This window comes from Epargyreus clarus, unplaced genomic scaffold (genome assembly GCF_041222505.1).
Source record: "Epargyreus clarus isolate Ecla_fem2 unplaced genomic scaffold, WU_Ecla_fem_2.2 ptg000002l, whole genome shotgun sequence".
Taxonomy (NCBI): Eukaryota; Metazoa; Arthropoda; class Insecta; order Lepidoptera; family Hesperiidae; genus Epargyreus; species Epargyreus clarus.
Window position 1 is genome coordinate 6,118,031 of NW_027332210.1, and position 57,578 is coordinate 6,175,608.

The 57,578-nt window shown below is 34.0% G+C and overlaps 1 protein-coding gene across 1 annotated transcript; it reads left to right on the top strand.

The window, feature by feature from the left end:
* Positions 1–520: 520 nt before the first annotated feature.
* On the top strand, positions 521–48,833 carry C15 (homeobox protein C15). The gene is made up of 3 exons (XM_073076775.1): positions 521–1,290; positions 26,183–26,411; positions 48,337–48,833. The coding sequence occupies exons 1-3, from the start codon at positions 741–743 to the stop codon at positions 48,635–48,637; spliced, it is 1,080 nt and encodes a 359-aa protein (XP_072932876.1). The 5' UTR covers positions 521–740; the 3' UTR covers positions 48,638–48,833.
* Positions 48,834–57,578: the final 8,745 nt, after the last annotated feature.

The following is a 57,578-nucleotide window of genomic DNA, read 5'->3' on the forward strand; positions in this document are numbered from 1 at the left end:
CATTGTCTTCTATAGAAGAGCTCGGTCGACCACCGAACGTAAATAATTTAACTGTCTTAAAAGATTCAAAAATAGTTTCCTAACATTGCCCCCCCTCTAATATGTACACCATTTGTCAGGCCATAACTGGATTTAAACGACGCGCTATAAGACGAACGGACACGCCCACTCACAAATGAATAGCTGTCCCATTCTACCACATATACCTTGCAATTGCGACAGCAGCAACAGTCTCTTTCACTCAAATGATCTTCGATATGTTTACGTCGTTATGTGGTTGATAAAAATGTGCTAACTGATTGTGTTTATCTTTCGATATTGGAACGTGTAGCCGAGGATTTAAAGCTCAATCTACGGTATCATAGAAGTGATGGGGGGAAGTGTTGAAGCGGGACGCAGGACGAGAGGGACAGAGCGAGCCGTTCTGTTAAAGTTAGTGACTCCAAACGAGTTTTTATGTTTGGAAATCGTATTAAGCTTTTGTCGGAAACTGTTCCACTCAACGGGTATAGTTGAGGCGTTTGTGCGGTCAAACTATCACGTTTGAAGAGCGGTGGGGGCGCAGCTGATTGGCTCGTTTTAGGTACTTGATATTGTGTGTGATGATACGGTCGCGGGCGGTCGGTTAGCGCGCGAAGCTTTTAAACTTACCGCAAGCTTTAACAAATTAAGTGTTTTATGAAAATGTGCAAGTATCCATTCGGTTTTCCCTAAACAAGTGCGAGTGTTACAGACTTAAAATGTCGTCGCTACATTCTGATGATGACCAGGAGGAGATTAACGTTGATTCTGACAGTAGATTATCGGGTCAGTGCGATAGGAGCATTGCGTCAGAGGACAGAGATTCAGAGCACAGTTACCATGAGAGGTACCGGGATTCCCCAAACGGGATGACCGATACTCAACCCAGAGTGAATCTGCCGTTTAGCATATCTAGGCTTCTAGGGAAACAGTTCGAGGAAATAGACAAACGACGGAATTCGGGTGAGAGTGACGAACGGAGTGACCAAGATACCGAATCGGAAAGTGCTAGAGACGATGCTAAGGACGGTAGCGGTTTGCCGCTGAACTTTTCACATAATCCGGGATTGTATCCGAATTCCAGTCTGTTGTTGCGGCCAGGGTTGAGCTTAGGGGCCGGGTATGGGTTTCCGAGTAATCCTGGGGTAGTACGAGTGCCGGCTCATAGGGCTCTCGGTGCGTTGGGTGCTTGGGGAGTGGCCCTAGACCCCATGAGACAAGCGGCAGCCGCAGCCTTCGCTCATCAAGTTGTGAAAGACAGATTAAATGGTAAGTTGTTTCATTACTGAGAAATTTCGTCGTTTGTTTAAGTTATTCTGTGATTATTTTAAGACGTCTTTTCTGTGTCCGCCTGAGATTATTTTTTAATTATATATTTTCTTAGCATACAACCAATTATGTTCTTAACTTACTAATTTAATCATTTTAGTTTTTATCAGATTGAAACATTTCATTCCAATTGGATTCTATAGAATAACTAGCCTGTCTTAATATAATTTTCTTCCGAAGGAAATATTTTACACATTTATTATAAAATGTGTCTTATAAAGTTTTACATTAAGGAGTACTGATAGAAATCTATAAAGTGGTAATATATTTTGTATGACATTTAGAAATTTTACTAAGACTGATAAAATTATTTTAGAATACAGCACTATAAATAAATCAAGTATGTATTACAAGATTACAACACTTATCGACATTCATAAAACGTATCAAATATTCAAATTTTGCCATTTTGAACGCAACCGTTAACTGAATTCAAATTTATTTTCTACTTTGTAAGCAAACCGGTTTAAACAAGTACCTATCTGGCATCGAACAAAAATCTTAAACTCATAAATCTCGAAAAACGTATCTTTAACTTTACAAAGATAAAATAAAAACATTGACTTACTTATCTACCGTGTCGTATTTTACGCATATATAAAAAACAATACCCCAATTATACCTTGCGTGATGACACATCCAGTAAACATTTTTTTACTTCCTTGTCACAGGCGAGATTGAAGGCGCCTTCGACGCAGACCCTTTAATTTGTCCAGCCGATAGTCGCTAAGAAAGGTTTTTTAGTTTTTAGTGAAAAATGTATTTGCGTAAAAAAATCATATTTGTATTTTTAAATGAACTCATTAATTACACCAATTAATTTGAGTTAATAGGATCAAAGTTAATATTAGTAACCTTTATTTGATAACAGACTAATGGAAAATATTTTTTTGAGTTTTACCTATCTGCTATAGGTACGTATGTGTCAAATTGTTCAAAAACTTAAATGTAATATATTTTGATTAGATATATTATTTCAGAAAGCCTCATTACAGAATTATTTTGTACTTACCTATATCATTAGCCTACCAAATTGGTTCGTCCATCCAACATCACAACACACAGTATTTGAAATAATAATCAAAATAATATACAAATAAATAAATAAAAAAATATCGATTAAAATATTCATTTATAAAATTTATTTATAAAATGTGTCCTTTTATCGTTTATGTAACTTTGTTTTGTATTTTATTACACAGCTTTCATCAAACGATACGCATAAACTTGTTCGTTAAAAAATTTGGGAATCTTAATCTTAATTTAATCTAAATACTCCCGGATATTACAATAAAATTTCAAAAGACAAGACAGGAATACAACATTTTAAGTACTCATTTCGTACTTACGCAAATGTAAGATTTGAGGGTTAAAAGCAAAGTAAAAGACCAGTTTTTAATATCATTTGACGATAAGGCAATGTTCGATTTGTGATAATGTTAAGTAATCTCGTAATATCGCGGTCAAACATGTCCCGGAGTCGAGTTGATGCTTTTTGGGTAACAGATAATCTCTTTATCAATTGAAAGGGAACCGAATTCATTATGGGTACATAATGATAAAACTTGATAGCGAATGATAAACATTTTAAAAAGCTCTCGGTTTCGTTGAACTTTTACAAGTAGAGTTAACATTGAAGTTGGAACTTAAAATGTAAAAATAGTCGATTTCCTCGTAGTCAATTTCTGCCTAATGCTTGTTCTGGTTCCCTCATTAGGTCATAGATTGATATAACTGACACTGCCAAAACTATGTTGATTCATTATGTATTGATCTGTTGTATTTTCTATATATATTGTTTTATTTAATAAGTTTTTGTACACAAAATAAATCATACAATACAGAAGTCATAGAAATAAGGTACAAAGGATTGCTTCTTCCAGGTTGATTTTTTTACAAAATCAGAAATATTTTGCACAATCAATGACATCGATAATTCTTAGTATTGTGGTCCTGCAGAAGGATTATTTTTGAGTAGAGGTACACACAGAAAGACAAATATACAAAACTTGGACTCTGTAAATCTAAATTCATCATTAATCTAACTGTCTTGCCGAGGAAACCAAGGACTTATTTCTGTAAATTAGGTGTATTTTCTGTAATATAGGTATATTATCTTTGCTACTACTATTTATTATACTTCAAATTCATGATTATTGCCCTTATTAAAAAACCGCAACTTTCGAATACGCAACCGAGTCAACAAAAAGGCTTATTATGGCAACTTTTCGCCATTTTTTGCCGTATTCCGTGCGTGTCAAGTTTTTTGTGACCACCGGCAGAGAGGAAGTTCGGACGTCCAGCCTATAATTGAGACAATAGGTAGCGATCGGAAATACTCGGCGACGAAAAAACCTTTGTCATTTTAGCGCCACTAATTTGACAGTTTTTTTGGTGACGACTGTACCCATGATTTGGGGTGGTTAGGGTTTTCAACTACTATTAAAGTTAATATTACACAGAGGTGTGTCAAAATTTAAAAGTTAAAATAAAAATGTTATTCATACGTGAGTAAATTCTAAACGTGATAGTTTTGTCATATCTATGGATTTACCTATATTGTTTAAAATGTATTTAAGTAACTCATTTATTTATTTAAAAAAATTGTGCAAAATTGAAAACAAACTTTTTTATATGTGATTTTTCCCCTGAAAAGTAACTTTTTTTTATATTAGAATATAAAAATTGTGTAATACCGACTTTACTTTGTACGGTAATATTAATAATGAGTACACTATCATATAAATTGATAACCCTATTTTTAAGGTTTGGTTAAAATAATATTTACAATTAGATCAATACTATTCCTTTTGAATTTTAAATGTTTGTTAAATAACTTAGTTACTGCACAACAAAATTGCTCTTTCCACTGTGTTCAATACAAAAGTAGTGATGTTTCGTATTATAATTTTATTTATTTTCTTACATCATAAATAAATAGGTAGGTAGGTACATCATACATCAGGTACATCACTAATCTTACGCCATAGGCGCATTTAAAATTCATAAAAAAATAATACCCAATAGAAATAATTTCAATAATAAATGATGAATCATTAGGCACAATAGCTAATGTTCAATTCAATGTATATTTTGGAGGAAATAATTTAAAGAAAATTATAACAATCATTTTTTATTTCAATTAATCACTCGTTCTTTGTCATTTCATATCTAAAATGTTAAAAAAGAATGCCGACGGCTTACAATTTAAGCAGACAAACCTCAATCAGAATATGATTTGTTTAAATAAAAATAAACAATATTTAAATCTTGATTGCCAATAAATCGGTTATGTAATTAATCGAAGGGGTTTAACTTCAAACTTCAATAATACTTTTAAATATTATGATGTTTCGATCTAACAGAAGTTGATTATAAATGTCCACGGGTTATAATCATTTACCATCAGGTGGACTGAATGCAAAGCCGCGGGTTTTTTTATAATATCGGAGTAGCAGACGAGCATGCAGTCCACCTGATGCTAAGTGGCTACTGCTGCCCATGGACATCTGTAATTAACCCCAGATAGGGTTAGATATTCCTACATGAGGTCAGGCACAGATGCGCCGCTACCCCTGAGGACTAAGATGGAACGCCTCGGAAAAGAATGTCTCCCTTAACACACCCTTCAAAACGAAACACAGCAGCGCCTAACACCGCTGTTATTAGGCAGAAATAGGTGTGGCGGTGGTGCCGCCGGAGTCGAACCACAAAGGGTTCTACCACCTTTTAAATTCTTGCAGAGCCGCGGGTAAATGCTAATCCGACTTTACTGTAACATTCTGGCTACAACAATAAATTTATCGGTGAAATCGGCAACCGATCATTGGCAAGTGGAGTAAAGTGCGTAACCAATCATGATTGGTGAGGTAGAGCCAGTTAAGCAAAACTGCGGCTAATGGCGGAAGTGGTTTCTGGAGCTCATTGAGCGATCGTTACAACTCGCTTATTAGACGTGAAAGGGAACTTTTTATCTTGGAAAAGTGGACTGTAGTTTTTCTTTATGGAAATTGATTGGCGGACCCAAACGCTGGGAATTGCAATTTAATGGCATTGAAATGGGTAGTTAGTTGGTACTTGGTGTGTCATTGTACTAAATTTTATTGGAGAAACGTGCTATTGTTTTTAAATGTAGGAATAGCAGACGAGCATGCAGTCCACCTGATGGTAAGTGGCTGCCGCCGTCCATTGACATCTGTAATCAACTCCGAGGCCTTTCCTACATGAAGTCGCAAAGGCATCAGAAAAATCCCTTTAACTTACCACTTCAAGCTAAATGTTATGTTTTGTCAAAACATTGAAAGAATGGAAACAACTGTTGTCGTAAAACTATAACTAAATCTTTTATCTCTTTCTTCTTAAGCATCTCTCTCTAGTGGTAACCACAATAAGGTTCCATTGCTTACAGAACCCCAAAAACAGGAGTATCTACACATGGCAACCCAGAAATACGATTCATTTGTGTTTAATTACACCGGACCACTTGGCTTTATCGGAATATACATAAATATTCGTGTCCAGGGTGCTCTTAAAATAACTATCAACGAATTATTTAGATAAGTACGTACTAAAGAAGTGTTGTACCGGTAAAGAAATTAGTGTATAGTTCAAGACGGGTTTCAAGTGCCTTAAAACGATATTACTTAATGCAATTGGAACAAGAACCTAAGTAGAGGAAATGTAATTGATTAATTTAAATTTTGTTAAAAATAGTTGTTTCTATTTTAATTTGGACTTTTGGAGTTTGAGAGGATTTTTGCGAAAAATTGGTCAATGTTTTTTTAACTTACCGTAGGAATGATGATGAAATATTTATGGGGTCAAAATTTAAATTTATGGAGTATCTGTAATTTTTGTAGTTTTTGAAAATGATTTCTGATATTTTCAAATTCTGTTTTTCAGATTTTATTTAACATCATGTATATAACTATTCATAAACTATATTATGCTGAGCCATAACAATACGAACATTATTTAGGAATTTTAAAAACCGTCAATTTAAAAAAATCTGTTTCTATAATACCTAATTATTTTCGACCACACTATTATGTTATTTATGTGATTATTTTTCGTTATTTATTACACTTGTTATACATTATTTATCGTTATGCGTTATTTATTTCTATACTTATATATCTTAAGATTATTGCGCAATAAGTAGATACTAACCACATGTGCGCGTCCTTATCATACCCCTAACCCCTAATCTTTCTAAGGCGAATATAAATAGCGATATAATATTTTATGTACGTTCGTCCGTGTCGCTCTCGTATATTTACACATTTGAAATATGGCCGCTTTTATAGCCTCTCACGTTATGGATTGACGGTAAAATATATTAACGATCGACCCATCGGCCTACTTTATTTATTTAACGATATGGATAACATCCTTTCTTGTACCAGTTACTATAAATAACTAAATATGCATTATACAGACACGTACTATTATTATTGTTGTCTATAGAACATTTTGAAAAGAGAACAAAATATTTTGAGCAATGATACTTACCATTACTTAAAATGTTATATTTTATTTCTGTTATATATTCTGTTATATTCTATTTTTTTCTTTATATCAACATACTACTGGTTTCAGTTTTTCTCTTAAAAATGATTCATTGATCAGTCAAATCAATTGAACATAGTCCTTCACTATAAATTGCCCGATCAGCTTTTTACTTTCTACTTCCAGGGGATTTGCATTTTCTTTATTCTTTCTTCCTGCAAAATGATCGGTGAACGCTTTACACTTACTTTTCCAAGGTTTCTTTCCTCTTAGAATAAAACAATACGTAATTGATCAACCACCCTTCTCACGGATTTGAAGAATTTATAAATCTTTGAGAAAATTAAAAATATTTTCTTTCTGAGAGGAAAAGGGCAAATTAGTAGGTAGCGAAAATAACGTTCTCTTTACTACTAAATTGTTTCTTTTACAAGTTTTTTTTTACAAAAACCAAGCGAGCCGGTATTTTATATAAATAATTAGAGTTTAAAAACTAAAACCCACGCTAAAATCGCACAAGGAAAATCGTTAATCCTAATTTCTGACAATCCTGATAAGGAGAATGAGATAAAATTATTTAAATCGTCTATTGTCATCGATTCTTAATAATTGTTCAAAATTTTAAATTAATCGGACCGTTCAAAGTGGGTAAAAATGGAGTTTAAAGATTCCGTTACATACATACATATATACAACCCAAGCTAATAAAAGCGATGCAAATTACGACATACGAGTTCATATCGCTTATAAGTATACAACAGTAGCATTCAATATAACTTCACATATGCGAGTAACGCTCCCTCATATCATCGCATATTGGCTTACGTCAAATTTTCATAACGCCTCGTGATACCGCAGGGAAATGCGGCTGGAAAGGGGAGTATTGATTCTTATACTAGGTAAATTACTTTACAAATACAAGTACCTCTTCTATTTAGTTACTGGTTGTATTTGAAACAGAGCTTTACATAACAGCTAATGCATCCGTGACTCCTCTAGTGTACCAATGTTCCATAGGTACAAGGTAGCAGCATGATCATTTTTGTACGCGGTCCACCAAGTGGTATTTTGTACCGAGTTAGGTTCTTCTATGTAGAAAAGGAGTTCTACCTGAAGCCGATTCCAGATGCGTTGTCACTCCTGTACCCTTACCATAAGTTTTCAAAACATCCCACAATTTTACGTTACGTTTACTCAATTAATTATACAGTTCCGTTTGCTTCAGTAGACTGAGGAAACGTAAAAAAAAATAAGTGCTCAAGTCTTTTTGTCTGCCTCACATTTTCGCAAAAAAGAGAGACAAAATATAAAGCACCATTTTGTCAATTTAGACATTTAATGTTACTTTACTAACACTATAGTTCTGATACAATCCGCTAGGGGCGCTGATTGAAATTTGTATGGGCAAATACGTCAACAAATACCAAAACAGTCATATTTGTCAAAACGTAAAAACTCATGGTAAGGGTACTGAACACTAAGATACTCGCTATAAAGCGAATTTATGAGTTTATTATTATTATTAAGTTACGTATGAACATAACTTACTACTTACTTACTAGTCGGCATAGACCTGGGGTCTATAGGGCCAACAGACAACACCCTTTCACCGTCGCAGAAGTGCCTAACGCTAGAGATAGGTAGGTAAGTTTGTTAAATATCGCTCGTTATAAAAAATCAATCCAAATTTTACTTTGAAAAGAATGAAACTTGAGTAGTATGCAGAAATTGTCAAATGTCGACAATGCAAAAAATTGTCAAATATAGATTTTTGTTACGCGAAAAAGTGAATAGATTGATTATTAATAACGGGCCTATATATCTCCAATCGTATCTTCCATACCCTACATACCCTACGTTCAAATGCATCCATGTGTTTAAGCACCATTTCAACACTAAAACCTTAAAATTTATTATTTACACTGTAAATTTCCATACCTTCCACTCCACTCCCAGACCATATGTATCATCGTATTGGTTCCCGTCAATGTTTCATAACTCCGCAGCTCCCGGGGGAAATGTGGGAAAAGGTTCTGAAGGGGATATTTCCTAGTATTGATGATTTTTCGTATATAAAAGCTTAAACGTTTAGTATGACTACTTCTTAATAAGCAATCTATGATTTGTTTTGTCTACCAGAGATCAACATTTGGTAATTTCTGAATATCACTAAGTATCAAAGGCACAATATGGACGGATTGAGTATTGATATCGGGCATAAAAGTGTTCAGTTATTATAACATACTTAAGTGTTTTATGGTGTTATTGAGAAGAAATAAAAGATGAATGGTTTTTACGTCGCACTAAAAAGTATGTATTATTAAAATAATGCGGAAACTCTTATAAGTAGTATGTGTTTAGGATCACTATTTATTTTTGTGAATAAGCCAGAAATAGGCTATAGGCAAGTAAGCCAGATATAGATGCTTCCACATCAGAAATAGTTGGGGCGTTGGTGGCCTAAAGTCTGGCCTATATTTGCTACTTACGTTTAAATAAATTATAGTGCGAAAAAATCTAAAAATAAACATTTTTATTACTATGAAAAACTAGAAAATAAATCAATCAATCATAATGAATCGCCTCGAAATAAAATTATTATAAAATTCAATGTGACTATTTGTACAGGTACTGGACTAATAAATTAAATTTATTCGTACATTTATTCAATTTTTTTTTTAATTTATTTATTCCTACATTTATTAACTTTTTTTTTCTTTAAACAATGTGACAAATTCAATTTTTTTTAACATATATTTATTCGTACATTTATTCAATTGGTTAGGTTAGGTTTGGTTAGGTTAGGTTAGGTTTTTTTTTTTAATTGATTTCGAACGGGCTGATGGCGATCGACGTCATTTTTTGATGTTAAGAGCTTAGTTTCTAAAATCGATCGGTAGAGCCGTTTAAAAGTTATTAAAAAAAAAACATTTCAAAAAAAAATTTTTTGTAGTTTTTTTGAGATTTCTCAAAATCTACCGGTTCGATTCGGATAATAATAAATTGTTTGTCCAGTACCCGTATTAATAATTATAAATTATTCGTACGGTAACCGTATTAATAATTATAAATTGTTCGTACAGTACCTGTATTAATAGACTCAGCCTATAAAATTTATGTCATTTAAATAATTCAATTCAGAGAAAAAAGCGTGGAGTGCTTGATATTTTAAATGTTACAATCATTCCATTGGCAATTATCAATGAAAGAAATTAATTAATGTAATAAGTATAATGAGAAACTCTTATCAAATTATTGCATCGTCATCGATCCATGATAATTCAAAGTTTCAAATTAATCAGAGTTGTGGAAATTGGTGAAAATTGAGCTCAAAGATTCCGTTACATACATACATAGATACATAGATTCAACCCAAGCTAATAAAAGCGTGTTAAAAATAACACAATACATTCGTACTGCTCTTATAATTATAAATGATGAATTTATATTTCTGTTTCTGGGCCTGGGTGTTTGTTTATTTGTTTATGTGTGTGTCCATGGAACCCACGACACGGCGAATCTTACTCTTGAGTTGTGTTCTGTAAGCAAGAGCTCCCAAAGTCAAGTTACGGACAGTTTTTTAATCTAAAATTAATCACTTACTATATTACACTGATTTACAACTAAAATAGTACTATGCACTTGTAATACATCAATACTTCTTAACCCTAAATATATATTATGTAAAGTGTATGAGAGAAATCACGTGCGTGAGAGATACAATCGTTATCGTACTGTTATCTACCATCCATTGATTTCATTCACTCATCCATTCATTCACAGGTGCATATCGAAGGCATAAACCTTGTTAGAGATAAGTTGTAGCTACTTTTTATGAGATTATAAGTATTATTAATCATTAGCTTTCGCCTCGATTATGTCCGTGTGAAGTAAAGTTAAAAATATTTTTTAAGCTATTGCATAGCTTTTATCGCGGGCTTTGAGCGCGGCGACCGAATCGAGAAATTCCGTAACGAAAATAAGTAACACATTTCAACAACTCGGTTGCCTGGAGACTTGATATCCAACTATCAAGTCTCCAGGCAACCGAGTTGTTGACTGTCAATAGAAAAATATGGATATAATTGAATAAAGTATTATTTTACATTCCTTATTATTTTATTTGATATTGGCGACGAGATGTCGAATGAACTTAAAAACAATAAGGAAATACGAGCCACATTACGTGGGTTAATGAAACGAACCGAAAATTACATTTCGGGAATAGAAAAATTTGACATTGAAGAAATAAATATACGACTGAATTCTTTACAAGAAAATTTGAACAAATTCTACGCGATTCAAGAAAAAATTGAATGGCTTACAGAAGAAGAAAATTTAGAAGAGGAAATAAAATATAGATACGAATTTGAAGGAATATATACAAAGCTAAAATTTAAATTTTTGAATGTACAAAAAGAAAATAATCGGCTAATACCTGAATGTTCTTTTATATCAGCAAGAGCGGAAGTTTATTTGATAAACTGTTAACTGTCAAGGCACGCTTGAGACGTACACCTAATACAAAAGAGTTATCACCTTATCAGTTAATGTTCGGCAGAGAGGTAAGAACACTAAGAACCTATATGCATGCCTTATTTAAGAAATCCGCCCCTCTATCCAGATTACATTACAATGCACCGCCAACGCAGGAGTTCGGACAAGGTGATAAAGTACATGTCCGCAGTTACACCAACCCAAGAGTTAAATGGGAGTTCGGAGTCGTCATCCGAAGATTAGGTAGACTCCATTATGAAGTCAGAACTGAAAATGGCATACTGGTGCGCCGTCACCTTGACCAAATGCAGCCGGCGCCCCTGGTGGTGTAAGTGAAAATAGCGGTGGAGGACTGTTGGATATCAAGTCTCCAGGCAACCGAGTTGTTGACTGTCAATAGAAAAATATGGATATAATTGAATAAAGTATTATTTTACATTCCTTATTATTTTATTTGATAACCTTAATTCGTCAACTTGAACACAGATGGCAGTAATACACATTTTTTTATAATCCGTGCAGAAATCTTAAAATTGCGTGAAGTATATTTTATATTCCCATTATAAAATTCAAAATTATATTACCATATTATCCAAATAATATGTTTTATCAACATAAGCTATGTTGAATTCTGGATTGATAAAATAACGTAAAAGAGTGTTTGTTATTTTTAAACGTACAATTACAACTGACAGACTTGACAGCACAAAATCAAAACGCCATTATGATTTATGGTACAAATAATTTGTGTACAAAGTGTTTTAAATATGAATAAACAAAGTGCATTTATTAATGAAAAATGCGATGTACCTGTAACATTCGGCCAAATGTCACAGGCACATCGCATTGATCCATTTATATTGCTGGTTATTAATACTTTATGTCACTTATTAAATACTTTTCTATTTTATATTTTACAATGTTCAGTCTTGCTTGGAGTTATGAAATGTCAGCTGATATTTGCAATGTCTTATATAATGGAGATATGATAAAATAGTGGATAAAGATGTATTAATGTAAATGTTGATGATTATGGAAGAATATATTGTATTTCTGGAATTCCTTCTGAGCGTTTTCATAGCATAAAAAATGCTATGCAATAGCTTTACCGCGGCAGTCTCCGAGTGCCACACGTATTTTTTCATATTTTATGAATAATGGTAGATACTTCCTTGATCTCTGATATTACCACCTTCACACCTATTTCTGCCTTATTACAGTGTAAAGCGCTTAAAGCGGCCCTACGTGGCGTATGTGGCGTTCCGAGTTAGTCTTCAGGGGTAATTCTTATCTGAAGTTGTTTATAGATTGTCCATAGAGGCCAGATACGCCTTAGTGTGGCGTTTGTCTGTAACTGTAATTTCATAAAAATAACTTATAGACAATTATACATATTACCTTTTAAAGGTACGTCCTTTATAATATAGGAGTAGCAGACGACCATGCAGTCTACTGATGGTAAAAGGCTATTGCCACCCATAGACATCAGTATCAACTCCAGAAAACGAAACTCCAGAAAGGTCGGCTACGGAGCGCCCCTACCTCTGAGGACTAAGCTGGAACGCCTCGGAAAAGTATGTCTCCCTTACCACACCCTTCAAACCATATCGCAGTAGCGTGCTGTTATTAGGTAGAAATATGTGCGGCGGTGGTGCCGCCGGAGTCGAACCAGATCGGGTTATATTCAAAAAACCTTTGAGATATTATCATTGTGTCTATATTTTTTGTAACTGAACCGAGGCCTGGGGGGTTACTACCATCTCCTAAAACAATATTATTTTAATCATACTTTTACTTCTTTGCAGGAAATTTAACTTTTTAAGCAAAATATGACAATTACAGTTGGTTTTATACAATGGATAAGCGAAAAATTAATAAGGGTTTAAGTTTGTTAAACTGTGTATGACGGAATATTTTACTGTTTTTAAGGTGGAAATAAAACTTTCCTGAACTATGATGGTTTTTAAAAGTACCACCATGGTAGGCCACTGACTTTTAGCTACAACTGCTACCTGTAAGTTAGTATAAAAATAACTTAAGAACGAAGTCTTTATACTTAAAGACTGCAATTCGTTATTTTATTGTCACAAATAGCGGTTGCGTTAATAAAATAAACCGACTATTATAAAAGGGCAATTACAAGCTATTAATTATACCATTATGTGTTTGGTCGGCGGACTTCAAAGGAACACAGAGTAGTGAGGTTATCAGGTAGAACAAATATTTTATTTATTGATCATGGATTTGACATTATGAAGCTTTTATTTCTTTACTGGAAGATACTTAATATTGTCCGAATGGTACCACCACCATAGGTACTTATTTGGCATGAAATAATTCTAGAATTCAGTAGAAGGGTGGTAAAGTCGGTTCACTGCTTCACGTTAGAAGCAGTAGGTACTACAGCTATTTCTAACGTGTCAGATGTCTTTACTATACGGTAAGTCAGGACACCGGCTGACTTATATATAAGGCGTACATGTTAGTCCTTAAGGCAACGCATTATAGTCGGATTCAGGGAGAACCCCTGTTGAACAAGAGTTGATTACCGATGTCCATGGGTGGCAGATCACTTACCATCAAATGGACTGCATGATCTTTGCCACTTCAATCATATAAAAAATCGGCATCCTAACCATTACACCGAAATGTAAGAACTGCTTTATATTACAAATAAAGGTGACGGTAGTATAGTCCGCGCCAAACTGCTAGTCCGCTATGAAGTTGTTGCGAGCAGGTGTAGTCATACAATTTGCTATGGCGACGCCATTAATTTCTATATTCAGAGTGGACTAGCAGTTTTACGCGGACTATGGTTTTAATCAAACCATGCTATTTTTTCCATCTTATTTTTTTACCATTATAAAATACGAATCGACATATAAAAAATCTTAAGTTACACTATTGACCGAGGCACACGACAAAAATAAAAATAAGGGTCCAATGCTAGTGTAATAAATGCGCTATAAAATATAAAGCTGTATGTATACTTAATGAGTAACTATGTAACGATGTTGAAGAGATAAAACAATGTAGTATTTTAAATTGAGTTTTAATTCTCTATAGAACTTGTATGACTAACTCTACCTATTGTTTTAATAGTAAAGTTTGTTTTGTGTATGGTATTCTATGTTTTCTGTTTTAATTTGCACCATATGTCTCTTAAATTTAGTTTCAAACATTTGTTATAACTAGAAAGACAATAATAAGCACTTTAAAAGAAGTAGGTTTGCATACTAATAATAATAATATAATTCATAAAATGTAAATTTAAATTGTTTTTCTATTTTTAGTTAGGCAATTATACTTAGATTTTTACGTTTAAGTCTTACTTAACTAAAAGGCAATAAGCGAGACCTTTCTACTAAGATTCTGTTATCTGCCCATATGTGTGTCCGTCTGTCAAAGGGTCTTTATTTCTTCCTAAAAAATCCTAAGAAAATACTCTGAGTAGTATCAGGATAGTCAAATAATTTGTTCTTATTTTTCCATCTTCCATAAAACAACGTCTATTTAGTAATATATTTAGGTATTAAAGAAGATATCCGTGATATTTACATTATAATCGTTTGACAAAATGTTTTCGATAAAACTCAACTATTCTCTGATATCGATAAGTATTTAATTAGCATTTAAAATATCATGTTGGTCAAGTTTATCTTGATTTTTACGATTATTTATGGGATTTGGAAAAGATATTGCATGATATTAAGGATATTGCATGAGCAATAAAATGATGTAAATTTAGGTAGGGTAGGTAGGGTAATCAAATTTTAAATGATTTAAATTATGTGGTACAGATAATATATATATTACGTGATTTAAAGTTTGTGATGCAGATATATTTAGGTACATAAATATAATAATATTTCTTTTCAACATTTTTGGATACCTAATATATGGAATACTAGCTGACCCGACAAACTTTGTACCGCTTAAAAATCTATTTATCAAATATATTTCATATAAAATATAGCCTATCTTACTCGTGGATAATGTAGCTTTCAAACAAACATATAAACAAAGTTTTCCTCTTTACAATAGTAGTGTAGATAGGAGGTAAAGAAAGCACTTAACACTGCTGTTATTAGGCAGTAACAGTTGTGGCGAGGGTGCCGCCGGAGTTGGACTACAGACGGTTCTACCATGTAAAACCCTACTCCAATCTGAGTTTAATACAGATTCCCATACTTCTTTGTTATAAGAACACATATTATATTAAATTCGAATTAATCTATCGCTCGAATATCATCGCTTCAACTGTCCACAAGCTTTAAAACACAATAAAACAATCAGTGCGATTTAAAACGTTATGCGTCATCTGTATTCAGTCGTCTTGGACTGATGTATTCACAGGCATTCATTAGGTAAAATAATGGAATGAGGTAAATCGTGCCGCCAATGGTAATTTAAGTGAATTACCAAGGATTGAAATGATTGCTGCATTACTACGACTTGTAATGGTGGTAACCAATTATAGTGTAGGTTGTGTGGAACAATATAAACATGGTATGAAATGTTTGGAAATAACTATGTGAGTAATAACTATGTGTGTAATGAAGCTACTGTTTTCAAGGAGTTATAGGTGACGTCATCAATGCGTGGTGTTAATAAGGATGTTAGTGTAAAGATGTCATTTTCGTTGAAATAACGCTTTCTGCTCTCACAGTCCCACACTAGGATTCCCTGTGTCGTGAGTGCCATGGACATACATAGAGACGAATAAGTCTAACTAAATAACACAGACACCCAGACTCAGAACAGAAGTCTAAATTCATCATTTAGACATGTATTTAAGAAGAATTTTAGAAGGTGATAGAACCCTTTGTGGTTCGATTCCGGCGGCACCACCGGCACACTTATTTCTGCCTTATGACAGCAGTGTTAGGCGCTGCTGTGTTCCGTTTTGAAGGGTGTTGTAAGGGAAACATACTTTTCCGAGGCGTTCCAACTTAGTCCTCAGGGGTAGCGGCGCATCTGTGGCCGACCTTAGGTAGGAATATCTAATCCTACCTGGGGTTGACTACAGATGTCCATGGGCGGCAGTAGCTACTTACCATCAGGTGGACTGCGTGCTCGTCTGCTACTCCTATATTATATTAAAAAAAAATGTCTGGTCGGGTATCGAACCCCGAACCCTTTGCGCGTTAGATCTAAATATAATTTTGTTATGTTTATGGGATGGTCAACGAGCGGTAGCAACCACTTGTCAGGAAGACTACTTTATGTTCGTTTGTTTCTTCAGTTGTGTAAAAAAATTAAATAACACATCACATAAGTTCTTCTATGAGATGTGGCTATGGTGTCGTCCATTCAACTATTGAAGAATTCTACTTTCATCCACATAATTTCTATTTAAAAAGATTACGTTTTAACTAAAATCATTATTTTAAAATAAAAAATCATATTACAAGCCCAAAAACAATTCAACAAATTGAAATCATTACAACGATTGCGTACAAACATAAAATTGAAGCTACACGTATTTAAATTTAATTTCGCTTAAACATGAGAGATTATCCGCAATTAGGCGACCACAGTGGCAGTGATGACAGAATGGACGAAATTTTAATGAGGACGTAATGGCCATGTCATGTGAAGATCTCACGGTGTTATTAAGTATGTTAAATTTGCATACGTTTTGTTGTATGGAGCTAAATTCAGGGTTTGAAGGCAAGGATTTTGAAGTTACTCGTAAGTCCGTGTTACGGCTACTTTTCTTCTTTTTAACCATAGATTAGTAAAGATTACTCACTCCTAACAAGAAAATGTACCCAGTTTTAAGAATTGAAATAGTTGCGTAAAAAAGTTTTGCTATGTCTCCGTGCTAAAATGTCCCTAAAATATTTGAAATCATTATTTTTTTATTACGTAAATTACGTAATTATTACGTAAATTAGTTATTTATTCGTAAATTTTCTCTAAAAATGTTTTTATTTTACAAAGATTAAAAAAAAAAAACTTACTAAAATAAGCCGTTTGTGGCTTCATTAAATTTCAAGGTGACGAAGTATCTGCAGTTATAATTATTCTCTCATAGATTGCCAATAGTATGATTGTAACATTTAAAATATCAAGCACCCTACGCTTTTTACTCTGAATTGAATTATTATTTTAATAAATTAAATTTTATTATAATTTTATTTTGGGACGATTCATTATAAAATTGATTGATTTATTTTCTAGTTTATAGTTCGATTAGCATTAAAAGCGTGTTTTTTTTTAACTATTAGGTATTTATTTGTTAAAAATGTTCTTTACAAATGTTGTATGGAAGTACTTATTGGGCTAATTAAGCTATTGTGACTACGTGTCATATTATGTAGATTACAGTGTGTCTGAGCTAGAGGGAGGCAAAATTTCAGACATATAAATAGGATTAAACTAAAAATTTAATTAAAAGAATAGAACTTTAAATTAAATCAACTGATTAGAATGCCCTTTGTCTTCTACGTATCTCTTGTATCTTTACATCTTTGATAACTTTTACATCTTTTACGCTTTTATTATAAAGAGTTATATTTCCGTTGATTATATTATCCTCTTTTCCGAACATATACCTAAGAACAATCTTTATATACAACTGTCACTGAAATTTTTCCATCGGATTTATTTAAATCACTTTGGCATATAACATAACATAACAATTTATATGAAAATATATGTAGTAATTCTAGAATTTTGTAATCTTTTGTTTTAAATATGAATACACTTGGTTTCGCTATTTAAACACTGTCACACAAGACTTATAAGCTTTGTGAGTGATTTTTTAAAATATTTATAGTGTTTTCGACCTCACACTTGATTTTGTCAAATGACCACTTAAATGAGGTCTAAATCTTTTAGTATCCAAAGGGTAAGAAAGGGTCTTGTTTACTCAGTCTCCTCTGTCTGTCTATCACAGTGTGATCTGTTGAACAGTATTATGTAAACACTTATAATTTTTAACGTGTCTTACTATGACATCTATAACAAAAAATACTAAAAATAAAAAACAATGAGTGGCTAATTAATAGAAACAAATTCGACGTAATAACCCCAAGTAGTAATAACAAGGAGGTTATATGATTAAACTTACATGTCATGCAAACATTTTCCACCATTGTTAATACAACTTTAGTTTTGAACACGCAAAGCAGTGCCTAGTACCTGCACGACATAACATGAAAATACAAATTTATAATTTGATTTAATTTATTATTTTGGCAAAAATTTTACGTAATTTTAAAACATATAGATAAACATTCCGCTCCGGTAGCATTAAAGGTAATATTTTCTAATATTTGAAGGTGGCAGAACCCTTTGTGGTTCAACTCCGGAGGCATCACCGCCATCTATTTCTGCCTCATATATCTTTTTTTTTTGTTATCGAGGGAGAGACTTTCAAAAGGTACCCGGTGCCGTGGGAGCGACACAGGGATATCATATATCTGCCTCATAACAGCAGTGCTGCATTAAGAATTAAGCGCAGTTGTGTTCTGGTTTCAAAGGTATGGTAAGGGAGACATAATTTTCCGAGGCATTCTAGGTTAGTCCTCAGGGGTAGCGGCGCATCTGTGGCTGACCTCAGGTAGGAATACCTAATCCAATCTGGGGTTGATTACAGATGTCCATGGGTAGCAGTAGCCACTTACCATCAGGCGGACTGCATGCTCGTCGTAAGCTGCACGCTTATATAATTTAGAAATTATAACTATTTGCTTATATAGGACATATGCTTGTGGTCCAATTCTTAAAATTTTCCATAGTAGAAAATGCTTCCGAGTGATATATGTATATTTTCATATGATTGTTGGCAAATACGCTCAATATTTTCACGGTATACTATATACGTTCTACAGCAGATAGAGATACTATTGTACATAATCAATTTGTCTGTGAAGTTGCCGCGGTATGTGGGGTTAGAGGGCTATGTTGATTGGCTCAGAGGACTCTGATTGGCTTGGATAAGCATACTACGTATAATGAGGTCAAGATATATTCATAGGCGTCTAAATCAGATCTATTTGACTGACGTTATACCAAGTCTTCGTATTTGGTCAATTATATATGATTATATTAGATCAGTGTTCTGCAACTTCAAATTGAAAGTATCATAAACTTTTAAAACACGCAAAAAGTACAATTCGTGAAATTTGCCTACATTTGCTACATTTCACTACATCCAAAAGACAATTCCCATCATGGACTTCGCTACAAAGGAACAATATTACCCGTTGGGACCGTCATATATCCGAGCTCATAGGCAATACAGCGTGTTTTACAAAGCAAAAGCTAAAAGGGGAAAAGCAAAACTTCATAAAGGCAGCCTTTGTTCGAACGAATGCACTGTTTCAAAATGCAACCTAAACCTGTATCCCGATTGCATTCTGCTTTCAACCAATGAATTTTCCATGAGCCCCGTACATCCGATTCCAGTGCTCGCGTAACTAGTGGATTGGTACGCCTGTTGTGTACAATATGCATGAGATTTTGTCCGTTCATTTTTTCACTCCGAACCACTGTCCGGTGTAATTGAAAAATGTTGACTTCGGCTACCGTTTATTTCATTGCTTGATGCCGTGTTTACGATCGATAAAAGCAATCTCTGCCGTAAGCCAAAAGGAGAGTTTGGGTGTGTTTTTGAATATTATTCGTAACGGAATAAGTCTCAATGTTACGTTATGTAAATTTTATCGGAGTCGTAGACCTTGCGGAAACTTATGCAAACATCAATTTTATACAGAACGTGTCTTTAAAATATGTTAATGGACTAAATCTGCCATGTATCGAATGATATCAATTGTTATGTCTGACTATTAGAATGCAAATACGTATAATGTTTACATTTTTTGTTTAAAAAGGTTGCGTGTAACGTTCTAAGACAAAACTTTACAAAGATTAAGAATTCGTGAGGCTGTTTGCGAAACACATGTGTTACAAAAACAGGGTTCATTATTCAATGTTCAAGGAAACTGGATCATGCGAGATCTGAGGCGCGGACAAATGCGTATATCGGAGTGATGGAGCGCGCGCTCCAATCCCAGGTGACGTCAGCCCAATTAGACGTCAGGCATTCGTCTTACGTCTCCTCCGCGGGGAGGCTCGGCGAATATGAGCGAGCTCGCGTTTTTAAATTTGAAATATAGATGCGTTCGTTTAAAATTGGAAGAGACGTACAGTTCTTTGTAGCATTTATTCGTTATAGTTATAATGTGTTAGAATGAAATGGAGTATCCATATTTATGCATTAAAATCAAGATTATGTACCTCCTAGCGATAGCGTAAGACAGAGTAGTACATGAGCATGCATAGGCTTCACTTTTAGCGCATTTTCGTTCATGGATCAATGTGGTTGTAAACTATTATGATGCAAGTTCTTCTCTAAGTATTTAAGGCACATTTGAAATTAGAAATAAAATACACTTGATTAGTATCTTTTAATAATTTACTCTAAAACGACTTATTGACTTATTTGTAAATCTAACTAAGTGACTGCAAGCAAATGCGTATATCGGAGTGATGGAGCTCGCGCTCCAATCCCAGGTGACGTCAGCCCAATTAGACGTCAGGCATTCGTCTTCGTGTCTCCCTTAAAGGGAGGCTCGGCGAATATGAGCGAGAATCGCGCTTTAAGTTTGAAATATGGATGTGTTCTTCAGAAATGTGATGAGACAAGCTTTTTGTTTGAGTGGAATTTGTGGACGAATATATAGGTGTAAATGATACACAAAAGATATCAAAGTTTTATAGACCTACATAATAGTAATAATATATAGAAGAATACCAGAAGAACAAAGAGTCATAATAATTTAAAATAAGGCATTACGTTCAGAAAATTACATATAACTTTTTTAGCCTTTTTTTTAATTATTTATAAGGCATGATTATAAGAATAACTTTAATTTATAACAAGCGCGCTCTAGACCTACAAAATACCCCTTTCAAATAATATAAAGAAAAACAAGCAGACAATAAACAAGCCATAAAAAATACACATAACCGATTAGCTACTTACCTACGTCTGGCGGTATTAGGCAGAAAAGGGTGCGTAATAAGATTTGCTATAATCCGTTTAGGGATTATGATTCATGCGTGCGACCGCGTATGGGTCGTGTTACGGTCTTGGGGTAATGCTAAGCTTTTTGGTATATTATGTAGGGATAATAAACGAAAACACATTTTCTTTGCGTTAGTCTGTGTCTTTGGTTACATTAGTTTAATTGTAAAGTGGGTTCAATAATATACGTAACACATATTTTTTATTAATGTAAGCGTATTTATGAATTTCCTTTAAATTGTACACTTAGACTTATTTATATTACTTATATACTAGTAAAAGTGCACTCATTAGAATTTAAGCATTGGTCGTATTGCAACACGCCTGTTTAAACTGGCTTGTCTAGAAGTATAATATGAAAATTTTTAAAGGAGTTTCTTTTAGTTATAAGAATTAGAGAAGAGTAGTGTTAAAAATACTTTTTGAAACTAATTTCGTAAAGGCTAGAAGATAGAGTCACAGTAAATAACGGTTCACTTATAGCAAGTGAAGAAAAAAATCGTCACATGTCTTTAACAATATGTACGGAAAATTCTCTCAACCAAATATCACATAATCAAAAAAATATGACATGAACAATGTTCATGTTCGTTGAACATCATGGTTAGTTAGTACTTCAGTATTTTTGATTATAAACAAGATCCCTAAAACTTAAAAGCCATCACGCTAAGTAGCCCTATAAAAATCATAATAAAATTAGGCGTAAAGTGAAGAAAAATTAACAAACAAATTAACATTGAGGGGTTTAAGCACCTCCGAGGGTAATCCTTTTATGATATTATCCCTCGGGGTAACCCTCAAACGAAATTGCCTCAAAGTGGGGTCTCAAAACGAATCTGCCTGTAATATCATTTTGCCTACATCTATTCACTCTGTTTCTATTTCAATTTGTCTAAACTTTCGGGATTCTTTGCCGTGACGGCATGTTTTTCATTTCTGAATTCGGATTGAAAACGTTCTTACTTTACCTTTTATTTTTATATATTTATTTTTGTCCGTACTTACTTATTACGAAAACAGTATCAAATATTCTTTGTGTGCGTAATTTTTATATATGAAATTCTCAAATGATCACAGAATAAATGTTACCTAATTTAAAATATCTTCAAATAAAATATAAACATAAATAAAATTTTAAAAAGAAATATTTGAAAATTTTGTTATTTAAAATTTTCTATTGTAACCTTCACGAACCCAATAAGGTTTTGTTTTGACTCTTAATTTCGCTTATGTCTGTACCTATTTTTAGAAATAGCTGAAACGATTAAGACATCACATCCCATTATATGTATACTTAGTAGAAATAGTTTTAAAATCAAATGTACTTGGTATAAAATTCGAAAACCGGAGTGGCGGTACAGCTAAAGCGAAATTCAAATGAAAGAAATGCACTTTACGAAACCGAACATATTATTTCAAACCTCTTCTTTTTTCGTAAAACGTTTTAGATATAAATAAAAGCAAAAGTCGCAACGAATAAAATATGATTGTATAATAATCTCAAACTGCGACGTTAAGCGCAATGCACAATTTGCGGTCACGTGAGGCGGCCATTACGTTTGGCGCACCAATCAAATTGCGCCGTTTAATGCGATTCCATTTTTGAAAACTAAAATATGGGACTGGCACGTAATTCCAATTTGGAACGATCGTGGAGAATGATTGAAGCGTTTATGTGCGCTTGTGAATGACAAGTCAGATTTAAAATTAAAAAGAGTATAAGTAAAATAAAATGTATGCTCTTTCTATTCCAAAAAAAGAAGATGTTTTGTGATAATTATTATAGTCTATATATTAATTTAATCAACACTATCTATATTTAAGGCTAGATAAAAATACATATTATAAATAGAACTCCTTTTTTCGAACTCAATTAATAATTTTTATAATATTGTTTAAAAAATTGCAGATCTTGTAACGACATTTTTTCTGTGATTACTTTTTTAGATTAAATTCACTAAATAGGTATCTTTAGGTAATAAATTTGGTGTTAACAAGAAACTTCAATTTTTCAAATTTCATTCCTTTTTTAAATGTAAGACCAACCTAGCTTCGTTAAAAGTAACTTATACATTACTTTACAACCAATCTGTGAAGGTATTTATACTTTTAGCTTACAATATAATTGTAAAGTTACAATTAGCATATTTCTAATTACGCCGTCTACAAACAATAATCTAAACAACAGCTATAGTTGATAACCATCACACATTCGGAGTCTTTTGTAATAAACCAATGCTCTTGTAAAATAAGCACTTTATCAGAAATTATCATCAGAGCTATTGCAGAAATGAGTTACACAGTGAACATATACTTAAGCTTATCTTCGTAATTTAAATCTTGATGCAATAAACATAAAAGAAACATGTTACGAAAGTTATGAATAAATAAAAGATTTAAGCAGTTTTGATATTTAGCATAAATACTGCTTTTATTTGGAATACAATGAAAGATTATTTATCTTTTGTCGATTGAAATATTAGTTTCTATTATCAATATCACGAACTGGCTGTATATAAACTGCACCGGATTTGAATATAAAAAGATTAAAAAGAAAGTAATTTCTAATTCAAACATATGATCATATTTTTTTATTTTTATTCAAAGCTCACATTGAATTCGACTCAAGGCATTTTAAGAATTCTTGACTCTCTAGAAATATTGTCGTTTCAGGAAATACTATGCTTCAGGACTAAACAATTAAGTGCGTCATTTATTTAATTTGTAAATATGAAATATATAAAATTAGTTAATTTATTAAAATAGGTACCATTATTAAGTCAAATCTTATTTTTTTTTAACAAAATGATTGCTGGTCGTATACAAACCGCAACGGATCTGAATATCAAAGACAAAAAAGAAGTCATAATTCCAAAGCGTTCTCTTTTCGAAATTACAATCATGGCGGACTGATTACGTTTAAAATTCGAAACTCAATAAATTATACAGTTTGAAATGGAGCGTTTTGATTGGCTGTGCGTTCAGTAATGACCGGTGTTTTCTGTGATAGATCGATTTGCATTAAATCGACCGTGAGATGAGATCATGTCATTAAGAGATGTCCTACCATGATTAAGTAGACTAAGCGAGGAAATCGTAGATTAAAATTAAATTGAGTTTGGAATACGGCATTTTAAAATGTTCGGAACCTTGGTTTATCAAGGCATCTCTGCCATACCGATTCTATTCTGCTATGATCTGGTTTGAACTGGCTTTACTCTGGGTGTGACTACTAAAGATCATAGTAATGTCTGTGGCAAATATTCTTATACGAGACATCTAGATTATTTTGTACCGCTAGTAGAGTCTGTGGCCGACCCTAAGCTAAGTCTAGCTCTTTTTTGTAAATAAATATTTTTTTTGTGTGTCATTTAATATTTTAGTAGGAACTACCACTAGGACCTACCACTAGTAGGACCTATTACTAGTAGGACCTACCACTAGTTGGACCTATTAATAGTAGGTCCTACCATTAGTAGGACCTACCACTACCAATAAATTGTGTAGTGGTAGGTCCTTGAGGATACCTACACACCTGAGAGTTCTTAAAAAGTTATCGAAGTTATATTAAATCTACCATTTCGCGCTTAGCCAGCGCTGGACTATGGCCTAAATACCTCTCACTTCGAGAGACCCGTGTCCCGCAGTGGGACAGTAATAGGTTAATGACAAGTATTAATAGTACAGAACCATAGATTAGTAAAGATTACTCACTCAGAGTTTTTATAGATATCCATGGACGGCAGCATGGATTAATAAAGATTACTCACACCTAACAAGAAAATGTAACTAGTTTTGACAATTGAACTTTTCACTGTCATCTATTTTCGTGTTTGAAAACTATTGATGTCGGCATTGTTTGGCGTAACTTACACCATGACAGCCATTAAAAACTGGCTGACAGAATTGTCAGCCGTTTAAGCCGGTTTATTTATCAATGTACAGAACCCTCAGTGTCGAAATATGACTCGCACACCGCACTTACTGATTTATGTATTGTACTTTTTTACTCGCCCGTCTTTTAAAGTTCTCTGTACGACAATATTGCATATTATATTACAATGTCAAATCATTTATTATAACTATAGGTCAGTACATATTATGTTTAACACGGCTCATTTAATGTCGATCAACATTTAATTTATAAAACCATTGTGTTGTTGCCTTTTTGTTGTTGTTACGCAGAATAAATGTAATGTGGAAACCACTGTATTTTATGTAATTTATTATTACGTAACTTTTGTTTTTCTTATGGTAATATTTATATTACTCACATAATTGTACTTGGTCCCTCTTATTTTAAGGTTTTATTGTTATGTATATTAAAATGTTGAGATGTTGATAGAACACAAGTAGATGTAGAGAGGCTTATTTTTCTCCAATTTTACAATTTATACGCAAGGTAGGAAGTATACGCAAAATAGTAGGAAATCTATTGCGTAGAGTTTCTATTATTTTTAATATCAAAATCAGTTTTTAATAATTTCGAAACCTATTTTAATATGAATATATACTAAAATAGTTTTAGTTTAATATGCCCAAGATTCTGTAGACAAACAAATAACTATTCAAAAAATTTTTTGCAGCGTGCAAAAATAAGCTCATTCATGTGATTATTATCTCAAAATAATACACAGTTCAATTACATTTACTTACGTGCATATTTATTGGAGAAGGTTTTAGATTAAGATTCTCTATTCAAAATTTCAATTGTCTATATTTGTATAGACAATTTATGTGAAAACTATAAGTTGAGAACCATAACTAAAAACATTCCGTTCATTCCAGCGTCATTCCCGATCACAAGGCGGATTGGCCATCCCTACCAGAACCGGACGCCGCCCAAGCGCAAGAAGCCCAGGACATCCTTCACGAGGATGCAGATAGCAGAGCTGGAGAAGCGGTTCCACAAACAGAAGTACCTGGCGTCGGCTGAGCGGGCGTCGCTCGCTAAAACCTTGAAGATGACTGATGCCCAAGTGAAGACGTGGTTTCAGAACCGACGGACGAAGTGGAGGTGAGGACTTTTTTTTATATTTGTTTAACGCATCTGATGACTAAGCCCTTCTCTAGTGAGGACTATTTGTTATATTTTTTGATTACCATGATAGCGATAGACATCACTACACCCATTTCTGTCATACAATATCACGGTAGTGTTGCTGTATTAATGACAATAGAAATACTAACTTAGAAGGCGGTAGAATCTACAGTGGTCCAACTCTTGTCTGTTCAACTCAATCTTAGACAGAAATAGGTGTGGAGGCACAACCACTACACTTATTTCTGCCTACTAACATCAGTGTTAAGAGCTGCTTTGTTCTGGTTTGGGTGTGGTAAGGGTGACGTATTTTTCCGACGCGTTTCAAATTAGTCCTCAGGAGGAGCAAAATAACTTTGGCAAACCTCTGGTACGAATCTTGTCTTTTCTGGGGTTGAATTCAAGCGATAGTATCTGTGGCCAATCTCAAATACGAATCATATCGTATTCGAGGTTACTTATGTCCAGGAGCGGCGGTAGTCTCTTTCTTACATGCTCGTTTATTGCTTCAATCACAGAAAAACAGACACAGACTCAAATATTGAAAGTGAAAAAACGAAACGAAACGAAACGAAAAACGAAAGTTAGTAATAATCAATTACGACATTTTCACGTAATCTGTAATAATTATAAATCTTTTCAAACAGTACCGTTTACACATACATGCAATACATAAGCCGCAGTAGAAAGTGATCAATAAATTACGTAAATACGTTGTTCCTGTCATCGTTCTAGATAATTTTATATTTATTAGCTAAGAATTTAAAAATTGAAAGAGCAATAAATATATGTCAGGTGATACAGACATTTTAAATAGTCAACTGATTAATCTGTGTTTTTAATTTAGTAGCTTTTATACATTTTAAGATAAGCATTAGCATTTAAAACGAAGTCAACGCTTAAGAAATATTTAAAACTAACAAAATAGTTTTTATTTTTATTTTAGATAGATGGAAACAGTGATAGCCTAGTGGTTAAGTAACGCGGCCTCTCGATCGAGGGGTCCGAGGTTCAAATCCCAGGCACCTCTGATTTTCAAATTTATGTGCGTATTAGAAATTAATTATCACTTGCTTAAACGGTGAAGGAAAACATCGTGAGGAAACCTGCATACCTGAGAGATAAAAATCTTAAAGGTATGTGAAGTCTACCAATACGCACTTGGCCAGCGCGGTGGGCTATGGCCTAATCCTTCTCATTCTGAGAGGAGACCCGTGCCCAGCAGTGGGACAGTAATGGGTTGATGATGATGAGATGGAAACAATCTTTATTCGAGAGAATTTTGGATATTATTTAACTAGTAACTCTGATTTTTCAATTTGTTCAAATTAACTAAACGTTTTTGGGGAAAGCGTAAGGTATTTAAAGGCTATGTTTTATACGAAAGTCTTATATAAAGTAATACAGCAGTTTTCTAAGATTCTTAGTACCTACACATAGGTACATACATAAAGACATACATTTTGGTAAATAGCTTATAACGTATTGTAATGGAAGCAATAAATATGATCTTAGCAAACGTCACTTATTAAAACATTATGGACAGTCAATTTTATATTTGTAAAATCACAGCTATTAAGATAACTTATATCTTTAAAACCAGTCGTAAATGGCCTTATATAACTCATTTACCTCATAGAAGAAAAGGTCATTACAAATTGGCCAAATACGTTTAATCAAAAAAATACTAAACGGAAATTTTTATTAGTCATAAAATTAAAAGGATTTTATGAAAATGGCAAGATGGGATGCAAACCACCTGATTTTAAATTGTCATTGTAAATATTTAAATTGATAAAAGTGGACAACCAAAGGTCAAAATAATACAGGAAATAGGATAACAAAAATTGCAACACCTTAAGAAACACAAATAAATAAATAAATACCTATATCTCCTCAATCTTTAGTGTCTCAATGACTCGGGTCTCCTCTAACGCCATAATTTCTTTTTATAAGAACTTTCAGCCATGCATTTTTTTCAACGATATTTTCCGGTTAAGGAAATTTTAATTAATTTAAATAACTTTAAAATTGGAAAGGTGCCTTAGATTTGCTCCTCGGATCTGATTGAAAGGCCAAGTTTCTACCCACTGAGCTATTACTTCTGCAAGTTCAAGTATTACAACAAAATAAAATGTTGAATCATATGGGACAGGTGATTTTTCAAAGTATTTTATGAGTACGAGTACCAATGTGTTATATCGGTCGTTAGTTTAATTAATACAAAACATTAATGTATATTCAATCGTATTTAAAAGCTTTACATCGTATCTTAATGTATCTTATCATATCAGTTAGAAGATGGCGGCACCACCGCCACACCTATTTCTGCCTCATAACAGCAGTGTTAGGCGCTGCTGTGTTCCGGTTTGAAGGGTGTGGTAAGGGAGACATACTTTTCCGAGGCGTTCCAGCTTAGTCCTCAGGGGTAGCGGCGCATCTGTGGCCGACCTCAGGTAGGAAGATCTAATCCTATCTGGGGTCGATTACAGATGTTCATGGGCGGTAGTAGCCACTTACCATCAGATGGACTGCATGCTCGTCTGCTACTTCTATATTATATAAAAAAAAGTTATCGGTTATCTTTCTTAGTATCTCTACTGATTGATAAGATCTGAGTAACTTAAGCAATGAAGTTATTCTCACGGTATTTTAGAAGTAATAAAGATAATAAAGGTGTCATCTCTTTGAATAGAATATGTATTACCTACTTACCTACTCTGTGTTCCTACTTTTTTAGGGTTCCTTACCCAAAGAGTAAGAAGGGGGCCTTATTACTAAACCTTCGCTGTTTGTCCGTCTGTCTGTGTCACAGGGCTCAATCTCTTCAACCGCAATAAATAAACACTTACAATTTTTACAGAGTATAAATACTGAATATACCTAAGGTTGAAAATAATTGGGGGCGGCGACATTACTTTTTTCTAACTTCGGGACACATATTTTCCTGGGTTAGTTATAACATAGGTAATATTACTGTTAAGTAGCGTTAACCGCTATGATCTGATCTAAACAGTTTAAACCAACCAACCTCAGATAGGACTGTAGTTCTCTTTACGGTAACATTTTGAAATCAGATGGACTGCATGCGTACAAAAAATATCGTTCTAACTATAGATAAGTAAATATTACTCACTCCTAACAAGAAAATGTAACCAGTTTTGATAATTCAAATTGTCACTGTCGTCTATTTTCGTGTTTGAAAAATATTTAAAAATGTAGTTTTTAGATAATTTACGAATGAAACGATATTTCTCCGCACTTTTTCTTTGATTTCTGTTTTTGCACCACTTAACTGCACATGTCGGCATTGTTCCGCGTAACTTACACCATGACAGAATAGTCAGCCGTTTAAGCCATTTAATGGCTTCCTTCAATTACAAGGCGGTGCGATATCTATATTTATCTATGGTTCTAACTAAAGATTATAATGGATTATCACCGTCAGTTATTTTATCAGTTACTCTAATATAACCGCTAACACGAAAAACCTCACACCTATTTCGAAGCGTACCACTGATAGCTATTAATTTAAAATTGGAATACTCTCGCACAAATGTCCGTTGTTGTATAATCTGTGATAATAAACAACGTTCCGTATTCTATCGCCTGGTAGATCACTGGTATCTTGGGTGTAAAGGACCTGTTCTACCGCTAGAGGGAACTTAGGGATGAGCGTTATAAAACGAAGTTCAAAGATGAACGTTTATAAAAATAATGAAAGTGAATGATTTTTTCCAGAAATGTATTACATGCGCTTACAACATAATTAAAGATCTTGTCAGTACAGTAGTTTATATATTTTTTGTTTTATAAAACGGGTGGTATAAAAATATAATAATCACCCTTGACATTAGTTTTGTTCTAACTCAAATTCTCTGGATATCGCTATCTGTATAAAACATTAAGCCTTAAGTTATTTATTATCAGTAACGTAGTTGTTGTAAATTAGCAAATCTTATTATTTCAACAAGCTTAAAAATTATACCCAAAGCTAAAAGCTAAAGCTGTATTTTCTTAGTCTATACACCAGGTATCGTTGTCATTAGACAATCGCTACATAATATTTACTCTTATTAGTAATTTCTCATTCACTCTACGCGGTTTTACGTGTTGGAATTCTTTCTCGCTACTATTAAACACTCACTCATTTACTTTCATCGGTGATTTCTTGCTTACTTTCGTCGCTTATTCCTCATTTATGGAACCAGTGCCTTACTCTGGTTCTTTTATTGTTACAATAAAAATCAGTGGCATGGCGCCGCGCGTATCGAGCACGCGTTATCGTTTCGAACACAAACACCACTTGTCCATTAGAACGTAATCGGTTCAGATGCCACCAGTGGCGAGTGGCATTGTCTCAGGAATTCGGAATTTTGTACCCAAGCTTACTTCTTAATTAAAAAACATTTAAGTCCACTAGTTCGTATGGTATGTTGTTTGAAATGTGTATGAGTAGTTAGAATTGTTTGTTCATAATTTGGTTGGGGAATTCACTGTTTATTTTTGTTTTAATCGGTAGTTCAAAATATTATAAAATAACGTTGTCGTCACGAAATTTTATGATGAGATGTTTGGTACCTATAGATTAGTCATAGGTAAAAACTGGCCTCTTATTCGGGGAGTCTGATGTTCGAATCCCAGGCACCCCAGTTCGAAATTATGTGCTTGTTAGAAATTAATTTTATTTGCAATAATGTTGCAGAACAACATCACGAGGAAACATACACTCTTGAAAGTTCTTTTAAAAAGTTATGCATGGTATGTGAAATTTACCAATTCGCACTTGGTCACTGCGGGGAATTGTGGTCTAAATTCTAAAAACACTCATTCCGAAATGAGACCCGTGTCCAGCAGTGGGTTAGTAATGGATCGACAACAATTAGTCATAGTGTGTGAAACATTTAAAACTACAAAAATCACCAGGTTTACCAGGCAAACATAATAATAAACTAGGTATTTTGCGGGCTATGATAACTGAAAGTATAACACCCACTCTCATACTAATATGAGACTAAGCGTAGAAAATACAACCTTTTTCTAAGAGATTGACGACTAGCGAACCGGCTTTTAATAGAATGTGACAAAAACCAATCCTGTCGAGTCTCGGTCGATTTATCCAACGTCTCTTTGTATTAGCAGCCGTGTTAATGGCCTCTTATCTGGCTTTGTTTTGTTGTATATTATTAAAAGTCGGCTAACGAGACCCGTATAGATATTGGCTTGACTTGAAAGGGTTCGGAATTCTTTTGAGTTTTTAAGTTTTGATTCTGTTTCGGATTGTTTTCTGTTGTATTTTGTTTTTTTGTGCTTTTTAAGCGATTTTGCTACGTTTCTGCCTACTGCAGTTGTTAATAAAATTTCTTGTGTATCGAAGGCGTTCCAACTAAGTTATTTCTCAAGGAGCAACTGTTATCAACTTTAGTGAACACTCTTTTAATCTCTCGGACCAAATATTGAAGAGATATCATACGCAATTTTCTCAATTAATATGTGTTAGATAGGTACACACATATATAGGTACAAGGTACCTAAAGTTAGAAAGTTAATTATACGATAAAATTTATTATGTAGATAAAATTTAGTATCGTGTATCATTAATTGCTAATTAGAAAGCACATGAAAATATATTATTAACATTCACCATGATACGTACTCAAACATTTAAAAGTAGTAGGTACACAAGTGCTAATTTAGCCTCTATATAAGTCCGCGATGTGTTTATTTTTTATCACATAATTATAATCGGCAATGACCACTTAGTATCAGATACTTGCCACTTGTCAAACTGGCTACTGACTTACAAAAACTAAGCTACTTACTATTATAAGTATTTAGTATTTTTGTTTTATCAGGGTAAGAATAAATCATTTCATTCATGTCTCAATGTTCATCCATTAGGCGATAATAATAAAACTATAGTAGACTCTGTTTTAGGGTTCCGTACCTAACAGGTAAAAACCGTACCCTATTAATAAACTTTCGCTGTCTGTCCGTCTTTCCATCTGTCATGGGGCTCTGTTTCTTGAACCGTAATAGGTAAACACTTGATTTTTTAATTGGCGCTATAATGGCGAAATGTATGGCGAATACGAAATGGTGAAAAATACACTATTATTAAAAGTAAAAATAAACCTTAAAAATGGAGGTTGCCCTTCAAGAAACCGCTATTTTTCGGCGTTTTTTACTTTATCTATTGAACCGTAAAAGGTAGACTGTTCAAATTTTCTCGTTGCATTCATTTCTATAGCTGATATTATTACTAATAGGTATCTACTAAAAATAATAAATACAAGAAAATTTGGTGGTACGGAACTCCCATGTGCGAGTTAAACTCGCACTCGGCCAGTTTTTTCCTACTCGTATTATACAATACTAAATTAAATCGATGCATACCACAAACTATGTATTTAGATGTTATTCATTATTCTCAATGTCATCGTATATAGATTAGAGTGACACAAATGAAAATGCTCTTTATTATCTATGCTATTTATTATTATCTATGACAAATGAGCTTGCGTTATCTGTGCACGGACCTTAATGCTCTGATTTGTCTATGACATGACCGTTGAATGAAGGCTACCGGTCTAGAGTGTCTATTAATAAATTATGAATATGGACGAATATTTGTATTTATTGAGCATTCAATCCATTAGTATGTTTATGATTTGTAACATTAATCAGTCTGGCATATTTGATATTCCTAAAAACTAGTTGGATATGAATATTGATATCACAATAATTAGTTTTATTGACGGTTATTTAACTTACAGACTAAGAATATTGACATACATATTTTTATTAAAACAGATAAAAATAAGTGTCTAGAGCATAGATTAGTAAAGATTACTCACTCCTAGCAAGAAAATGTACTCAGTTTTGAGAATTGAAATAGTTGCGTAAAAAAGTTTTACCACGTCTCCGTGCTAAAATGTCCCTAAAATATTTGAAATAATTATTTATTTATTACGTAAATTACGCAGTATTAGGTATTTATTCGTAAATTTTCTCTAAAAATGTTTTTATTTGTCAAGAATTAAAAAAAGAGCTTACTAAAATAAGCCGTTTGTGGCTTCATTCAATTTCAAGGCGGCGAAGTATCTTTACTAATCTATGGTCTAGAGCCACATTAAAAAAGACAGGTTGAGAGCACATATCTAATGAAATCGAAAATATGATTAGCTTTATGACTTTCTTTAAAACTTTCAGAAGGAGAGAGGTAATCTTCCTGTGCGCGACTGTAGTTACAATGGATTTTTTAAAATCAATGTTTAAAGTTCAAATCAATTTACAAAGAAAAGTTGAACGTTTCAATAGCATAGCATACGATTAGGATACCTAACCTAATCCCAATCCCATAAAAATACAAACAAATCCAGCTTTCCCCTGTCGACCCTAAAAAATTAGACGCGTCTAACAAGCAAGCTAAGTACCTATACTTATGTATATATGAAGTAGGCGGTAACAAGGGGATGTTGGGGACATAAATATTGTATGAAGAACACAACTCGGCAGTTTGGACCATCAATTATTCAGCTCGGTGGAAAGAAACGGTACCATTTTTACATGTATTGTTCTACCAACTTTATAGTCTATTTTTGTGACTTTTACAACCATTGTTAAGGTTTATTTTATGAGCGTTTACGATACGTGCGGATGCATGATGGTTGCGTAGTGGAACATGTGATAAATAAATAGATTAAAAAGTTGTTAGTTCTGTTAGAGCCAAAGGCATTGAACTAAATAATGGCAATATACCGAACATTGAGAGGTAAATTGGCCAATTGGAATTACGAAGTGGTAATAAGTCATGCTGAGCTTTTCAAAATTACGTAAATCAATCGAGATAGTCGATGTAATGGATTGTTTTTTTTTTTTTATATAAAATGTCCCTTCTATAATTAGTCTTATAATATAATCTCCCGTTAGAGAAAATTCTTGATGTTCATGTTCAGTAATTCTACAGAGACATAACAAAACTAAGCTTTCGTTATCATTGACTACGACATAAATAAAATAAGCCTCTCTATCATGAAGTTATGTCGACAAACCTGAGTCTATACTCGGATTAATCTGTAATCTAAAGAATTTAATATAAAATTAAAACCATTCCAACCGAATTCAATATAAAAATATGTAACTGTTAAACAGATCTTATACGGTTTTACGTTTAAATGAAAGACTTTTGGGAACGATGAAAGTATGTTTTAATGGGAAATAAAGAATCTCCAGACCGTATTTTTATAAGCTAAATAAATAAGTATATAAACGAAGTCATCAGACTCAGAATGTATCAACTGTATTTATGAAAAATGAAAATGAAAAAATGATTTATTGATCCACAATTATGTTACAAAGTTTATCAATTGTACATTTAAGTAATTTGGAAATAACAATATGGGGCTACATTATATCTAAGTAGTACCTACATGATGGTTGTTAACAAAAATATCATCAACCCCTTACTGTCCCACTGCTGGGCACGGGTCTCCTCACAGAATGAGAAGGATTAGGCCATAGTCCACCGCGCTGGCCAAGTGCGTATTGGTAGACTTCACATACCTTTAAGATATTTTTTTTATATAAATCTCTCAGGTATGCAGGTTTCCTCACGATGTTTTCCTTCACCGTTTAAGCAAGTGATAATTAATTTCTAATACGCACATAAATTTGAAAATCAGAGGTGCGTGCCTGGGATTTGAACCTCGGACCCCTCGATCGAGAGGCCGCGTTTCTTAACCACTAGGCTATCACTGCTTTTACAACAAAAATATTAATAATAGAATTACATACCTACCTATCATTACAGTACTTCCATGAAAATCTAAGAACTCGACTTCAAACCGATTCTCAAAAACCAATTATCAGTTATCGAGAACGTAACGCAATATCCGTGAACTGTTTACACATTCTAAAGGTCGATACTAATTTCATTCGAATAACTCGATACGTAATTCCGAGTACAAATCGAATTGAATCCCACGTTGTAACACGTTATGTTCCCCACCAATGACTGCGAGCGCTTATTTATTTACTATCCCTCCTTCATTTTCCTCTGTAATTCTTTCCTTGCAAGTGAATATTAAATTAAAGGTACCCTTCGTGATTCGACTCTACTGCTACAGTCTAATAACAGTGTTAACTGGTGAATACTATTGTTCTGTTTTTAAGTTTATATACTTATAGGAGGAATTTAGTCATGAGACAGTTAGGTTAGGAATTAGGATAGTACGCGACTATAGCGATATTAGTAAGATTCGAATCCATTTGGATTAGATTTTAAATATCGATCAGTGACATTGTGTGTTACTTATATTTTATATTTCACTGAAAATGTTTGAAAAAATAAATATCATCTAAACCAAAGCAAATTTTTGCAGTCATTTGCGACTTATTTCTACGTAACTAGTGCAAGCGACTCTACCTTTACTTTTCAAGTCAGTAAGGGTTGTTTTCCCGTGTATAAGGCTACAAATGACTCGTCTTACGTCACATCGCATGTCTTTCGAATAATTGTTCCTTGTACGGTGTCTCCTCAGGAATTAGGGAGCAAATCCCTCTTCTGATTGATACGGAGGGTGAGGGATGCCTGCTCTGGATAAATGTAGTGAGGTCGTTAATTTTTATTGCACCTCGTTTCGATGTCGGTTTACGTTAACGTTTGGGTTAGAGTTAGAGTAATAGAAGGAGAATAGTTAGTAGATTTTTCACGTTAAAGATGAAATATTAGAACTTTATAGTTTTAATGAGATGTACATTGTCGTGTGATACTGTAACACGCGACTAAGATATAATAGATTATATGACAACGGTATTTATGAAGTACTTATATGTACAGTATAGAACCGTATGAACTTATTCATATGGTTATTTCTGGCTTCAGAAAGAACGCCTGTTCTATAAAAACAACTAGATTAAACAAAAAAAAAGGTTGGAAGTACATATATTGCAGTAATATCAAATTATAGCACTTTGTGTTGTAACAAATTTGTCTTTTTCAAATTTTCAATTCAAATGTGATTGTTATTTGTACATTTTTCCAAAATGATTTAAAAATGTCGCATAATATGTTAAACGAGCTTTTTCCCGCGGCTTCGCTCGCGTTACGAAGTAATATTGTCATCCCCTATTTTATCCCCTTGGGGGTAGAATTGATCAAAATCCTTTCTTAGCGGATGCCTACGTCATAACATCTACCTGCATACCAAATTTCAGCCCGATTCGTCCAGTGGTTTGGGCTGCGCGTTGATAGATCACTATGTCAGTCAGCCACCTTTGAGTTTGAGTATTTAGACTTAGTTTCATGTGATCACCAAAAGTATTTTCTACGTAAAAGCGTAAGGTTTTTAAGGTAACGATTTTAATATGTGCGTTATCATCTTGATAATCTTTCCGTTATCAAAGATATGATAAAGGTGTCGCTAATAATACCAAATCGTAGATATTTTATCATATAATTAAGAGAGCGTGTTTATACTAAGTTATCACTGTTTTATCAGATTGTCATCGCCGTAACGGCTTTATATCTAAGAATCGTGATAAGACACCTCATTCATTAATGATTTATTAGTTTTAGAATACACTAGAAACGATGTGACGCGTTTTCGATCTAATAGATTTCTTAGATTTGAGTTTTTTTTTTTATAATATAAAAGTAGCAGACGAGCATGCAGTCCACCTGTTGGTAAGTGGCTACTGCCGCCCATGAACATCTGTAATTAACTCCAGATAGGAAGAGATATTCCTACCTAAGGTCGGCCACAAATGCGCCGCTACCCCTGAGGACTAAGCTGGAACGCCTCGAAAAAGTATGTCTCCCTTACCACACCCTTCAAACCGGAACGCAGCAGCACCTAACACTGCTGTTATTAGGCAGAAATAGGTGTGGCGGTGGTGCCGCCGGAGTCGAACCACAAAGGGTTCTACCATCTTCAAAAACACGTGTGAGTGTAACACAAGTTACACGAAAACATTTGTAATGGAAAATATTATAATGATAATTTTTAACTTTTTGAATAAAGTTGTACAATTGTACAATTATGTTGTGATATTTTTGTTAATATGTTTAAAACTGCTGTTGTCTTATACTTAAGGTATTTACCCATTAAAAATAAAAATAGTATACGAGAGCGAATTTCAAACGGTTCACTGTTGCTGTTCAATTAAGAAATAACTAAATATTCAGAGCAGTTCAAAGTTGAAAACTAATATTTAATTACCACAATATGAGGCGAATTCAGGCCTAAATGACAATAAAAGATTTGAACATCTTACTCTAAATGTACAAGTATTAGGAAGATTATTTGTTACAATTTTTGTATAAAATAAAATTTCCACAAAATTTGTAAACATTTTTAATTTAGAAAAAATTATGAGCCTAAATTTTTCTTCAGATGTCACTTTACAAATTGTCAGATTTTTTTCACCAAAGAAATTTTCAACAAGAGTAATTTAAATAAACGTAACAAAATAAACAGACGAAGCCCAAAGTGATTAATAAAGCAGATCTTAATTAGCTGGTATAAATTTGTGAGAATCAACCGCGCTGCTACGAAATTAAGAGGTCGGGGGTTTAAAGGTACTGGATGCGTCTAAGATGAAGAAGAATAAGAAGAATGAAGTTCAGAATTTTGCCTGTTAGAAAACAACATAAGAAATATTGATGATTAAACTTTAGAGTCCTCTGTGGTTCAACTCCGGCGGCACCACCGCCACACCTATTTCAGCCTATTAACAGCAACGTTAAGCGGTGCTGAGTTTTCACTTGAAGAGTGTGGTACGAGAGACATACTTATCCGAAACTTTCCTGATTAGTCCTCTTGGGTAGCGGCGCATCTGTGACCAACCTCAAGTAGGAATCTAATTTTATCTGGGATTCAGATGTCCATGGGCGGCAGTAGCCAATTGCCATCAGGTGGATTGCATGCTCGTCTGCCACTTTTATATTATAAAAAATAAAAGACCGCAATAGGTGTCCTAGCGATGCAGCCAAAGTCAAATTACGAAGGGCTCTACCACCTTTTAAACATCCTTAAGCCCATTCTAGAATCCATCTAAACATCTATAAAGAGGACTTATAATAAGCCAAAATTACTAATTGCCACCCCGCTACGTTTGGCTTATTTAAGGAAAGTTTAATTGTACCTCACTTTATCTAATTATAAAGACGACGGCTTAACGTAAGCTCGCGGTTGAGTAGTGACGGGAAATAAATATCGATAAAATAATAATATCGATAAAATTTAATTGTATTTTATATAATTTTAATTAAAAATTCTTATATAAATGATGAATTAGTATTTAGGTGGTAAAGGTAAAAAAAACCAATATCATGTTATCAAACATACAGCTGTTGGATAAGTTATATTTAAATATATATTAGGTCCATTTATGTGATCCATTTATGTATGGTTATTGCTCTTCACTATCGTCCTACCGCTAGGCGTGAGCCTTATAATGAGAAAGTGTCTCGTAAAGCCTTAACAGTCTATCATATGGCATTATAATAAAATTGTGAACTTGTAGTGTGTATGTAGCTTTTCTGACGATTTTCTTGTTCATTCTTCTTTATAGCATTCGTCGTATTGGTTTTAAAATACAAAATTTTCTTATGGTAAAAAAATGGCAAATGCAACATATCTAGAGAATATCGTGTCTTATAGGTACGTCTAAAATATTATAAAATACAAGACTTATTCCAGTCATAATTAAAAATCTTAAATAAAATAATTTTATCGACATCCACTACGCACACCACTAAAGATCCTCATGCATTAACCGTTCTAATAAAGTTCTCGCTACGATAATAGACTTAACGCTTTGTTCAATCATTCATTATCTCTGGCGCAGGCCGACCACTTTAATTAGACCCCTTATAACTCGTTAAAACACCCCTCTCGCGTTTAAGGCTCTATTGTTTACGGGCGGGGAGGGGGTCTTATTTAATTTGGTAGGGAGCTTCAGGGTGGCCATATATCAGTCTAAACTTTGAATTCAGCGAATGAATTAGGTCTAATTCAACCCTCTGTCAGTTTTAATGAAACGTGAATTATTGCTTCGAAGTTTTTCCCAATTTTCTAATTTCTAATACGGTGTTCAGGTATTTACAATTTGTTAAATTAATATTGGTGTCTTGTATGAAGTATGAACCAAAGTTACTTTATCCTAATATTTTAATAATAAATTATGTAAGTTTTGTATCAGAGTTACGCTTAAGTTGCGCCGTACTTAAGTAATATTATTTAGGTTACATGAGTTTACGATCTATTTACTTATTTATATGGTACTCGAGGTTTTCCCAATTGTGGAGAAACTCCTGCCCAGCAGTGGGTATTGAAAAGGGTTGCAGTGAAACATCTCTATATTGGTGATCTCTATATATAAATAATAAATAAATGGAATTTGTATCTTAATTACTCAGGCAAATGAAGCAGAATTTTCTTACATTCGTTTAATAAATAATCAAACAAACTTTATATTGAACAAACCGAGCTCAAGTCACTTCACGTTGTAACATCATTAAACCTTTAAAAGTCAGGGTGGCAGATTTCTCAGCAGAATAGTAATGATTACAATAAAGTTAAACACCACTATCCGTTACTCCACCGACAAAGGCTTTACTTTTGATTACGATAACGAATTCGCCCTTAATTGAGTCTCTTTAACAGAACATTCGCTATCTGTACCGCCTTAAGCAATTCGCTGAAACAGTAATGTTCTACGCTAATTGAATATAAACCTTAAGTTTCAAGCAAACAGTCCGTTTTATTCACCTTGTATATTGTATGCAAATGAACGCTAAAGGTACGCAGCGCTTGCTATCTTAATTAGCGAGATACAGAATATGTATATGCTCCTTGTATGAACATTACTCACTAAATAATCTTCAGATAAAAGTGGGCTTGTATGAATAAATCGGTCGGAATAATGCGCTAGGGAGATAGCGTTCAACACATAAGCTTAGCGATTTATTTTTCACAGCCTAAGACGATTTATGGCTCGAAAAGTGGTAGGACCAGTATGGTTCGACGTACCACCATCATATCTACTCTACATATATCTATTCGAAGATAGAACCCTTTGTGGTTCGACTCCGGCGGCACCACCGCCACACGTATTTCTGCCTAATAACAGCAATGTTAGGCACTGCTGTGTTCCGTTTTGAAGGGTGTGGTAAGGGAGACACACTTTTCCGAGGCGTTCCAGCTAGGGGTCGCAATACCGGACCATCTAAGCAAAACCGGTATTTTCGGTACTGACCCCAGACAAACCCGGTATTCCGGTTTTTTCGATATTTTCGACATTAAGATAAAGTTACTAATTTTTATTAAGCATTTTACTATATAATGTTAATTTAGTGGAATTCCGAAGGAAAATAGGTCCTATTACTTAATACCAAGTTAATTACAGAAATTTATGATTTATTAACGACTTTATGAGTTCTGAATTCATTCATATGTGGAAAGCTGGAAAAAAATATCTCTGTAGTCGTGCACTCTTGACAGAGTGGTCGTGGCATGATGATGACAACTGGTCAGTCATCCACAGCTGCCTTGAACAGACGCTATTGCGATCCTTCACCACCGCCTTCTATGCTGGTCTTGCGGCAACACTCGACGAGGGAACACTGTGTGCTAGATTTTATAAGGTCTGTTCAGCGAGTAGGCGATCTGCCGCGTGACCTCTTTCCATCTACCTTTCGCGGAACTACAACCGTACTACTGAGTTCTCGTCCCTAAATATGCGGCCGAAATGTTTTAGTATTCTAATCCAGATATTCGTAGATCCAGAGAATAGTATTTCTAGGGCATCAATTTTACGGCGATCTTGCATCCGAATCGTCTACGACTCTACGTCTCTGCAGCGTAGAGAAGGATAGGAAAAACAAGACTTTTCATAAGTCTTATATGTAACCTAACGATAAGGCAGACGGGCTACCTGATGGAAAGCAGTCACCGTCGCCTACGGACATTTGAAATCGCCAGAGGAGTCGCCAATGCATCACCGGCTTTGAAGGAGAGCTCTTTTTACACCCCTCTGGAAGAGCCCCATGTCATAGTCCTGAGGGAATACCTCAGGAGAAAGTTCATTCCACATTTTGCACGTACGCGGCAAAAATGAACGATCAAACCGAACCGTGGAGGACCGCCACGGGTCCAGTTGATGTGGATGGAACTTCATCTTTCGGCGAGAGGTGCAATGAAGGAAAGGCGGCTTAGGCACCAGATCAAACAGTTCCTCAGAACACTCACCATTGTAAAGTCGGTAGAACTCGCAGAGGGAACCTATGTCCTTCTGCAGGCTTAAGGGTTCTAACCGATCAGAGATCGCTGGGTCATCGACGATTCGCACCGCGCGTTTCTGTACGGAGTCAAGTGGGTTAAGCTGGTATTGTGGTGCCCCTGCCCAGAGATGCGAGCAGTACTCCATTTGGGGCCTCACTTGCGCTTCATAAAGCAGAAAGAGTTGGCCCCCAGTGAAGTACTCCTTGGCTCTGTTCAGGAGGCCCAGTTTCTTTGAAGCCAACTTGGCTTTAACTTCCAAATGACTCCGATACCGCACGTCACACGAGATGTCAACTCCCAGAATCCCTACACTTTTACCAATGGTGAGCGGGGTACTATGGAACTTAGGCGCTATGACGAATGGGGCTTTTTAGCGGTAAACGCGCAGACTTGTGTCTTCATGAACTCAACAAGGGTAAGACGACCCCATTCCAAGACCTGCTCCAGAGAGTTCTCGATTTCAGACACAAGTCGGATTCTGCTTTCTTCCACGAATGTCCGAGAGGTGTCCGCACGGCCTGTGTACATACCATCTCCCGTGCTATGATCTGCATAGCAATGAATGCCACCGGTTAATAGCAGCAAATCATTGATATGCAGAATAAAAAGCGTGGGAGATAATACAGACCCTTGGGGCACGCCAGCGTTGATGAGCTCCGTGTCTGAGCAGCACGCGTCAACTACGACCTTAATATGCCGCTCAGACAGAAAGCTGGCTGTCTATGTGCACAACCTCTCGGGAAGACCTTAAGATGGTAACTTCGCGAGAAGGACCCTATGCCAGAGCCGGTCAAAGGCCATAGCGATGTCCAGGCTTACGGCCAATGCCTTCCCGTTGCTCTCAACAGCTTGTTCCCAAAGGTGAATGAGGTACACAAGAAGACCACCAGCTGATCGGCCCTTGCGACAACCATATTGGTCTGTCTTGGTGTTTTTTGATATGTTGCGGTTCCTCCAAATCTTATCAAGCCTATCGACAGCAGATCTTGTTAAAGCGAAGATCGTGATGGCGGGTTGTTTCTTGACGCCTATTGTCATAATTGTCATTGTTATAAAATATTTTGAAAATATATCATCTTCCTCTAAATGTTTCTTTTATTGTGATACACTCAAGAAATATAGCATAAAACTATAGTTACTGCACTTCCTTGTCGACCCTTTTGTATGAAGTGTAATGAAAATAGTGTGGGCCCAGTGTCGTGGTCACTGTCCATTTTCCCAGACGCGATTACATATGGTATGCAACATGTCAACCTCGAGTTCATCCATTGATCGAAACACTTCAATAGGAATATCATCTATATTAATTGCTTTGTCGCGTTTTAATAAGTTAAATAGCAGCGCGTACTTCATCACACCATTAGAATCCTCAATAGCCTATGTTCTGGATTTAAATTGATGGGTCGGATTTTTTAAGAGATCTTTTATTTCAAATCGAACCTTTTATTTAGCTCTCCAACGAAGTTATACAATACGCCAAGTCTCACCTGACATCCAATGCTGATGTTTGTTGATTTTCATAGGTTGTGTCGATTGTAACCATAGATATATTATCCTACTGAATATATCTATGATTGTAACGCTTGTTTAATATGGACTTTTGCATTGTGCCAGAATCCATTGGAGTCAATTTATATGACTATAACTTTATTTTTTATTTTACTAAAAACCGAAAATACCGAATATCCCGGTTTTTGTGAAATTAAAACCGGTATTAATAAGACCTAAATTTGGCCCGGTATCCCGGTATTTTCGAAATCTCGAATACCGGATTGCGACCCCTAGTTCCAGCTTAGTCCTCAGGGGTAGCGGCGCATCTGTGGCCGGCCTCAGGTTGAAATATCTAATCCTATCTGGTGTTGATTACAGATGTCCATGGGCGGCAGTAGCCACTTACCATCACGTGGACTGCATGAGCGTCTGTTGCTATATTATAAAAAAAAATCTAAGTAGTGTGAAGCACATCTTGGATAGAACAGGTCTCGGTGGAAAGATGTGGATGCCGGTTGCCTTATATATGAGGCGACCATTAGTCCTCAGTACCCTTAATATGGACATCGAGCTTGGAAGACTCCGGTTGCGTTCCGTCGGAGATCCCGGAGTTCTCTAACAAGCGTTGAAGACGGTTTGGACGGACAAAGTGGAGGAGGGTTTTAGTGCGGTAAAAATCCTACATAACCCAGCGTCGCTCCCATTTCGTCGGTCTTTTGAAGGTTTCTCCCTCGTAAAGAAGAAGAAAGTACCCTTAGCATGAGTTTTTACGTTTTTACAAAAATGACTGTTTTTACATTTTTCTTTACGTATTTCCCATATATTTCCAATCAGTTCTGATATAGTTTGCTGGGGGCGTTGATTGGGCAAATACGTAAACAAATACAAAAACAGTATTTTTTGTAAAAACGTAAAAACTCATACTAAGGGTACTGGAATGGCAATGCATCTGTGATCGGCTTCAGGTAGAACCCTGTTCTATATGGAGTTGCCTATAGCTGTCTATGGGCAGCAGTACCACTTTCCGTCTGATGGATAGCTCGTTTTCTATTTCTATCTTATATTTAAAATTCTCATGACACAATGTTAGTTACCGAACTCCTCCGAAACGGCTTTACCGATATTCACCAAATCTATTTTTCATACCCCTAAGTGATAAGGGTTGTTCAACCTTAACATTTATTTATTTATATGGCAACACAACGTTTGCCGGGTCAACTAGTATTTTAATATATATTTAATAGTTGTTCTGTATACAAAAGACTTCAACGAGTTCAATACTCAGTAATGTATCATTGAGAGATTTTTCTACATACTTCTGTTTTTATACCGTGTAATGAAATGATATACGTAAAAGTAACCTTAAAAAAATAAAATATATTAGGTTCTTTATAAACGTTTTAGGAACGTTAGGTAGCACGTTATCCTCAATTATCAGTTTTTTAAACATTATTTTTATGAAAATTATTATTTATTAACATCTAAAGAAGGGATTAGACTACTTTCCAAAGTATTTTAGATTAACTGAACGACTTAAAAAACTTTAAACATTTCCAAAGGAAACTTTCTTCGAGAGATTTCTTTAAGACAGCCTTTCATTTTCACTTCATTCAATTCCAGCGAAGTTGAGCAGACTTCTACTTTAGTTCATTAATATTTTAAGCAAGAGTCGCTTATGCTAAAGTGTGTTCACCCCTTTTAAGTAAAGGCCACTAAGAGTTAAGTCGGGACATAAGATACTTCGAGTTGTAAGGATATAAAATTGTACTAGAACAGACTTGAGCATAGGTACTATATTCAACTCTGAGCGTACTGGTGTTTATTTTTATCATATAGGAGTAGCCGATGATCATGCAGTCTAGCTGATGGTAAGTGGTTACTGCCGACCATGGATATCTGTAATTAACCCCAGATAGGATTAAGTATTCCTACCTGAAGTCAACCACATCTGCTCCGCTACCTTTGAGGACTAAGCCGGAACACCACGGAAAAGTATGTCTTTCTAACCACACCTTTCAAACCAGAACATAGCAGCGTTTAACACTGGTGTTATGAAACAGAAATAAGTGTGGCGGTGGTGACGCCAGAGTCAAAACATAAAGGGTTCTACCATCTTAAAAATATTAAGACACGTTATTCGTGTAATTAATTAAAAACCGAATTATACTGATTTCCTTATTAATGACATTATTTTTTCTTAACCGTAACATGAAACATAAAATTTTAGCACGCATAGATTGATACTTAAAATAATTATTATTTATATATTTATATATTTTATATTATAATTTAAACAGAAACAAGGTTTTGCAATTTAACAAGTATTATTTTACGTTTGAAATAAAAATAAATTAAAGTATTTATCAAATCAAATATAGTTTATCAAGATTTTATATCAGTTATGTAAAACATATGTATAATTGTATCGATAATTATGTTATTGTTATACGTCAATGAATTCTTAATTTATCGTATTATTATATTAGGCTGAAAACATCACAATATATTTTGTTCTGCGATTTTAATTGTGTTTTAAATAAAAACAGGAAAAACGTGACAATAAGAAGTACTTTAGATATTTAAATTTCTGTTTTCTGGGCTTAATTAGATTTCTGGAATAAATTATGATAAATAATTTTAATTTCTTTATTATTTAACATAATTGATTTAACAAATTTAGTTTTTGAGCAGGTTTTCTAAGAATATGTTTGTAGTAATTCGTGTTTTTTTAATTTCAACTTAAGAATACGTTACATTTAGTATTCACATTCTACACCATATATATTTAAATAAACTTACCTAAATTATCCTTGTAATGTTCATTAATATAAGTCCTTTCCAGTAACTTTAATTACATGTTAGGGTATGATTTAAAATTATTATAGAGACCTCGACTGGTTGTGCAACTGATCCAAGTTTGGGTCGCAATTTGGAGTTTTGCGGTAGTCTCAGCTATTATGGAATTAAACTATATCCAAGGCTGTGTGAACCGCGGTTAATTTGAGACCTACAAGTTTTAGAATTAGCTATTAGAGCTGTATTACTATTATTTTAATCTTAATGATACGAAATGTTGTTATGTTATTAAGATGGAAAAAAACAGCGAATTATTCCTTCTTTATATCTACGTGTCTGCCTAATTCTGGCGTGTATGTATACCTAATATATATTATCAACAGGTAAAATTTCGGTACTTTTGATGTAATAGGTAAATGTAAGCCAATGTAATGTAAGTAAGTAGTGGTTACTATTAATAAAAATAAAATAAGAAATGAACATCTACAATATCTACATCTGTAATTACCAAAAATCTAATGAGAATCTTACCTTTGTGTAATGGATCATAAATACGTTACTCCCCCTGAGGACTAAGGTGGAATAGTTTATGTACCTATTATACCGTTTAAACCAGAACACATTACCTATCCCTTAACATTTAAGTATTATAAGCAGTGATAGTCTAGTGCATAGATTAGTAAAGATTACTCACTCCTAACAAGAAAATGTACCCAGTCTTGAGAATTGAAATAGTTGCTTAAAAAAGTTTTGCCACGTCTCCGTGCCAAAATGTCCCTAAAATATTTGAAATAATTATTTATTTATTAGTAAATTACGCAGTATTAGTTATTTATTCCTAAATTTTCTCTAAAAATGTTTTTATTTGTCAATAATTCAAAAAAAGAACTTACTAATAAGCCGTTTGTGGCTTCATTCAATTTCAAGGCGGCGAAGTATCTTTACTAATCTATGGTCTAGTGGTTGAAATTCGGTAGAGCACGTGCACCTTTTTTTCCAAACTTATGTGCTCAGAGAAATTCATTATCACTAGCTCTAACGATAAAAACATCGTGAGGAAACCTGCATATTTTAAAAATATCTTAAAAGTATGTGAAGTCTACCAATACGCACTGGGCCATCGCGTTGAACTATGGTCTTATCGTTCTTATTCTGAAAGGAAAGCAGTGCGACAATAACGGGTTGAGGACGAAGATGTGCCGAAATAATAGTGACATTGGTACTCTTGCAGGCACAAAACTCTTTAATCAATGGACTCACATCACCAGGTAGATTGAGTGGCCATTTGTGAATTAGAACGCTGCGTTAACTACTAAACATTTAGGCATAGCCATGATGGTCTAGTACTCTAAACAAATTAAGGAAAAATAGCTATTCATTTTGCAATTATAACGCCTGGCAGTCATGTCCTAATAACAACAGTGTTAGGAGCTGCTGTCTTCCGGTTTGAAGGGTGTGGTAAGGGAGACTTTTCCGAGGCGTTCCAGCTTAGTCCTCAGGGTTAGCGGCGCATCTGTGGCCGACTTCAGGTGGGAATATCTCATCTTATCTGGGGTTGATTACAGATGTCCATGGACGGCAGTAGCCACTTACCATCAGGTGGACTGCATGCTCGTCTGCTACTCTTACATTATAAAAAAAGTCATCTTACTTAAAGCAATACTGATTAAAACATGTTCCACTTAAATCGTTGACACTATTTTTGGTCAACAACCGATTTGCAAGCTAATTAAATTCGCATTCGAATGTTAACTACGGTTTGTACGCTAATGGCGGATGAATTATTGAAACAGACTATCCAGACCACACGTAAATAATTCAGCCTTCATTATAACCTGTGGGCGATACACAGATTCAAAATGAATTATTTGATGTTTGATGACAGATACTGATGTGCGGATTGGTTTTGGTACGGAATTAGTGTTATTGTTTTCAATGTTATTGGTTCGGTTCGGCTTTTATTATGTATGTAATGGGTTTTAATGTTGCCATGTTATTGTAATTGGAAGAATCATGGCAGATTTTTTACATAAAAATAAAGTTTTTTTTTTAAATTGGTATTACCTGTAGCGAATATTTTAGGTACCGACAATTTAAAAAAGTGTAATTAAAAATTGAAAAGTTTTTGTTTCTTTAATGTTATTTTCATTAATATACATTAGTAGTTGTCTTTATAAACGGTCATTTTTCTATATATTGTTTTAGAATAAAAATAATAATAATTATAAGTGAATCTTGTCATATGACAACACTGAACACAATTTTCTATGTAACAAATAATTTGTACAATATTAAATTCCTTTTTAACAGTTTGTTATTTGTTACAGACGCCAAACAGCCGAAGAGCGGGAAGCGGAGCGCCAAGCTGCCAACCGCTTGATGCTATCCCTTCAAGCAGAAGCGCTAAGCAAGGGTTACATGCCAGAACCACCGCCGAACGCTGCACAACTGTCAGCGCTACATTACCAGAGCCAAGCGAACGCAGCCGCAGCACCACCATCGAACACCGCTTTAAGCGCTTTACAGAACTTGCAGCCATGGGCTGGAAATCAAAATGGCTTCCTAAACGCGCCAAATGCTACCGCACCACCACCGCATCCTCCGCCCGTTGCGTCACCCATATGTTGAAGTTTAAATTTCGAATTGGGTTTCCTTGAATGACAGATTAATTACAAATCGAATTAGATTTCACTTGACAATTGTACATTTAAACGCAGTTGATGGATGCTTTCATGTGTACATTGATCTCGACTTATGTGATTTTACTGTGGGTTTTAAAAGCAATAAATGTATGTACTCTAATTCCGATTAAAGGTATTACGTTTTAATTAATGCTTTCTTTAGTTATTCGATAAATATAATGTTTTATATATAAAGCTTAGTACGTTCAGCATTTAGATGATGTATTTAATTTGTCTGTAATTGTAATAGTTATAAATATTGTCGTTTAGGATATATCTTCACTGCTACCTTGCATTTCAAATTATCAGATTAATTTAGACTAGACTATGATTTTCACTGTAAATATATTAAAATTGCTATAATTAAGGAAAAAATCATAGATCTTCTAACAATGATTTACTATCTGTTATGTGTTTTTGTACTTGCCTATTATTAAAGAATCCTAATTACTTAATAGTTCTAGTTTAGTAAATGTAAATAAAATCAAACAGTATTATAATATAAGAAAATAGTTATAAGTTTGCTTGTAAAATATTTCTTGACATAAACCAATGTTTGTGATTTGTATGATAATTCCACAAACTATATCGCTTCGATAAACAATAAAGTGCTAGTACGAGTATAATACGAATAAGATAAAATAATACATGCACTCTCTAGAATAAAAGCAATATGAATATGAGTACCATATTGCTCTATCTTAAGTTTTATAGCATTTTCGGTCGGTCGTAAGAACCACTTCCACAATATAATTTGGACATAAATCATATTGCACTAACAATATAATAATACTTGAGAAAAAATACGGTTAGTTTGTCGGTTACATTTTCTTATATCAATACAATATGGATATGACCTAATCTCATAAACTTGCAATAGCAATATGAATAAAAGTACGCTTTGACAGTTTCTATTAAATACCAAATAAGCGTAGACAACTTCTAATATAATTAAGCCTAAGTATTTCTTTTGTAAATAGATTATTAATAGATTTGACTGTGAAAATCTTCAATACCATTTTCAAGTCTAGTAGGTAATAACAATTAGCCAGGTACAGAAAAATGTTTCTAAAATCATAGAGAAGTCCTACTGGCCTGGGATTGAACTCCGAACCCTCAGTTTATTCTAAAATAATGATTTTAAGTTACTAAACATTAATTGTCAGTATGCCGCAGAAGTAATAAGAAGACCGAAAAGTAAGAAATGTTGAGAAAGTGAAAATACACGCGGATAAGCTTTTCAATCGAAAAATCGACGATCTTTTTTAAAAGGGTATTTTCACGCTCAAAAAGTGGTAGAGAATAATGATAATTGTATAATTGAGAAACATTTATGTTTTTTTTAATCAATAACAATAAAAAAAGTTATCTATTTTTCGCTAGCAAACAAAATTTTGATTACTGTTCGGCCTTAATATGACTTACTTTAAATTCGTATAAAATACACTTAAGTATAATTTATAATCTGTATTTGACTTGTATGCATAGATTAGTAAAGATTACTCACTCCTAACAAGAAAATGTACCCAGTTTTGAGAATTGAAATAGTTGCGTAAAAAAGTTTTGCCACGTCTCCGTGCTAAAATGTCCCTAAAATATTTGAAATAATTATTTATTTATTATGTAAATTACGCAATATTAGTTATTTATTCGTAAATTTTCTCTAAAAATGTTTTTATTTGTCAAGAATTCAAAAAAGAACTTACTAATAAGCCGTTTGTGGCTTCATTCAATTTCAAGGCGGTGAAGTATCTTTACTAATCTATGCTTGTATGTGTAAATCTTATTTCATGTATCTGTACATAGCTTTGTCAAGATGTAGTAATAAATTATTATTAAAATTTCTGTAAATACGATAATATTTAAGACAAATAGTGTACTCTCTAGTAGTTTATCAATTTATTAAGCGTAAAAAATGTAATAGCGGCGCTTAGAGCTTTTTCTGTGAATATTTTTATTACAAGTAATGTTGGAGAGTCAAATAATTTGCAAATAAAGTACTGTATACCATAAAACGATTTTTATTTCATTTTATTGCAATATCAATATGATTTGCCCTGAAAGTAAAGAAATAGTCCTCGTGCAGTAGGAAATAAATACAATTTAAGAAGTAAATCAAAACCTACCTGATGATAAGTTGTCACTACCAGCAAATATAATTAGAGTTCTAGGTCCGCTTCACATGTGTTGTTAGCTATCCCTGCGAGCTTCACTGCGTACAGCTATCTCTGCGTACAGGAGTGTTGGTGTAACTGTACCGCTTGTACTTCGCCGTCTGTCCTTAGCAGTTGCTAATGACAGACGGCAGTCAATGGTAGTCGGTGACGGTCGCAGACGGCGGCTCGCGCAGTCGTCCATCGTCAGCAACGGTCGCCGATCGTGTATTTGAGCCCTAAGAACCTTTCATGGGAAATGAAAACACATGAAACCGAGACCATATTAAATAACACAAAGTCAATACAAACACAACACAAATACAATAAGTCACACATAAACACATGTACTTACACAAACACCCACACATGCGCGCACGCACACACACGCACACACACACACACACACGCACACACACACACACCCACACACACAACACATACAACACATGTAGGCATACCGGATACATATAATAATTATAATTATTTTTAAGTTTCTCCTTCTAAGTCTTATGAGAAATAAAGATTCTTAAACCTAAACCTAAAGGCGTATAAATTTTATCGAACAGACACATACACACACACGCACACATTTGTTTCGAATACATCTTCCGACAAGAGACCGGTGTCTAATAGTACAATACTCGTTAAACAAAAAATAAAGACAATAATAACGCACATGTGTGTTTTGCATTACTGGCACCCACGTACGAAACAATAAGCGAATGTGGGTGGTAACCGAACACACTAACCGAAGTATTATTCGCTTTTAGTATTGCTATTATTTTAATCTTTATCTATAAAATAAACTCGTAATTTTAAACATTTACCACGTTATCTATTGAAGTCTAAAGAAGTAGTAAAAGGAACATAACACGTGCGTCTTTATTTTAAAAACTTAATTTAATCTCCAAAGGTTTATCAACTGACTCCAAAGGCTGCAACGACCCTGAATTACTAAAATTGAATTGCATAAATCTTTTATTATAACTAATTCACTTCGTTTTTTCTAATAATTCATGAGAAGTAATTCAATTATTATTAATATTAAAGTCTAATATTCCATACTTCCAAAATAAAAAAAAATCATAGATCAAATATAAATAAAATAATTTGTTAAAACTAATTATTATGTATGTTGATTTGAAATGATTTATTACTACTATACGAATTATGAACAGAATCCGCAATAAAAGGTAATACTCGTAGTAATATAATTAAATTATAAAAACGAAAATAAATATCGTAATGTTATGGTAAAGAGAAACTGCGTAAATATATAAGCACACATTTAACACATACGATCAAAGCAAAAAGCCAAATTACAGCTATTACATACAAGACGTAGAGAATATTTTTTGTGAGATCACTCTAGAATAATAACTAAAGATGCTAACAAAAAACAGTAAATTGCCCAAAAACAAATGAATCGAGACCTCCAAACGGAAGACAATTGTCCAAAACTATTCTAAACGTAATCGATTTGAGGTAAAATTGTTGAAAACAAATTACTCTTGCGGATTAACTATATTAATTAATATTTGTTAATTTCATATTTTAGCCATAATAATAATATAATCATTTTATAAACTTAAACATCGCTAAATTTATAAAATCAATAAGTTCTTTTTCTATCGTTATAACGTATATTTTAAAAAAAATACTACATTTAGTACACCTAACTTTAATAATATAACTAATATACTCGTAGGTTCATTTTTCAAAAGCGACACATCTATTTCATCGCAATATACTTTTAAAAGAAAATCTCGTAATACATACAAAATACATTTAACACATAAGATCAAAGCAAAAGCTAAATTACGTACAAGATGTAGAGAATATTTTTTGTCAGATCACTCTAGAATAATAACTAAAGATGCTAACAAAAAACAGTAAATTGCCCAAAAACAAATGAATCGAGACCTCCAAACGGAAGACAATTGTCCAAAACTATTCTAAACGTAATCGATTTGAGGTAAAATTGTATTTCCGTCCCAAAATGCTCCATTTAACGACAATTTGGTATTGTAATATAGTTTTAATATCCCAATGCGGTTGTAATAACGAGTATTATAAACGAACGTGACTTCTGTGTTATCATTAGTAGTTTTGTTTAAAAAACGTTTTTTGGAAACCCTAATACCCCTTCACTATGTCGAACCGTTGCTGGCAGTTATACTTTTTTACTATACATTGACGGCTTTACTTTGATGATACTAAAGTTCGTTTTTATAAAACAGTAATGGATAACGAATATTAATCGTTTACAGTTAAATAAGGTGGAGACTAAATAAGTTTAAGGATGTCGCCCCGTAATCGAAGATTGATAAAAAATGGTTGGCGCCGTTTTGAGATATACAAAGTCGGACTTCGAAGATCAATTTAAGTACAAAAACTTTAGTGTGATATCACAATGAGAAGAAAGGTAAGGTAAGACGTAATATATTAATTAACGTTAGAATCAATGATATTCCTAAGTCGTAGTACTAAAATAAGCTATGAAAATCTGTAAGTTGCAGGGCACTTCTACTGGATTTCTGACCCAATGTTAGGTACATTGGTAGTTTTATTAGTTACGAGTCAATACATTTCGAATGATAGCGATAATGCTTTGTAGTGACATAGAAGTCGGTGATATATTTTTGTTAAAAACAAATTCACACTTTTTAGTGATGACATACTAACGTTTATATATATAGATTATATAAAGTTGTATAAACGTGATCATGAATAAAGGTAAGGTCTGAATTTATACAGATCGGACCTACCCGCTCGCAGGGCGCTGCCGCGCCCTGCTCGCTTAGTTTTATATTGTCTAATATGTTCCAACCTAACCTAACCAATTCATAAATTGAGAACAATTTAAATAGACCGAGACCGGGAATCGAACCCAGAACCTCTCAGTTACGCGCCGAGTGCTCTACCAGTTGAGCTATCCAGGGCTATATCCAGAAATAATAATTAAATATATTTACATGGGTTGAGGAATTCCCCTCATTTTCTCCAGAACCCATAGATGGATCCTAACCATATTTAAGTGGGACCAACTTCCAGCTTAAGCAGTGATAGCCTAGTGGTTAAGAAACTCGGCCTCTCGTTTGAGGCGTCCGAGGTTCAAATCCCAGGCACGAACCTATGATTCTTCAAAGTTATGTGCGCATTAGAAATTAATTATCACTTGCTAAACGGTAAAGGAAAACATCGTGAGGAAACCTGCAGACGAGAGAAATTACTTAAAAAAATATCTCAAGGGTATGTGAAGTCTACCAATACGCACTTGGCCAGCGCGGTGGACTATGGCCTTATCCTTCTCACTCTGAGAGGAGGCTCGTGCCCAACAGTGGGACAGTAATGGGTTCATCATGATGATGATGAACTTCCAGGTTTTCTCTACACAATAAAAAAAAATAATAATTAAAATCGGTCCACTAACGGCGGAGTAATTCGTGTACATACATAAAAAAATATATACCGGTCGAATTGATAACCACCTCCTTTTTGAAGTCGGTTAAAAACGAAGTAGAGTAGATAGATAAATCTGCCACTAGTACCTACTTGTCAACGGTTTCTCCCCCCGATCCATGCAACTGGGTCGAAATATCAGCTAAAACATTAAAACCTAGAGTACCTTTGACATATTAGAATGTCTCAATTCCATGATAATATTAGTCTAAAATCATATATTATCAGATACACTGCATGCTCGTCTATTACTTCTATACTAAAAGATGAAGGTAAACATTTTGAACGTTCTGTGGTTCGATTCGGGCGGAACCACCATCACACCTATTTCTGCTTAATACGAGCACTGTAAGGGCTGCCTTGTTCTGATGTGAAGGGTGTGTAAGAAAGACAGTTTTCCGAGGCGTTTCAGCCTAGTCCGTAGTCAGGGGTAGCATCTTTGGCCGGTCTTATGTAGGAATCTAATCTTGTTATTTTCGGGTTAATTACAGACGTCCATGGGCGCAGTAGCCACTCACCATCAAGACTGTATGCTCATTTTCTACTTCTATAATGTAAAAAAATGGAAAAAAAAAATAGTGCACGAGGTCCAGAAATATTTATGTATAGGCATATCATAATATAGCCACAAAGCATAACATACAGAAACCTCATATTAACATCTCGTAAAAAAACATAATTGTAGCAAGACTTTATCAAGTTAATAACACAAAATCCTTTGCGTGTTGAGCCGTCATATTAACATCCGAAATAGTTCGGAAAGCTATAATATTTGCTCGTTGATAATAGATGTCTCTGACATGCCATGACGTATAAATTGCTCAGAAAATGCGCTTGTCAACTTAGCTCTGTTTGGGGTATGGTTGGTTGGGTTGTTCAGGATTGGTGTTTGTTAGTTATAATGTTCGGAAAAGCAATCATTGTTATGTCTGATTCGTAATTAGGTGTCCAAAATGTAAACAAAGAAATGTCACTGTCAAAATACGATTACAGGTATTGTAAACCTTAACAATTAAAATTAACAAGAAATAAAAACTTTAACATTCTCAACAAAAAAAGCCTTAACAACTACACACAATTTAACAAACGCGCTATGAAAACGAGAAAACATTCGAGTTCGATCACGATCACGAAAATGAATTACATCAGCTACGAAACCTAAAAATGGCAGCACAAGAAATGTTTTGGATACCGATTGTGTTACCATTATCACATTTAAATTTTCTACCATAAACCTTGTTTTTATTATTATTACTGCATGGAACGCAATTGAACGAAATATAAATATTAGAAAATGTGAATTTATCTTAATTTATTTAGATTATTATTTTATCGTTGTATTAAGTACGTTAATATCGTCGAAAATAAGAAAGTACCATTTGAAATGAACCTTTGTTTACATTTTGGACACCTAATTATGAATCGAACTATAGTTATATTTTTGTTACTTGTTACTATTACGTTATATTATTATCTATTACTTATACGAGTCAGAGCAATTGTCTAGAAGATAACCGATTCGTATTTACTTATAGTAACATAGCATGATAGATTTTTTTGTTTTCTATTGCATACCTATTGCACATTATTTTTTAAATATTTGCTAAAATGAGTAGGTACTTTCTTAACACAAGATTATTTGATACGGGTAAATAAATATATATTAACTTGCACAATTAATTTAGTAATAAACAGACGTATTTCTTTAACTTTTACTAACACAAGTCAAATAAATTTAACGACGGTAGTAAAGATCACCATGAATATTATAAATATACAACAGCCAATAGGTAGGTTACCATAATAAGTAAGGATTGTGTACTTACAAATATTGATATAAAGAAAATGTATTCATGAAAATAAGCAAAAAATTCTGTTTTAAACAGACAATACATTATATCGTGACTATACCTCTACAATCCTGAGTTAGTTGGCACGCCACAGCGATTAAAGGACGTCAGTCTCGGGTTCGATTCTCGTGCCCTTACGACTCATTTGACGACTAATTTTATACGAATGTCACGCGATCAGTATTTTTAAGTATTAATCTTATGGTTTATTTCGTCTCTGTGTGTAGAGTTAGTTGAGAGAAAAACGCGTTATTTATTGAATAAAATAAAATGCAATATAATTTTAAACTGTATGTAATAATAATAAACAAAATACTTAGTAAGATTTATTACAAACTAAAATCTGTACAAACTTTTGGGTGCAACCATTACCATGTCCCACAGCGTGAGAAGACCCAAGGAAAAATACATACCCCCAGACAGATTAATACATAGATAAATATACTCCTAAGTAAAGTGAAAGTGCCTTGGTGATTTAAATATGATACATTAATTTTCTGTCTTTGTTAGGAAAAAATGTTATAAATGGTATAGTTATCTTTTTGTCGTGTGTGTATGGGGAAATTTTGATAGTACCTAAATCAAATCCTTAGAATCCATCCATAGGATCCTTAGAAACTGCTGTGGAGTACGTTTTACTACATCATCTAGTTCCTTAAAGTCCTAGGTATATAGAATAACAATATATAGAATAAGTCATTTCAGCAGTCTTCTTGAAATCTGTTTAAAACTAACCTACTCAATCATTTACAGGGTAGTTAATTATACAAGGGAGTGTTATCGGAGGGGGTTGTGGAAAGCAATTAGCTCGTAAGTGAAACTGATTAGCGCCGCATCAAATATAATCCCGGGTTGGCGCGCAATTTGAGGTTGACTTTGAGCTGCGAACATTTAGAGGCCCAAGAAAAATTGGATGTAATTTCTGTCTAACGTATACTTTCATCTTTAACCCATACTGTCCCACTGCTGAACACGGGTCTCCTCTCATAATGAGAAGGATTAGGCAATAGTCCACTGGCCTCGCTGGCCAAGCGCGTATTGGAAGACTTCACACTCCTTTCAGATATTTTTGATCTCTCAGGTGCGCGGTTTCCTCGCGATTTTTCCTTTACCGTAAAAGCAAGTGATCATTAATTTCTAAGACTTATATAACTGAAAAGTCAGAGGAGCGTGGAGCTAAACCTCGGATTCCTCTATCGAAAGGCTGAGTTTCAACCACTATGCTCTCACTGCTTTTGCACTGTAGCCTCTTTATTTATTTATTTATATATTTATTGTAACACAAACACAAGGTTAAGGTACAACAGGGCAAACTTAATGCCTGATGGCGTTCTCTACCAGTCAACCCTTGGTGAGTGTAGAGAATTTGCGGCAGGCAATTTATCCCCTTCTACAGGACAGGAGAAAGAAAGGCCTGGAG

Coding starts and splice junctions, on each gene's coding strand:
- C15 (XM_073076775.1), top strand. CDS start 741: ATGTCGTCGCTACATTCTGATGATGACCAGGAGGAGATTAACGTTGAT. Junction 1,291..26,182: donor TGTGAAAGACAGATTAAATG/GTAAGTTGTTTC, acceptor CGTTCATTCCAG/CGTCATTCCCGATCACAAGG. Junction 26,412..48,336: donor AACCGACGGACGAAGTGGAG/GTGAGGACTTTT, acceptor TATTTGTTACAG/ACGCCAAACAGCCGAAGAGC.